The following is a 72,089-nucleotide window of genomic DNA, read 5'->3' as shown; positions in this document are numbered from 1 at the left end:
GTCTCGTCAGAATTTGTCGCAAGGGTTGGCTTGTTTTTACCACAATTGCGTCGCTATGAAAGTAGTGCCTTAACCTTCTGGCTGTGATTATTAGTGTATAAGCTAGTTTTTCCATTGGTGGGTATCATAGCTCGGCATTTTGCAATGTCTTACTGACAAAATACACCGGCTCTTGTCTTCCTTCTATTTCTGTAACCAAGACCGAGCTTATAGCATTAGTGGAAACGGATAAATAAATTAATAGATGCTTACCTGGATTTGGTTTTTGAAAAACAGGCTGGGAGGACAGTATTATTTTGAGTTTTTTGAAGGCCGCTTCACATTCAGCGTTCCACTTGAACTTCTACTGCTTCTTGAGTATGTTGAAATAATGTTGTGCGTGTGTAGATATTGCTGGAAAGAAACGAGATAAAGCATCAACTCTGCCGTTTAATTGTTGTACTTCCTTCATTGTTTGAGGACTTCTCATCTTAATGATCGCATCACATTTCTCCGGGTTTGCTTCAATCCCTCTGGACGTCAGCATAAAGCTGAGGAATTTGCCATCTTTTACCCCGAATGCACATTTTTTGAGGTTGAGCCTCTTGTTATGTTCCCTTACTTATGTGAAAATCTCTTCAAGGTCGGCTCCGTGGTCATCATGGTGTTTTGTTTTTACCACCATGTCATCGACGTATACTTCCAGATTTTTCCCTATTTGTTTGCTGAAAATTCTGAGGCTTTTCTTACCATAACTACATTGGAGAGCCAGGTTGTGAAACGTAGCTCTTTTATGAATCCTGCCTTTAAGAGTTTCTGTGTTTCTTCTAGACAAACCGACATTTTTTCCTCTCCCATATTTCTCTTCTTTTGTGCTATAGGTATGATTTTTGGATCGATTTGTAGCTTGTGTGATATGAAGTTCGAATCTATGCCCGACATGTTTGCCGGGGTCCATGCAAACAGATCGGCATTCCTCTGAAGTATGTTGATAATGTGTTGTTTGGCTCCTGTAGGGAGAGAACAACTTATGTAAGTAAAATGATCGTTGTCATTGTCTAGGGTTACCTTTTCAAGGTCGTCTATTGGTGATGGCCTGTTTTGAAGATCTTGTCTGGGGTCTAGATCGGCTGTGGTTGAAATGCTGGCCACGTCGAAAGATTCATGACGCGGCTCAGGTCTCGTGTGATTTTCTGACTTTATTTTTAGACCCTTGTTATAGCATCGCCGAGCTTCTATTTGGTCGGAATGTATGGTCACTATTTGGCCATCATGCACCTAAAACTTAACACAGAGGTGAACGGTTGATACTATAGCACCAAAAGAATTTAAGGAAGGTCTGCCGAGGATAATGTTATAGGGGCTAGGGCAGTCAACCACGAGGAACTGCATGTCCTGTGTTTTAAACAGAGGGTTGTCACCCATGGTTATTTTCAGCCATATACTCCCAAGAATGGATACTCGTTCCCCTGAGAATCCAACCAATTCTCCCGAGGATGGTTGCATTAAGTTCTCACTTAGTTTCATCTTCTTAAAGGTGGAATAAAAAAGGACATCTGCACTGCTGCCGAGATCTAGTAGGACTTTCCTGACCAGGAGGTCTCCTGCTTGGATAGAAATGACGACAGGGTCGTCTAGGTTTGTTGCTCTTGCTCGGTAATCGGATTGCTCGAAAGAGATGGTGGGTATGTGTGGTGATCTGAGTGTTGCCTCCTCCGTCTTTTGAACCATCAACATTGCTCGGTAACTGTGTTTTCTTGCCGAGGTTGTGAGTCCTCCACCTGCAATACAATTTATGACCCCCTTGTTGGTGGGGGTTGGAATCTGGTTTTTTCTGTAGTGCTTGGGTCTTGTTCAGACTGAGTATCGGTTGTGTTTCGTTGATTTTGTTGTATTCGTCCACTTATGAATTTGTCCAGGTGGCCTTGCTTGGCCAATCTCTCCAGTAGGTCCTTGGCGATTAGGCACTGGTCGGTTGTGTGGCCAAATTTTTTGTGGAAGGTGCAGTGTTTTGACTTATCGACGTGCCTCTGTTCTTGGTATGAACCGGCTCTGCTTGGTGGCTTTATTAGTTTGTTGTGTAGTATCTCCTTGATGATGTCCTCCTTTTTGGTATTGAACCTGGTATATGAATCAAACTTCGGAGCTAACTTAAAAGGTTTTTTAGAGTCCTTATTCTGGGACTTGTAAGGCTTGTCTTCTTCCTTCCTAGATGGTGGCCTCTCATTCCTTCGGGTTTCGCGTAGCTCCTCTATTTCGATTTGTCCAGTTGCTTTGTCCTGAAACTCTTCCAATGTTTTTGGCTTTGCGACAGCGATAGCTTCCTGGAACTTTCCAGGTCGAAGACCACTCTTGATAGCGTGCAACTGCACTTCTGGGTTGAGGTCAGGGATCTCCATGGCTGCTGTTGTGAAGCGTGTCATGTAATCTTTTAGGCTTTCGTGCTGCCCTTGCCTGATCGTGCTGAGGTAGTCTGAGTCTCGCACATAAATTTTGGATGCTGCAAAGTGATTTATGAACAACTTGGCGAACTCGTCAAAACTGGTTATGGAACCTGCAAGTAAGTTAGAAAACCATAATACGGCAGCTCCATCTAAAAAAGTTGGAAAAGATCGGCACAAAATGGGATCGGAGTCACTATTGAGAAATATCATAGATTCAAATTTTGTGACATGAACTTTAGGATCTCTGATCCCTTTGTATGGTGCCAAAGTCATAGGGAGTGTAAAATTCTTAGGCATTTTGAAATTCATTATTTCTTCGAAAAAAGGATTGGTTCGTCGTCTTCCTGGTTTTGGGGGTGTTTCCCCTGTCTTTGCATTGGACTCGGACTGATGTTCTTCGTGTTGATCGGCATTTGCCTTCTTGTTGTCAGTCTTCCTTTTGCCATTGTTCTGCAGCCATCCGTTGGTTTTTTGCTAGCAGAACAGCATTGGCGGCCATGAGGTCGGCATTGGTTCGAGGGGGTTGCTGAGTCTTTGAAAAGTCCGTCATGCTTCAACCTCTAAAAAGAAAGAAAGAAAAAATACAAGGCGGATATAGAGATGTTAAAAATTAAAAAATGAGGCAACAGCCTCACGGTGGACGCCAAATATTCCGTTCAAGGATGCACGTCCGAGTTATAGCTTGTAGGCCTTCAACTCCTCAGGCGTTAATGAACCGCTGAGGTTGATCCTCAGAACTGGAACTCCAGCGTGGAACCTGCAATAAAGACTCCGACGCTCAAGTCAGTAAATTCCTTAAGGGCTAGGAAATAAAGAATAAATAGCAGTGGGACGAGTATTTTCCTTTGGGGAGTTGAGTGATCCCGTTATATAGCCACTATTAGGTTAGTCTTTACGATGGCTCGTGGAGGTGGTTCCCGTATTACTCGGAAGACTTATCCTTGCTTTCAAATATTTGATTTGGTACGAGAATCTCAATTGTTAGCGCTCTATCGAGAATTCGTCGGTTGCGTGGTATACTCGGTCAATCTTTTTGTAGCAAAGGTTGTTAGTATGGTATATATAATATAATATTGATTAAATTTAATTTTTAAAAATAAATTTTATTAATTTATTATATAAAATTTATAAATTTATATATACTAATTTTGTACCCAGTCGATCCGTCTTATTTCAAGTCAATTTGAACAGAAATTATTTTTAATATGGAAATAGAGATGGTGTTTTGGTTAAATATTAATATTTGAAATGAATTAAATATTGTGGAAATCATTCAACACGTCCTCCACGTGTTGGCTAATATGTTACCACTGTCTAACACACCTCCTACGTGTTGGCCAGGATGCTGCCACGTGTCCAACACGCCCCCACGTGATGCAACACCCCCTGCGTATTACCCTTCTACCTGACCTCTATCCATACGTAAATACACTAGGTTCACTCATTCTCAGCCAATACACCGCTCTAAATTCCATAACAAATTTTTGAGTCCAATTTGAAATCGGGTCTAAAGAAATCTTTTACAATATTAAAATCAAGTTTAGATCTAATGAAACCTACTGTGACTCAATCCATGTACATTGAATTGTAGCCTTGTTTCAATTCTGATGCATGATTAGAGGTGGGAGTCAGGTACTAGAAAGCTCTATTCGATCAAACAAGAATCTCTACCCATTCCTGTTAAAAAAAATGTCCTCCATCTTTTTTTTTTTCATCTCCCCACGAGTCCTTATTTAATATTTATTGATATATGTGGAGATAACAGATTCTCAAATATCTGTGTGTATTAATTAAAAAAATAAAAAAAATTTATTAAAAAGAGACACAAAATAATCAATATAATATAATATAATATAATATCATTTAACTTAAAAAAATAAAAATATAAAATAAAATTAAAATACAATAAAAAATAATCCATCATTTCACGGTTTAATTTTTTTAAAAATTTGAAATTATTCATCTATTATTTATCCCATATCTCAATTAAAATCTTAAATTTATTTTTTTTCAATTCGAAAATTAATAATTTTATAATTTATCATCAATCTCTTTTTTAATTATCTAATTTTATAATTATAATTGTTTATGATTCACTGTAATTATCCATTTATTGCAAGACACTTATCATCGTTTATTATTTGTTAGGTATGCATTTTTTGTAGTAGAAAAAATTGTAATTTAAAAAAAAATAATTTTTCTATTCAAGTAATTAATTGGTTAGCGAATAAAAATCCTTTTCTTTTTATAACAACCGATTGTTTTACAAGCAAAAGTTCAATTTTTCTTTTAGGGAATCAGTTATATTACCTATCCAATTGATTAGTTGAATTATTGAATTAATTAGCTGAGGAAAATAATTGATTAGATATCTTTAAAATCTATCTTTTTTATTATACAAACAACTAATTAATTGAAAGATTTTTTTAATTGATTCTATTCACAACAAGCACGCTTTTTTGGTTGTCTACGCTATCAAATAGATCAAGCATACAATTTATTATATAAATTCTTTTTAAATGATTCACGTTGATTCTCCTTCTTCTTCTAATAACAGTTCAATTCAAAAAAATAATAAAGATTGAATATTAATTTACAATATAACACTTGAATTTGAGAAATCAGATTAGTTGAAGTCGTTCCTATATCGAACTCATGATCGTATTCATATAACATAGGGATGGAAGTGGACTGGACTACTCGACGGGAGATCGTGACTCGGCTAGTTTTAGATTTGGCTGTGCTCGTTTTATTAAACAGTCTAGGCTTGGGTTTTTTTGTAAAATCTATTAGTTAAAAAAGTCAGGTCATATACTTTAAAAAAAGCCTACAAAACTCGTTAGGTCAGCTCATCAAAATATTTTTTGTAAAAATAAGTTATTCTTAGTTTATATTTTCAACTATTCACTTATATTAAATACGAAATAAAACTAAAAAGAATCAATAGTCAATACTAATTAATATTGTAATTTTTTGTTCAAAGAAAGAGTTTATAAATTGTAAGTATGGTTATGATATGTGATTAAATATTAATATATAATTGACTTTTTTTTTTTTACAAATTATGAATTATACATTTTAGAATCTATTTAATGTCAATTTAGATTTTTTAAGTTTATTATTTTTTGAGTTCAAATTCACAAAATAGGCTTTTCAAATAGGTTCGTGGACTTATCAGGCTTTAAATGAGCTGGATTTGAGAATGAAAAAAGTCTATAAGAAGTAACAAGCCTAGACTTGGGCCGTCTATTTATAACATAGATCAGACTCGTCAAAACCAAAACTCAATTCGGCTCGACCCATTTTTATCCCTAATAGAACATATCAAATTAGAATTAAAGTCACTAATTCACTATTGATGATGTTCTATTTTTTTACTATTTTAAATTGTTAGTGATAAAATTGTAAAGATAAAATAGATAATAAATAATAAAATAATAATTTATAAGATAAAAATAAAATTTGAAATTAAATAATATATGAAAGAGTAATTAATAAATAAAATTAAAAATAATTATTTGGCAATCATTTAAGAACTTAAAAATTCTATTTTATTATATAATCATCTAATAATCCAAATATTTAGGATTTTTGCCATATTTGTTTATGGAAAAGATATTACATGAATATTACTGTTCCTTACGCAATGTTAAAGTCTCCTCTTTTTGTAAGGGTTGTTAGAAACAAGAGATTAAATTGGTGAAAGGATTTGTGTAATATTGAGTTGTGTGAAAGTACAATGTACAAAGGGTATATATAGCCACTAGAAGAATCAAAGTAATAAAAGCATAGAATCTTACAATTAATATACAGATATACTATATAAATATAAATGATACTAATTGATCTAAATTGATTCTAATGATTCTCTAACATCTCCCCTCAAACTCAAGTGGGAGTTAAGGATACCATCTTGAGTTTGGATAACAGAGTCCGGAAACGAGTCGGATGATGAGCTTTCATGAAGATATCAGCAGTCTGATCCAGTATTCCAACAGCGATGAGACGAACAGCATCAATAAGGATGCGTTGTCGAACAAAGTGATGATCAATCTCAATGTGTTTTGTGCATTCATGAAACACATAATTATGGGCAATCTGAATAGCAGCGTTTGTCACAAAAAACATCAGTAGGGGATGAATGAGGAGCACCCAAATCTTCGAGAAGCCAACGAATCAAGACAACCTCAGCAGTGGTGTCAGCGAGAGCACGGTACTCAACTTTTGTGCTTGATCGAGCAGTGAACGTTTGCTTCTTAGCACGCCAAGAAATGAGAGCGTCGTCAAGAAATAAACAGTAACTAGTAGTAGAGCGACAATCAGTAGGATCACCAGCCCAATCAGCATCGGAGTATGCCTGAAGGGACAAAAATGAATGGGCAGAAAAATAAAAGGCCATGAAATAGGGTGCCTTTGATGTAGCGAAGAATGCGAAGAACTGCCGCATAGTGAGTAGTACGAGGATCTGATAAGAACTAGTTGAGTACATGAACTGGATAGGCGATGCTTAGTCGAGTGACAGTTAAGTAGATGAGACCTTCAACTAACTGTCGATAGAGAGTAGGATTATCCAAAATAGTGCCATCATAGGGGTAAATCGAACATTAGGCTCAAGGGGAGCAGACTCAGTGCGACTATCAGTAATCACGGTGCGAGCAAGAAGATTTGAAGCATATTTAGCCTGAGAGAGGTAGATGCCATCATATGTGGATATGACCTCGAGACCAAGAAAATAGCTGAAAGAACCAAGATCTTTCATCTCAAAGGTACGGTGAAAGGAGGCTTTGAGATCAAAGATACCATCAACATCATCTCCAGTGATGATCATGTCATCAACATACAAAAGCAAAAGAACAACTCCATGTTCACTTTTATGAATAAAAAGCGCATTCTCACGAGGGCTACAAGTGAAACCGAGATCGCAGATAGTGGTGCTGAACTTGTTAAACCATTCACGAGGAGCTTGCTTAAGACCATAAAGTACCTTGCAAAGGAGACAGACTTTGCTAGGAGGACGAGGATAACCTGGAGGTGGTTTCATATAGACCTTCTTTTTCAAATCTCCATTAAGAAATGCATTCTTCACATCTATCTGACTGAAAGACCATTTTTTTACTGCAGCAATGGCAAGAAGAGCTCGAACAAATGTGAGACGAGCAACAGGAGCAAAAGTCTCTTCATAGTCAATACCATACTTTTGCGTACAACCTTGAGCAACTAAGCGTGCCTTATAACAGTCAATAGAACCATCAGAGCGAGTCTTGATCTTGTATACCTATCTACTGCCCACAACTTCCTGATTAAAAAAAGGATTAACCAAATCCCTAGTGTGTGCTTTTTCAGGTGCCTGTATTTCTTCCTGCATTACTTGTTGCCAATTTGAATTTGTGGAGGCTTCTCTGAATGACTTAGGGATACTATTCCTTCTCAATGGGGAAGCAAGAAGGTGCGCTCTTCAAGTGAGCCTAAAGGTAAGAACTCTAACTTCTTAGAAGAGAGAGTTTCTATGTTGGAGAATGTTCTATCCTCTATGGAAGAGTGCTTCCAAAGGATAGAACATGACAAGGAGACCCTCGAGGCTCACGAGTTAGGAGAACTAGATGCTTTCAAAGAAAGCATGCTCCAAATCGAAGAGAAGTTTGATAATTCCTTGAAGTTATTTAAGGAAGTTCGAGTTTGGTTCGAGGAGGCAAAATCTCGACCAACCATTATAAGGGAGACTACAAAGATTGATCTCCCAAAGCCAAAGGAGTTCAAGGGCGTGAGGGATGCTCGAGAGGTGGAGAACTTCCTATGGCAAATGGAGAGGTACTTCGAAGGCCAAGGGGTGGTCGAAGAAGCAATAAAGGTACGCACTGCAGCTCTCTACCTTTCTGATAATGCTACTTTGTGGTGGAGGAGAAAATGCGTAGATATGGAGAAGGGTACTTGAAACATAGCCACATGGGAAGATTTCAAAAAGGAGTTGAAAAGGCAATTCTTCCCTGAGAATGTAGTGTATGAAGCAATGAAGAAGTTGAGGGAGTTGAAGCACAAGAGTACGATTAGCGACTACGTAAAGGAGTTCACTACTTTTACACTTCAAATTCCCAATTTAGCATCAGAGGATGCATTGTTCTTCTTCATTGATGGACTCCAACCTTGGGCAAAGCAAGAACTACAAAGAAGGAATGTTAAGGATGTCGATGAGGCCATCGTAGTGGCCGAATCACTCACTGAATATCATAGGGGAGACTCTAAACCCAAATCTTCCTCCAAGCCAGTTCTACTAAAGGTGGGGGAAACAAGGGGAAGAGTTTCTCAACCAAGAAGGAAGGAAAATACTCTTCAAAGAAAGAGTACGAGGAAAAGAAGAAGTCTTTCGTGCCCAAAGAAAGATGTTTTGTGTGCAAAAGACCACACCAAATGAAGGACTATCCCAAGCTAGGGACTCTGGCATCTATCGCCGAGGAACGAGAGGCTCAATCGCAAGTAACTGAGTGTGTTGGATCTATCCAACACATGAATGCTGTGAAGGGCAAAGCGGCAAGCACTGCAAAAAAGAAAGGCTTGAAGTATGTCAAAGCCTTTATCAATGAAAAACCCGTCATGGCTATGATCGACACTGGTGCTACACACAACTTCATCATGCCTGATGAAGCAAAGAGGCTTGGGTTGAAGATCACCGAAAAGAATGGCTGGTTCAAACCTGTGAATACCAAGGGTGAACCCCTTAAGGGAGTAGCAAAAGGGGTTGATATGACTCTTGGTTCTTTGAAGGGTCTTGTGAATTTCTCAGTAGCACCCATGGACGATTTCAAAATAGTCACCAGGCTTGATTTGTAAAGAAAGGCAAATATAATACCATGCCATACTACGACATAGTATGCGTCATGGAGAAAGGGTCTCCATGGATGGTCCCTACAGTCTCTAAAGCTGGAGGACCACCAATGCTCTCTGCGATGCAACTCAAGAAAGGGTTCAAGAAAGGAGAGACTACATATTTAGCTCTATTATAAGAGGAGTCAACATCTGAAAGAAAAGACATTCCACCCGAAATTAAGGATGTCCTTGAAGAAAATAAGGATGTGATGCCTCCCGAGTTGCCAAAACAACTACCACCTAGGAGGAATGTGGACCACAAGATTGAACTGGAGTCAGGAGCAAAGCCGCCTGCTGGTTGCACTTGTACGCATAACCCACACTATTTCGTACAACAACAGCAGTACCAGCAAGTGCACTGGGTTGTACAAGTAATACCTGAGCGAGTTAGGGTCGATCCCACGAGGATTGTGGCTTGAAGCAATCTTTTGGTTGTCTTGCAGGTCTTAGTCAGGCAGAATCAGAAGGTTTTATGTTGAATGTGTGAAGCATGTGTTTTTAGGGATAGGAATAGATGATAGGATTAGATTGAGAGTTGGAGTTGCTTTGTCTTTCTGAAGTAACTCTAGTACTACCGTCTTCTTTGCTTGTGAATGATCTTCTTCTATGGTAGGCTGTAAGTGATCAAAGCCACGCCAATGGTCTTTAATCTCCTCTGCTACAAAATGAACGCCAGGGCCCTTGGTATTCAATCCAATGGAGGATGAAGCACATAGCAATCCATTCTGCTGGCGATCCTACTCAAAACTCCACAGACAAGGTAGAATCTTTCAGATTAGAGAACGATGCTTCTTGGATCTAGCCTATACCACGGAGACCTTAATCTCCCCGGAGATCGGTTGAACTGGTGTCTCGAGAAGTCTCCAACAAAATCGTGGATTAACCGTCTGAAAGATGTAAATCCATAGCTGTTGGCTCGTGCTTTCCGGCCAAGTATTCACACGAACCTAAGTAGACGCAGGTGTTTATCAGGCACGTTCGTCTTAATGTGATGAATAGAGCCAATTTGTCAGATTGTCCTATTCTTCACGATGAAGATCGGGATATACATCTTAGAGATAGATCAGACACGGATCGAAGAAGAAGAAATAGTACTTTAATTAATTCATAGGACTCAGCAGGGCTCCTCCCATCAACCTAGGAGGTTTAGAAACTCATACTGAAAATAAAAATGAAGATAAAAACGTGTATGGAGCTCTCTTGAATCAGAGAGTGATGAAAAGTGGTCCCAAGACTCTGAATTACATAAAGTTAATCCCTTAAATACTAAACAGATGACTAGTGAGGGTAAAACAATCTATTTAGTGCTAAAATCTACTTCTGGGGCCCACTTGGTGAGTGTTTAGGCTGAGTTTTGATAAGATCCACATGTGTTGAGGTCTCTGGAATGTGGAATGCCAGCTAGGGGGTCCTCTCTGGGGCTTTGGACGCTGGGCTCTGCTCTTTAGGCCCTGGACTCTGGAAGGGGACAGGAAGCTGGCGTTGGACGCCAGTTTTGGGCCTTCTAATACGGAGAAAAGTATGAACTATTATATATTTCTGGAAAGCTCTGAAAGTTAGCTTTCCAGAGCCATTGAGAACGCTCCATTTGGACTTCTGTAGATCTAGAAAAGCTTTTCCGAATGCAGGCATGTCAGATTTGGACAGCATCTGCAGTGCTTTCTCTGTCTCTGAATTAGAATCTACTCCAGCTCTTCAATTTCTGCCAAAAATACCTGAAATTGCCCAAAAACACAAAAACGCATAGTAGAATCCAAAAATGTGATTTAACACTAAAACCTATAAAAACTAAACAAAAACTACTAAAAACTATATGAAAGTGATGTCAAAAAGCGTATAACATATCCGCTTATCACAACACCAAACTTAAACCGTTGCTTGTCTCCAAGAAACTAAAAATACAGTAGTATAAAGAAAAGAAAATTAAGATACAATAAATTTCTAAGTTTCAAATAAAGCTTAGTTAAAATCAGATGAGCGGGACTTAGTAGCTTTTTACTTCTGAATAGTTTTGGCATCTCACTATCCATTGAAACTCAGAGATGTTGGCATCTTTAGGAACTTAGAATCCAGATGATATTATTGAATTTCCTAGTTAAGCTTATTCTGATTCTTGAACACAGCTTTTTGAGTCTTGGCCGTGACCTTAAGCACTCTGTTTTCCAGTATTACCACCAGATATATTCATGCCACAGACACTTTAACTGGGTGAACCTTTTCAGATTGTGACTCAGCTTTGCTAGAGTCCCCAGATAGAGGTGTCCAGAGTTCTTAAGCACACACTTTTTGCTTTGGACCACGACTTTAACTGCTCAATCTCAAACTTTTCACTTGACACCTTTACGCCACAAGCACATGGTTAGGGACAGCTTGGTTTAGCCGCTTAGGCCAGGATTTTATTTCCTTTGGGCCCTCCTATCCACTGATGCTCAAAGTCTTGGGTCCTTTTACCTTTGCCTTTTGGTTTAAAGGGTTACTGGCTTTTTCAATCTGCCCTCATTTTCCAGTATTTTTGGGCAGTAATGGATTTTTCTGCTTTTTTTTTCGCATGCATAATAATTTTTTTCTTTTGCAACATGCTTTTTCTTTTGCTTTTTGCTGCTTTTTCTTGCTTCAAGAATCAATTTTCAGATTTTTCAGATTATCAATAATATTTTTTCTTTTTCCTTATTCTTTCAAGAGCCAACATTCATAAATTTTAACTTCAAATATGCACTGTTTATTTCATACATTCAGAAAACAAAAGCAAATGACACCATATTAAACTAATTAAACTAATCTTATTTTAAACTTAAAATTCATGCATCTCTCAATTCTTTCCAATTAAAAATTTTTATTTAAGCAAGGTGAGAGATATATGGAATATTTTACAACTTTTTAAGATATCAATGCAAAAGATCATGTAACTAGGACAAGAAAACAGATAAAGAAACAGAAAAATAATAGGAAAGGAGTAAAAGAGAACGAATATAATCCACCTAAATGATGGTGGCTAGTGCTCCTCCTTGAGGATCCAATGTAGTGCTTGATCTCTTCAATGTCACTCCTTTGTCTTTGTTGAGGCGGCTACACAGGTTCTTGTGTATGCTTCCTAGTTTGCTCCATCCTCTTCTTCCATATTTAAGAGTGGTAGAAGTTACAAAGAAAAGATTTTGCAACACCAAACTTAAGAGTTTTGCTCGTCCTCGAGCAAATATGATCAATGGGGAAGAAGGTGGGAGAAGGTAGAGCTTTTGTGGGACCTCTTCATCCTGAGAGGCTAGGAAATTCCAGATTCTCTGCTTCTCTGCATTGGCATTTGAACGCCCAGGGGCTACTCCCTGGCTGGCGTGCAACGCCAGCAATGCTTCCTTCTTGGGGTGTTGAACGCCTAGGAGGGCTTCTTCGCTGGTGTTCAACTTTAACACTCCACTTGGAGTGTTTTGTTTTCACTGCTGTAAAATTTATCTCTTGACTGATGCACATGATCATGACTCTGACAACTGAAAAGAAAAAGAAAAAAAATAAATGGTTGAGTAAAAGTTGGGTTGCCTCCCAACAAGCGCTCTTTTAAAGTCACTAGTTTGACCTTTAGCTCCTTAAGGAAGTGAGTAAGGTCTTAGATTTTCATCCCTGACAGTGAATTTTCTTCCTGTCCTCTCATTAATGAGCTCTACATGCTCTAGAGATAGGACATAATTCACTGTATGTGGTAGGACTGGATTCTTAGTGAAGACAACTCTCCTGCTAGGTGAGAGGCCTTCAGTTAGGACTTTCTTGTCCTTCCAGCCTTTAGGTACTTTCTTTTTAGTACCTTTGTGCTTAGAACTTGTTGAAGGCTGCCCAACACCAAACTTAGAAGTGATGTCTGGGGGCTTTGTAGAGCTTTGTACAGAAAGAGAGGGTTGGCATACTAGGTGTTGTACTGTTATCTCTCTTTTAGAGGGAGAGCTAGGGTGAGGCATCCTGAATAAGATGTGATCCTCCCCTAACTTTAGGGTTAGTTCTCCCTTAGCCACATCAATGATAGCATTAGCTGTGGCTAGGAAAGGTCTTCCAAGGATGACACAGTCATCCTCATCCTCTCCTATGTCCAAGACAATGAAGTTTGCAGGGATGTAGTAGTTTTCAACTTTAACCAAGACATCCTCCACTAAGCCATATGGCTTCTTCATGGTCTTGTCTGCCATCTCTAAAGAGATGTGTGCAGCTTGTACCTCAAGGATTCTCAGTTTCTCCATTACAAAGAGTGGCATGAGGTTGATGCTTGACCCTAGGTCACATAGAGCCTTTTCAAAAGTCATAGTGCCTATGGTGCAAGGAATCAGAAAGCGTCCAGGGTCTGGAAGTTTCTGAGGTAGCTCTTGCTGAACCACAGCATGGAGTTCTTTGGTGAGTAGTGGAGGTTCTTCCTCCAAAGGCTTTGTACCAAATAGCTTGGCATTCAACTTCATTAGAGCTCCTAGGAAACGAGCAACTTGCTCTTCCCTAATGTCTTCATCCTCACTTGAGGATGAGTAGTCATCAGAACTTATGCACTGCAGAAGTGCATTCAAAGGAACTTTAATTGTCTTTATGGTTTCCTTTGGTTCCGGGCTAGAGGGTTCTTAAGTGGGCTTTGAGCACTCAAAGGGTGTGCTTTGACTGGCGTTCAACGCAAACTCTGTTAGCTTATTAGGCATTGAACGCCCTTGCTGTCCACCCTAACTGGCATTAAACGCCAGTCCCTCTAGCATTCTGGGCGTTGAACGCCCAGCAAGGATGTCCTTGTTGGCGTTCAATGCCAGCTTCCCTGGGTTGGTGGGCGTTGAACGCCCAGTGAAGGCTTCTTCACTGGCATTCAATGTCTTCCCATTCTCCTCCAATTCGGCCTTAACCTCCATGGTTATGGCCTTGCACTCTTCTCTAGGATTAACCTCAGTATTATTGGGAAGAGTGTTAGGAGGGATCTTAGGGATTTTCTTGCTCAGTTGACCAACTTGTACGTCCAAATTTCTAATGGAGGACCTTGTTTCATTGATGAAACTATGGGTGGCTTAGTGAGGCTGGAGACCATAGTGACTAAGTTAGAAAGGCTCTGCTTAGAGGTCTCTATATTCCCTTGAGAAGATGGGAATGGTGGCTTGTTGTTGAGCCTATTCTGGTTCCTACTACCTTGATTGAAACCTTGCTGAGGTTTCTGTTGATCCATCCATGAGAGGTTAGGATGATTTCTCCATGAAGAGTTGTAAGTGTTTCCATAGGCTTCTCCCATGTAATTCACCTCCTCCATGGTGGGTTGATCAGGATCATAAGCTTCATCTTCAAGAGAAGCTTCCTGATTACTGCTAGGTGCAGTTTGCATCCCAGTGAGATGTTGAGAGATTATGTTGACCTATTGGGTCAGGATCTTATTCTGAGCCAGGATGGCATTCAGAGCCTCAACTTCATGAACTCTTTTCTTCTGATAGCTTCCATGGTTTATAGGATTCCTCTCAGAGGTGTACATAAATTGGTTATTTGCAACCATCTCAATGAGTTCTCTAGCTTCTACAAGCATTTTCTTTAAGTGGAGAGATCCACCTGCATAGCTATCCAAGAAAATTTTGGATATCTCAGATAGGCCATCATAGAACATGCTTATGAGGGACCACTCTGAGAGCATGTCAGGAGGACATCTCCTGATCAACTGCTTGTATCTTTCCTAGGCTTCATAGAGGGATTCACCTTCTCTTTGTTTGAAGGTTTGAACTTCCACTCTAATCTTGCTCATCCTTTGAGGAAGAAAGAACTTAGCAAGAAAAGCATTAACTAGCTTTTTCCAAGAGTCAAGACTCTCTCTTGGTTGGGCATCCAACTAAAACTTAGCTCTGTCTCTCAAAGCAAAGGAAAAAAGCATCAGCTTATAGACTTCAGGATTAACTCCTTTATTCTTTACAGTATCACAGATTTGTAAAAATTATGCTAAGAACTGATGTGGATCTTCCATTGGAAGTCCATAAAATTTGCAGTTCTGCTGCAGAAGAGAGACTAACTGAGGCTTAAGCTCAAAATTGTTAGCTCCAATGGCAGGTACAGCAATGCTTCTGCCATAAAAGTCAGAGGTAGGCGTAGTGAAGTCACCAAGGACCTTTCTAGGCTCCTTTTGTGGTTCGGCCATATCCTCTGTTTCTTGTTCAAACTTTCTTTTCTGCTCTTTTGTTTTTTCTCTTGGTTGTTCACCAAAAAAACGCCTCCTCAGAGTCTTTTCAGGTTCAGGATCAGGAGTCAAGATGGGTTCTTTATCCCTATTCTTAGTCATAAATAAGAAGAAAAGAAAGAAAAAAAAAGAAAAGAAAGAGACTTTCAATAGGCAAGAAGCTCCTTTTTAAAGTCAGAAGTAGAGAAAGAAGAAGAAGATAAAAAAATAAAAATAAAAATAAATAAAATAAGTAGAGAAAAATTACCTTGGAAATAATAAATAAGAGTAAATAAGAGAGGATGAAAGTTGAAAAGATGGAAGAGAAATCACAAGAGAGCTCTCTGTGCCAATTGGCAAGAAGCTCCAAGTGAGATGTGAAGAAGAAAGGAAAGAAGATAAAGAATTGTAGGCAAAAAGTCGAAAGAAGTGGAGTTGAATGAGATGAGAAAAGAGGAGGTATAAATAGAAAAATTAAATTAAAATATTTTTATTATTTATTTATTTATTTAATTAATTTTTGAAAAATAGTTTGATTAATTTAAAAAGAATTTAAAATTTAAATGTTAATTTTCGAAAACATGGGAGAGAGAAGAGAGAGAAATTTTTTAATTTTAAGATAGGTGAACACTCATGCAGTCATTGTTCAAAACATATGCATTTCTTTTTGTTGCGAAAAAAAAATATTTTTTTTTTAAATATCAATCTTGTGCATAATAGTATATGAAATAAAGAGCTAAATAAAGAATGCATATGTATGTATCTTGGAAAGAAAATGCATGAGTGAAGATGAGAAGGGAGATAAATAGGAGGTTAGATTGTTTTCTTATGGGTAAAATAGGTTGATATAGGAGTAGTGGGTGATGACAAGTCATCTTAGCCTAGTTTCACTAGCCTTTTTCTTTTGTTTTCAATTGATTTTATGCACTTTCTTAAGCCATAAGCAAGCCAATTGGGTAGATTTCCATATTTCCTTTGATTCAATCAACTATGGATGAATTCATGCACTTTCATGAGATTTTATGCTATAATTGTCATATATTATGAAAGAAACACAATCTCATAATTTGGAGCATAGCTTTGATTGTTTTGATTGATTGATGATAGGTGAAAAGAGTTTTGAAGAAGGTTGAAGGAAGAAGGAATGGCTAGGAGCAAGAGAGAACAAAAAGTTTGAGCCAAAGTTTGCCTCAAACTTTAGCTCAAACTTTTGGGAGAAAAGCTTGAGCCAACGTTTGCCTCAAACTTTTTGGCAAACGTTGGCATCACAAAACCAACACCCTGGAGGAGAAAAGCTTGCGCCAACGTTTGCCTCAAACTTTTTGGCAAACGTTGGCGCCACACTTGCACACCCTGGAGGAGAAAAGCTTGCGCCAACGTTTGCCTCAAGCTTTTTGGCAAACGTTGGCGCCACACATTTACACAAGGGGACCAACGTTTGAGCAAAAGTTTGACCTCAAACTTTGGCCCAAACGTTGGTAGCAGCAAGTAAAGCCATTTGGTATAAAAAGTTTGAGTAAAAGTTTGCCTCAAACTTTTACTCAAACTTTTTATGATTTCAACCCGGTTCACAATGGATCTTTCTCCAACTCCAAGAGCAATCAACCAAGGCCTTTACCAACCCAATTCCATCAAGAGCAAAGGCCCAATTCAAGGCTTGAAGACCATTTGAAGAAAGTGTATAAATAGCTTAGGATTTAAGTTTTTCGGGGAGCTTTTCTTTGGAGAGAATTGGGAACACTTACAGAGAGCTCACCTTTACATTTTTGAATTGTTGCTTTAGAATTCTAGAGAATTGGAAAGGAGAATTGATCTCTCTTCTTCCTTGTTCTTGCTCAGCACTCTTTACTTTTCTTGTTTTGGATCTTGGGTGGAGAATTGAAGAAATTCTGTTTCAATCTCACATTGAGATCTTGTTTAAATCTTTGCATAATTGAATTTCCATTTCTATTAATTGCTTCTTCTTCTACTCATTCTGTAACTCACTTTTCTTTATTTCCGATTGCATCGTTCTTGTTGGAATCTAGGAAGGCAGTGAGATCTAGACTCAGCTATCTAGTCTCTTGAGTCCTGAGATCTACAGTTTTCAATTTCAATTTCCTTATTTCGTCGCTACACCAAGCTTTTCCTCAATTCCGTTTTAGATCCGGTTTAATTCAAGTCATCTTCTACTTTTCTGTTTATTGCATTTTACTTTTCTTTGTTTGATTTCTGCATATCCCATTCCCAATTCCCTTTACAATTCAAACCATTTACATTTCTTGCACTTTAAGATTCTGCAATTTACATTTCTTGCAATCTAAGTTTCTGCAATTTATATTACTTGCACTTTAAGATTTAGCCTCTTTAATTTCTCTGCACTTTAAATTCTTGCCAATTGTCCCTCTCCCTTTTAATTTCATGCAATTTAGCTTCTGTCAAACACAAACCACTCAAATCAACTCTTGATTCGCTTGACTAAGTCAACCACTAAACTAAAATTGCTCAATCCTTCAATCCCTGTGGGATCGACCTCACTCCCGTGAGTTTTATTACTTGATGCGACCCGGTGCACTTGCCGGTGAGTTTTGTGTGTTTGAAATTCGTTTTCCGAAAATACACATCAAGTTTTTGGTGCCGTTGCCGGGGATTGATTAGATTGACAATGATTAAGTGAAGTGGAAATCTAGATCAAGCAATTTTTCTTTTCTGTTTCTTTAATTTTTGACTAACCCACTAACTGTTTGAATTTTTGCTTAAGCTAACTCAAACTTCATTCTAGCAATAGATTGAAGTGTCACTAGTTTTTGTGTGTTTCTTATGTTTTGCTTGTATGTCAGATACAAGAAGAGAGATCCCTACCTTTCATGAAACTGACGAAAGAATCCTCCGAAGGCTAAGAAGAGAGGCAAGAGATAGAGGGGAGAAATGCTGGGATTCAGAAAATCCCCACTGAGAGTTTCTCACCAGGGGATAAAGTGATATTAAACACCCAACCAATGAAGGTGCCTCCACAATTATCTGAGTACTATACTGTGAACCGGATCCTTCCACATGAACACCTAGAGATCATCAAAGAGAAGATTGGAAGGAAGTTCACAGTAAGAAGAGAAAAGCTGAGGCACTATGATTTTCAGCCTCCATGATCAAAGAATGAAGGATGTCAAGCTAGTGACAATAAAGAAGCGCTTTGTTGGGAGGCAACCCAACCTGAGGTAGTTTTCTTTTCATAGCTATTTTAATAAAAAGGTTAATTAGTTTTATCTATATTGCAAGAAGCTAAGTTTGGTGTTGCACACCAAAACAATATAAGGGAGAATGAAGGATTCTAAGTTTGGTGTTCCACCAAAATTCCATCATAAAACACATTCTCGCTTTCTGCATAATGCTAACTTCAAGCATTTAGATAAACTGGTTAACTATGCTGCTGTTTCCTAAGTTTTCAGTTTTATTACTTTTGAAAAAAAAAAAAGAGTTTCACACATGGTTAATCTGATGCATGAGAACCATTGGCAAGGTACTAAGTTTGGTGTTCCCACACCAAAGTAAGTTCAAAGACCCACAAATAAATCATGCATGCTAACCACTTTTTTAAGTGCTTGGGGAACAAGCAACTTTCAATATCACTGCAGAGCATCATACAAGCTTTTGGAAAAATTAAGCATCATCAATCAAGGAGATAAAAGAGGAATATGAAGACCAGCAATGATGATGATGAGAAGGAGGAAAGCAAGTAAACTCCAAAAGGTTGTATTGTTAAGTGATTATTTTACATCAGATATTGTTGTGATTGAAAGTGATATTGTACCCCTGTCTGTCTGTATAGTATAGTTTTTCTGTAATTCAATAATTAAGATTCTTGATCATTTACAACACTATACTCTCCAAAACTTGTTTGCACTCAATATTTCAAAAATGCATCACATGAAAGTTCTTTGAAAAGAAGGATTGAGGAATTAAACAATTTTGAGGCAAGCAAAAGATTAGGAGAAGTGGTGGTTCTAGTTGTATGATTATGTATTGAGGTTGCATGCTTATGAAAACTTGCATGGGAGCTCATAGGCGGGACATAGAGTTCAAAGAAGTGTTGTGGAGATTCTCAAATATTTATTGATCCAAGAAGCAGCAAACAAAACAAAAGAAAATAAAGAAAATACAAAAACAAAAAGAACATGGCCCAAGGCTCTGAGCATCAATTACTAGGCAGAAAAGAAGAAAGAAACAAGAACTCAAAGAGTTGTTATCCTAGTAAATGCTTGTGGTCGAATTGTGTCAAAGAGAGAGGCTTGAGTAAGTAAATCCTTAGGGGTGTTTTAACACCTAATACCTTAAAACCAACTGGTTTAGGAGTATTGATTGAAAGCTTATCTAAAGAGCCGCTTTGAGACATGACACTTAGAGTCAATGCCAAAACACAAGAATCATAAGCTGCTTCAAGGTGATTACCTATAGAGAGATCTCCATGATATTATTTGGATGAAAGTTCTAAGACCTAAGACTCCCAAGATGTAGGGACTAGTAAGCACTGAAGCCCTTGCATGAGCATATAATTTAGAGTTCACCCCACTGTCACTTGATCACTTCACTCACAGAATAGTACATGTAATTTTTCAAATCCATTCTGATTGAAAGAACCTTTGAGCATAATTCCTTTCTTGCTTGGGGACAAGCAAGCTTTAAGTTTGGTGTTGTGATGACAAGTCATCTTAGCCTAGTTTCACTAGCCTTTTTCTTTTGTTTTCAATTGATTTTATGCACTTTCTTAAGCCATAAGCAAGCCAATTGGGTAGATTTCCATGTTTCCTTTGATTCAATCAACCATGGATGAATTCATGCACTTTCATGAGATTTTATGCTATAATTGTCATATATTATGAAAGAAACACAATCTCATGATTTGGAGCATAGCTTTGATTGTTTTGATTGATTGATGATAGGTGAAAAGAGTTTTGAAGAAGGTTGAAGGAAGAAGGAATGGCTAGGAGCAAGAGAGAACAAAAAGTTTGAGCCAAAGTTTGCCTCAAACTTTAGCTCAAACTTTTAGAAGAATTGAAAACACTCCAGAGGAAAAAAGCTTGAGCCAAAGTTTGCCTCAAACTTTTTGGCAAACGTTGGCATCACAAAACCAACACCCTGGAGGAGAAAAGCTTGCGCCAACGTTTGCCTCAAACTTTTTGGCAAACGTTGGCGCCACACTTGCACACCCTGGAGGAGAAAAGCTTGCGCCAACGTTTGCCTCAAGCTTTTTGGCAAACGTTGGCGCCACACATTTACACAAGGGGACCAACGTTTGAGCAAAAGTTTGACCTCAAACTTTGGCCCAAACGTTGGTAGCAGCAAGTAAAGCCATCTGGTATAAAAAGTTTGAGTAAAAGTTTGCCTCAAACTTTTACTCAAACTTTTTATGATTTCAACCCGGTTCACAATGGATCTTTCTCCAACTCCAAGAGCAATCAACCAAGGCCTTTATCAACCCAATTCCATCAAGAGCAAAGGCCCAATTCAAGGCTTGAAGACCATTTGAAGAAAGTGTATAAATAGCTTAGGATTTAAGTTTTTCGGGGAGCTTTTCTTTGGAGAGAATTGGGAACACTTACAGAGAGCTCACCTTTACATTTTTGAATTGTTGCTTTAGAATTCTAGTGAATTGGGAAGGAGAATTGATCTCTCTTCTTCCTTGTTCTTGCTCAGCACTCTTTACTTTTCTTGTTTTGGATCTTGGGTGGAGAATTGAAGAAATTCTGTTTCAATCTCACCTTGAGATCTTGTTTAAATCTCTGCATAATTGAATTTCCATTTCTGTTAATTGCTTCTTCTTCTACTCATTCTGCAACTCACTTTTCTTTATTTCCGATTGCATCGTTCTTGTTGGATCTAGGAAGGCAGTGAGATCTAGACTCAGCTATCTAGTCTCTTGAGTCCTGAGATCTACAGTTTTCAATTTCAATTTCCTTATTTCGTCGCTACACCAAGCTTTTCCTCAATTCCGTTTTAGATCCGGTTTAATTCAAGTCATCTTCTACTTTTCTGTTTATTGCATTTTACTTTTCTTTGTTTGATTTCTGCATATCCCATTCCCAATTCCCTTTACAATTCAAGCCATTTACATTTCTTGCACTTTAAGATTCTGCAATTTACATTTCTTGCAATCTAAGTTTTTGCAATTTATATTACTTGCACTTTAAGATTCAGCCTCTTTAATTTCTCTGCACTTTAAATTCTTGCCAATTGTCCCTCTCCCTTTTAATTTCATGCAATTTAGCTTCTGTCAAACACAAACCACTCAAATCAACTCTTGATTCGCTTGACTAAGTCAACCACTAAACTAAAATTGCTCAATCCTTCAATCCCTGTGGGATCGACCTCACTCCCGTGAGTTTTATTACTTGATGCGACCCGGTGCACTTGCCGGTGAGTTTTGTGTGTTTGGAATTCGTTTTCCGAAAATACACATCAAGTTTTTAGGCAAACTTGATGAAGTTAATTAATCTTTTTACCTCTGGAGTGTTTTCAATTCTTCTAAAAGTTTGAGCTAAAGTTTGAGGCAAACTTTGGCTCAAACTTTTTGTTCTCTCTTGCTCCTAGCCATTCCTTCTTCCTTCAACCTTCTTCAAAACTCTTTTCACCTATCATCAATCAATCAAAACAATCAAAGCTATGCTCCAAATCATGAGATTGTGTTTCTTTCATAATATATGACAATTATAGCATAAAATCTCATGAAAGTGCATGAATTCATCCATGGTTGATTGAATAAAAGGAAACATGGAAATCTATCCAATTGGCTTGCTTATGGTTTAAGAAAGTGCATAAAATCAATTGAAAACAAAAGAAAAAGGCTAGTGAAACTAGGCTAAGATGACTTGTCATCAGTGGGTTACTTGAGTTAATCAAAGGCCCAATCTGCTAGTCCATTTAACCATATTAATCTTACCCTTACCCTAACCCCGTTACATCCCTCCAAAGGCCTCATGATATTTGTATTCATGCATCAATATTTGTTGATTGTTAGATGATTAGCAAATCCTAGAAAAATATTATTAAAGGAGCATTGAGTGATTAAGCCCAACACACTGAGCGAGTAGAGTGTATACACATCCGGTGAGGGGTTTGATTGCTCAATTCTATGTTTCTATCTTTTACCTTGCGTTTTCTTGCAAGTTGTGGAATTAATTTTTGAAAACTTCAAATAAAATCTTTGGATATTGTTCACATTGCATTAATTCCTTGCCTTGACCCTAATGATCTATCTTGAATTAATTGGAAATTCCTTGTTTGATTTCTGCCAAACTCCATAGAGAACCATAGTATAGATATAGGTAGTTAATATTTTGCATAGTTGCATGCATGTAGTTAGTACATTAAATGAGTTGTTGCCCTTTTACCCTTCTCCTTTGATTGAAATTAACATGAGGACATGCTAGTGTTTAAGTGTGGGAGAATTGATGAATCCATATTTGATGGTAATTTTTGGTGGGAATTGAGTGGATTTCATCATGTAAACCTACATTTATTCCCTTAAATAGCATGATTTTGAGTTTTCCTCCCAAAATGTGCTTGATTGTGAAAACATGTAATTTTGTGCTTAATTTAATCAATTTTATTCTATTTGCATTTCATTTGATACCTTGATATTTTTGGTGAATAATTTCAGATGTAATAGGTAGGAATGGCTTGGTAAGAATGGAAGAGAAGCATGGAAGAGGGAAGAAACATGAAGAAACAAAGGAGAAAAGCTTTGTAAAGTGTGCGTGTGCACAACCTCTTGTGCGTACGCACAGGTACCAGCGCGTGACTTCATTAAAAAGTCACGTGACTCGCGAATTGAAGGTTTGGGAGGCCCAAATCTAATGGCCTAAAGCTCATATGGAGGGGGCAACACTTGAGGAAACATAGCATATCATTAGGAGTAGTATTAGATAGTTTTAGGAGGCTTTAGGTTTAGTTTTTCTCTAAGTTTTCTCTCAACTTTCTTAGGATTTTCACTAGGGTTTATATTGCAAAGTGCTATTTCCATTTTGATCTTGGATTTTTGCTTGCCTCCATTGTAAGTATTTCTTAATTGTTCCCTTTTATTGCTACACTTTTGATACTCTTTCTTGTAGTTAAAGACATATTATTAATATATATACTTTTTGCAATTTTGACTTCTAGTTGATGAATTTGATGATTGGTGATTATTATATGCTTGGTTGAGTTACTATTGTTGGTTTTGATCATTTGTTGCTCATAGTTTCAAGCATTTTTCTAATTTTGCCATGTTTTATGATTATGCCCACCAAGTGTTTGTTGAAATGTCAATTTTGATTATGAGGTAAATTTTCACCTCTAGACTTGGAAAAAATGAGCATATGGGGTACTAGAGTTGTAATGTCCAACATTTAGTGATAATTCTTGGATTATTAATTGTTCTTGTTTCCACTAACACTAGCTTTTTACTAAGGTAATTAGTAAGTGAGTTAGGATTTGGGGATTAAGAACAATTATGCCCACTTGACCTACTCTTCGATGTTAAGGGTTAACTAGGTGAGATTAATCCATCATAATTGTCATAGTTGTGGTTACAACAAAGAAATGATTCCCTAGCTTATCCCAAGCCAAGATTCCATTTATGTTTTGAATCATACGTACACATCAATCACTTTCAACCCTTACTTGTTCATACTACATAGATAATTCTTTAATTGGTTTATTGGTTCATTAGTTACAATTTTGATTGTTCTTTTATTCCTTTAATTGTTCATTTCTTTATTAAAAATCCCCCTTGATTATCACAACCAAAATTGTGCACTTACGGTCACTAGTTTCTTGGGAAGACGATCCGGGATTCTACTCCCGGATTAAATTTGTTTTAAATTGTGACATCTCTAATCTAAACTTTGGTTGTGAGTCGCCTTGTCGGTTGGAACTATACATGCAACGCTAAATCCCATCTTTCCTCCCTTGTGAGAAAGAGATTTCCTAACCGACGATCTGGCGAGCACCAACGATTAAACGACATCATTTTACTGTTTGTGCCTAAATGACGCTGTTTTACTCCCCCCTCTTCTTGTTTCTCCTCCTCAATGTCTGAACTTCCTACCACCCCATTGCCATCGCCCTCAATCATACCTTTCCAACTCCACCACCACCACCACCACCACCCCTTCCTCTTCATCCATCACTCTACCGTCACCCCACCACCCCCTTCTCCATCTCTCTCTTCCTCCACCTCCTTAGACAGAGAATACCACAAAGAAAATTGAATCATCCAAGAAACCCTCATCCTCATCACAACCAAGAAAACTCGACGACAAGTGAAGACTCAAAATTCCATCATCATCATCATCATCATCATCATCATCACCACCTGTATGCTCCACCACCCCAACAAGTAGAAGCAACTGTGAGTTAAAGTGGAGGTGAGTTGAGAACTATTGATCATTATCATGGTCACTTGAGGTCACAGAATTAAGTTGTCCCATTTGTCATTACATTGATTTTATGAGAAAAATAGAAGGAAGGAAAAGGGAGACGGGGGATTTACTAATCAAATTGAGGAGGGAAAAGAAGAAGGGAGGAGGTGTGTAGGAGGAGGGTGACGATGGGGTTGGGAAAGTAAGATTGAGAGTAGTGACAATGAGGTGGTGAGAGGTTCAAACATTAAGGAAGAGGAAGAAGAAGATAGGGAGGAGTAAAACGACATCGTTTAATCGTGTCACGTCATCTCTTGGAAATAGACAGAAGGACTAACTTGAGTCACGTCTTAAAATTTCAAAATACAATTTATGTCAATTAAAATTTGGAAAGCTAAATTGAATCAAGGTCAAATTTCAGGACCCATTTTGAGTATTAACTCACTTATTCCACTTGGTAGTTTAAGGTTTGGTTTGATAAAGATTTTCGAAGAGGTGCTTGTGTTTTTTAAAAGCACAAGCTCCTCATTTTGTGTTTGGTAAATCAAAAAGATCATGTGCTTGTGCTTGCAGCTTTTAAAAGATTGCGGTACTTTTGAAAGCAACTAATGCTTGGTTTGGTAAAGCTTTTCGAAGAGGTGCTTGTGCTTTTTAAAAGCTCAAGCTCCTCATTTTGTGTTTGGTAAATCAAAAAGATCATGTGCTTGTGCTTGCAGCTTTTAAAAGATCGGGATACTTTTAAAAGCACCTAAGATAGAGCTTTTTAAAGTTGGCTTATGCTTTTCAAAATTTAAAAGTCTAATATAACCTCATATGTTAACTAATTTTCAAATTTAATGTTTATATTTATGTCTATTATAGTATTTTTAAATTTTAAAAGCTATTTTATCAAATGCAATTGTTGTTGTTTGTGTTTATTAAAAGTTATTTTTAATTTGAGTTACCAAACATAAATGCTACAACTTTTAAAAAATAATTTTTAAAAATTAGCTTTTGAGAAAAAGATAAATAGGTCCCTAACCTTTTGCCTTGCAGACATTTTTGTTCCTAACCATTTGAAAATACTTTTAAGTCCTTCATCTCCTTAAAAGTTAGACGAATTAGTCCCTCCGTGCAAATGTCTCCGTCAGACCCAACAGAAAAGTCTGACATGGCTCCCGTTCTGATGACCTGGCATTACGGGTGCACACATGGCATATAAGTGGAAAGGTAGTTTTGAAAACTGGACAAATAAGTCCCTCCCCCTCAAAACTATGTCGTTTTGTGTGGTAGCCCTTTACATACACTTTCATTCCTTCTTACTAGCTGAGATATGAAATGTTATTGCTCTCTTCCCTTACCTTTCTACCAATACCCTCCATCCTTTGGTGTGGATCACCAGTTAAGTGGTGATTGATTTTTGACGCTACTATGACTACTAGTTATGTTCGACAGTTGAGTCCATTCAAATGTGAATGCTTGTCAAACGTATTTATTCACATTTCTAGTTGTTAATTGGATTGAGCAGTTGAGCTATTTTTAGTTCTCTTCCATCAACTTGATGTTCTTTATTTGAACAAGCTCCATAATCATACTCCAGTTTTAAATAGTGAATAATCTGTGCGTAATTAGGCATTCTTGCTGTCTGGAATTTTTTTTATTTTTCTTGATGCTTTTCTGAGACAATTTGATTGAGTTCCTTTGTTCCCTTGGTTGTTATATATGTAGGATTAAGGAACCATTTTAAGCAGTCTTAATTAAATCCTGATTATATTGAAAGCTCTCGTTCAATCATGGTGGAGTTATTTAAGTACAATGCTACAAATATTGAATTCGTTGGCCATCATCTTGTTTGATTGTTATCTTTGTGATCAAATATAAAAAATAATTGAACAATTCTATCTTGTATTTAGGGAAAAATAAATACGATTATAGTATTTAGCTCTTTTTTAATGATAATGTTTAGAGAAGTTACTAATCAAATGAATGAGTGAGCCTATGATGAACTATGTATTAACCTATCACTCCAAAAGAAAAAGTCAGGGGGGTGGGTGTTGGTGTTTTGGCAACTGACAGAGTGACACATATGGATGATACCTATTGTAGTGTACTAAATAAATGCATGTACTAGGATTTTTCACTATGGAAGAACATGGCCTCTTGCTTGAAAATGAATTAGAAAGGACTTTTTTTATATGTTTGTTTTGTTATTTATAGTAAAATTGAAGAGAGGAAGACATGTATTATGAGCATCTTCTATAGCTAATAGAATGTGTATCAGATGCATAAATTATATTAATATTATCGGTGTATTGCATATGATCATTACTTAGCAAGATGCGTATATAATATTTACTTCTAATATATGTTTGGTTTTCTATTCCTCCAACATGATTTGGTTTTGAGGGAAGATGTTATTGTGGTTAATGTTCTTTTTTTGTTTTTTTTTCTCCCTAAAAATAACTTTTCTAAGTTTTACCTAGCTACACTTATGTGACTTTGTCCTATTTGAATTTTTCAGATTGGATGCTTAGAGTTGACCACTAATGATTCCATTGAAGTCCAAATGATCCATTATGCTTGGTCATTTTACCTATTATAATTGGGAATGTGAAACTTTGCTTCAAACTGTATTGCTGGAAGTGTGCAGTAGAAAAATGATTCCACAAAGCCAACTCATTCTGCATCAAAATGTTGTGATGATGAGAATTCGGTTGTTGAGAGAGAGAAGGGCTAAAATGCCCAATATGCTGGAAATCTTTTAACATTGTTGAAAATATGTCCTATGTATTGTGGTGTGGCCACACCCTTTGCAAAAATTGTATCATAGGACTGCAATGGACCGTTGTGAAGTTTCCAACACTGTCAATTCAACTTCCGCTCTTTATCTCTTACCCGTGGTGCAACCTTCTATCTTTCCGCCTGGTTTATCAAGGGAATATTAAATTCCCTCGCAAGAACTACTTTTCACTTTGGATGGTTGAGAGTAAGAATGGTGATAGAGAAAAATTGCACTCAAATTGCGGTGGTGATAATCAACAACATTGGCCAATTAAAGACAATTTAACTATGAAAAGCTATGTAAGCCATGAAAACGTCCGGAGGAGCCAAGTTTACCACCCATGTATGTAAAGGGCTGCAACACGAAACGACGCAGTTTTGAGGGGAGGGACTTATTTGTCCAATTTTCAAAATTACAATTCCACTTATATGCTACGTGTGCACCCGTAACGCCAGGTTATTAGAACGGGAGCCACGTCAGACTTTTCCGTTGAGTCTGACGGAGGCATTTGCACGGAGAGATTAATCTGTCCAGCTTTTAAAGAGGTGATGGACTTAAAAGTATTTTCAAATGGTTAAGGACAAAAATATTCGCAGACAAAAGGTGAGGGACCTATTTGTTTTTTTCTTTTAGCTTTTATAAGCTATTTATAAAAAGTAAAAGATTTACCAAACTAAACCTAAGATAGAGAGTTTTTTAAAGTTGGTTTATACTTTTCAAAATTTAAAGTCTAATATAACCTCATATGTTAACTAATTTTCAAATTTAATGTTTACATTTATATCTATTATAATATTTTTAAATTTTAAAAACTATTTTATCAAATACAATTATTATTACTTGTATTTATTAAAAACTACTTTTTAAAATTGATTTATACTTTTTAAATTTTAAAAATTTACTATAATCTTATATATTAACTGATATGATCATCATTATCTCATAATAATGGTCGTCATTATTGTACGTTATAACTCGGCCCCATAACCATTAGCAACATATGATGTACCTCGTTATCTTCCGTTACTATTCGGAATTATGAGCTATAACTCGGCGACAATAACATCTCCATCATAACCGACGTTCCAACGATAAAATAAGGTCGGTTACGATATCACTCAGTTAAACGGTAATGCCGAGAATATAACGGGCAAAGAACTCGTCACATATAAAAGGGAAGTAAACTATTTCCAAAGACCTAAGTTTTTCCTGAGTAAACTAGAATACACACTGACTTAAGCTTCGGAGTGCCTTTGCAGGTACACTCCCCTCTTTTGGTATTGCTCGTGTTCTCACACTCACGACGAACATAAGGAATTCGGATTCCAAGAGACGGACGTTCAACCTTGCAGCACATAGCTCGGCTGTTCTTGAGGACTTGAAGCCGATCTATTTCACAGGCAAGATCAATTGGCGCCCACCGTGGGGCCGAGGAAATCATATTTTTTCTTTTGGTCCCATCACTTCCATCTGCATCCATGGCTGACGTACCGCCTCCTTCACTGTCCGAACTCATGCGAATGGTAGCTGAGCTACAACAAGCTAATCAGCGAATGGCTGACGAGAACTAAATAATGGCTGCTCAAATTGCTGAACTAAATCATGCTCGGATTGAAGACAACGATGCTCATCGCCAACAGGCGAAAGACGAGGAACATCAGTCCCAACCGACTCATGTTTCAGAAACCGCTCGACACGAAGAGCAGCAGCCCGAAGACGAGAAAGAAGAGTCCGAGGACCCTGTAGGCCCCTTTACAGAAGAAGTAATGAACTTCGAACTGCCAAAGAAGTTCACTCTGCCGTTGACTCTCACGCCTTATGATGGACTCGGAGACCCGATGAAGTTCCTAAAGAAATTCCGATCAATAATGATCGTCAATGGTGCATCAGAACCGATCACCCACTAAGACAAGTGTTACACAAACCAGAAATTGCAGGACGACTCATAAAATGGGCAGTCGAACTATCTGAGTTCGACATCAGATACCAATCCCGAGGACCGATCAAGTCACAATTCCTGGCAGATTTTATCGCCGAGCTTACAATACCATCCGAGGAAGATCATGCAAAACAATGGATCTTATATGTGGACGGCTCTTCAAATAACGGAGGCTGTGGTGCAGGAATTCGTCTGGAGGCCGAGGATGGATTCATATTGGAACACTCAATACAGTTAGCTTTCAAAGCGAGCAACAACCAATCCGAGTATGAAGCACTACTCGCCGGACTCCGACTCTGTTTAGATCTTCAAATCTCGACGATCAAGGTATACTGTGATTCTTTGTTAGTCGTACAGCAGGTAAATGACCTTTTCCAGGTAAAAGATCCTCTACTCTCTAAATACTTGCTATTAGTAAAAAAATTATCAAAAAAATTTGTCAAATTTGAAATAGAACATATACCACGCGAACAAAATCAAAGAGCGGATATCTTATCTAAGCTTGGCAGTACACAATCTGAGCTATCTACACTGCAACAGTTCACAATAACATCACCCACTGTTACTCTGACAAATGTGTTAAGTGTTTCACAGGTAACAGATTGGAGGAACGACTTTATACACTATTTACAAACAGGTAATATACCAGAAGGGGTCGAGAGCGATAAAAAGTTCCGACGGCAAGCATCTTCCTTCACAATACTCAATGGAACATTGTATCGACGGGGATATACTCGCCCTCTACTCAAATGCCTCAACAAGTCAGAAGCTGACCTAGCATTAGCAGAAGCACATGAAGGAATCTGTGGCACACATACAGGGGCTCGAAGCCTAACATCAAAGATCCTCCGAGCCGGATTTTTCTGGCCGACTTTGAAACAGGACAGCCAACAGAAAATAAGGTCATGCAACAATTGCCAAAGACACGCACCACTGATACACATCCCTACCGAGCAAATGCATCATTCAGATATCAGCTGGCCATTTAACCAATGGGGTTTGGATATACTCAGACCATTCCCTACGGCACCAGGCCAGGTAAAATTTCTTATTGTCGGAATTGACTATTTCTCCAAATGGGTTGAAGCCCAACCTCTAGCAAAAATAACATCACAACAAATGATTTCGTTCGTTTGGAAAAACATTATTTACCGTTTCGGCATACCTCAACATATCACAACTGACAACGGTCGCCAGTTCGCCGATCAGAAATTTCAATCTTTTTTGCAGAATCTCAAAATAAAGCAACACTTTGCCTCTGTTGAACATCCTCAAGCAAACGGACTAGCTGAGGCCGCAAACAAGGTCATCCTGCATGCACTAAAGAAAAATCTAGATGACGCCAAAGGATTGTGGGCCGAATTAATACCCGAGGTACTCTGGGGATACAACACCACCCCACAAACATCAACAAAGGAAACGCCATTCAGGCTGGTATATGGATCGGAAGCCATGATCCCCCTGGAAATCTCCCAGAACTCCATCCGAACTTATATCGACAACCAAGACGAAGCTCGGAGATCCGAGCTCGACATCATCGAAGAAGTTAGAGACATCGCCGCCTTGAAGCAACGCGCAACGCAGCAAGCCATAGCTCGACAATACAACAAGTCGGTCAGAAACAGATCATTCGTTAAAGGAGACTTAGTCCTCCGCAAAACCGAAACTGCTCGAAAACCACCAACACATGGAAAGCTCGCAGCCAATTAGGACGGCCCATACCGAGTATCCGAAGCACTCGGCCAAGGAGCATACAAGCTAGAATCACTAGATGGTAAACTCTTGCCTAATACATGGAACGTGTCTTCCTTAAAGAAATTTTATAGTTAAAAGACAGGGACAGGCTTGTACTCTTTTTCCTACTACCAAGATTTTATCCCAAAGGGTTTTGCTTGGAGAGGTTTTAACGAGGCTAGCCTACCTGCACCTTTGTATGTAAAAGGTTCAAAACAACTCCGAATATATAGGAGACAAATATTATCTTATTTTTTCTTTTCTATCGAATAAAATCGATCTTATCAATCTATCAATACAGCTCAGACAAATGCCAATACTCGGCAAACCTACAAACTACATTCATCAGATAACATCATCAACCACAACACCAATAAACTCGGAAAAATATCCGAACAATCACAAATAGCTTTTATAAAAAGCATCAAATTCAAAATTCAAACAAGTCAATTCAAGATAAGTTCAAAAAGCACGAGCTATACTGTTACATATGCAAAACAAATTCAAAGAAGTTTCCTAACAAAACACGCTAAACATTATCGGCTTCATCTTCTGCGTCCCCATCATCTTCAATCAGCTGACCATCTCGCACTATCTTTCCAGGATCCATGCCAGAGAGATCGGCATCCGGAACCAAAAACTTAACCTGCAACCTTGCCCTTTCAAAACCTTCAACAAACGAATCCAATATCTCATCTGCCTTTTTCTTCTCCATATCCTTAAACTGAGCAGTAACCTCAATCAGACGAGTTTGCATGTTCACCAGATCACTTTCCTTTTTCTTCAAATCCTCCACATCCTTAGAATAACTTTCCTTAGTCTCCTTCAGCAACTTCTCGGTCTCAGTCAAACGGGCTTGAAGCTCAGCAGCAAGACTCTTACACTTAACCAACTCCTCCTTCAAAACAGACACCTCCCCCTTTTCTGCAGCAACCCCCTTATCTTTCAACTCCTGGCTACGCCCAAGACTTGCAAGGCGCAGCCCAACAACCTAGAGAACAAAATAAACCAAAACTCATAAGACTCCCAAAGGAAAATTAAGGAAAAATCAGTAGGTTATTACCTGCATATATTGCCCAATAGCCATATCCCCAACCTCCTTTGCAAGAGTAACATCAGCCGACGATTGGCAATACTCATCCACAACAGCCATATAAGGATACTCTTTTCCCCACACCGAAAATGCCTCACTTTGTTCAGAAATTTCTTGAAGCCTTTTTTAATTTCCCATAAAAGCCTGTATCTCTTCCAGAGGAACACCTAACTCTTTTTCATCAGAATCATCCGATAAATCCACAAGGTCGGACTTCTTTCTCTTCTTCGCAATCACCTTCCTCCGACCTTGACGAGGCTGCGTGACCTCGCCAGTCCCAACAACCTTCTCAGCATTAGATGAAGATACCTCCTTCTCCAAATTCTTATTCTTGAACCGCGTCCTCAGAGACGCAGCAGAGACGCCAGGATACTTCCCACCTACAAAAACCAATTCATGTTAGACTTTTCAGAAAAAAAGACAGACATCAACATAAGCCCTAAAAACTCACCCAAATACTCTACAACAGCACCTTTATCCTCCTCCCACTTCAGCAACTCATACATCGATATCAAATTTTTCCGATCAACATTCTCCACCAAAAACTCTATCAGACACTCGTTCCTCGGCGATATCACCTCTGGGCCGAGTATATTTTGCGGCTCCGAGCACCAAAACAGAGGAAACTTCTCAGCAAGATTTTCATCAATAAAAAACGGGAAGTCCTCCTCTGAACTCCTGACTTTAAAATACATCTCTTTGAAGTCTTTAAAAGAAGACTTGTAAAGTTTGAAAATCCCAAATCCTGGAGTACTATTGAAGTTCACCCAACCCCACTTCCACACCCCTTTAGCTTGAAATAAAGAAAAGAATAGATCCACAGAAGGCACCTCCTCTAGGAATTCCATCAAAACCTCAAAGGATCGCAAAAAAGCCCACCCATTGGGATGAAGCTGTGATGGAGCGCAGTTGAGCTGCTTAAGAACCTGACACTCAAACTCCGTAAACGGAAGCCTAACCCACAATTCTTCAAGCACACAACTATGCATGTAGAAGAACCCAAACTCCCACTCTCGGTGATAAACTCTATCATCCACACTACATGGTAACAACTCTACCTTCACTCCGAAACCCACCCTCACTATTTTATTCACATCCACCTCCCTCACTGCCGCCTCATCAGAGAAAAATGATACCCGTGATTTAACATCTTTCCCTACCCAATCATAAGACCAATCCACCTTATCCTTTTTCTCTTTCTCAAAACCCATTAGCTCACAAAGCAGTACAAGAATAAACAGAAAGCAGAAGAAACGGATCAGAAATGAAAAAGGAGAATCATACCTCTCTTACTCATTCTTCAAAGAAGCAAGCATATAACCAAAAGCCAACAACACCCAACAAAAATCTGAAAGGATTAAAGCAATTAAAGGAACAAAACGTTCCAAATGATAACCCCCACTCCCAAAGCCACATCAAACAGTGAACCCAACATTGGGAATCAGCAAACTTAAATGAAACCATTACTCTTTCTCTTTCATCAGAAAATAACGGACACGACTCTCCACGTACCACAAATTTAAAACACAAAACCATCTTTTAATGAAGTAAGTTGATCTGGGGGCTCATCCACTAACCCACGCAAACCGAGTTATAACTCATCCAAAAAAGCTCAACCTGCTTCATTAAAATCCTCCTCAAGCTAAGCTTGGGGGCTGTGATATGATCATCATTATCTCATAATAATGGTCGTCATTATTGTACGTTATAACTCGGCCCCATAACAATTAGCAACATATGATGTACCTCGTTATCTTCCGTTACTATTCGGAATTATGAGCTATAACTCGGCGACAATAACATCTCCATCATAACCGACGTTCCAACGACAAAATAAGGTCGGTTACGATATCACTCAGTTAAACGGTAATACCGAGAATATAACGGGCAAAGAACTCGTCACATATAAAAGAGAAGTAAACTATTTCCAAAGACCTAAGTTTTTCCTGAGTAAACTAGAATACACACTGACTTAAGTTTCGGAGTGCCTTTGCAGGTACACTCCCCTCTTTTGATATTGCTCGTGTTCTCACACTCACGACGAACATAAGGAATTCGAATTCCAAGAGACGGACGTTCAACCTTGCAGCACATAGCTCGGCTGTTCTCGAGGACTTGAAGCCGATCTATTTCACAGGCAAGTTCATTAACTAAATTTTAAATTTAACACTTATAATTATATCTTTTATAATATTTTTAAATTTTAAAAATTATTTTACCAAACCTAAAGCTAAGCCTAACTCAATTGACCACTGCAAATTACGGTAGCAGGAAGAGGTTGGAAACACGTGGCTTACAGAAGTATGTAATTCGGAAACCGCAATCCGATAATTACCTCAACCTTACATCGCCGCCTTTGTTGCTCGTTCTACCTACATAACTCAGATTACGGAACCCAACAACCAAACTGGAATCAATTTCTCCCCTCATTAGCCCAAACAAACAAATAAGACAAAACAAACAAACTGAAAAAAAAATAATAATAAAGTCCCTTCACTAGTTCACACAAACATAACTCAGATTTTTCACAATCACTCACACTGAAAATTTTCTCGAGAAACATCTGAGAATAGAATAGAATGGAATCGACGCCGGTGAATTGGGAAGCTCTGGACGCTTTGGTAATCGAATTCGCCAAGTTGGAGAACCTAATCGAAGACGCCACCGCCACCGCCTCAGCCGCCGCAACCACTGCCACCACGTCGGCGTCTTCCCCGTCTTCTTCGCCGTCGCCGTCGCCTTCTTCTTCCTCGTACCAGTCGAGGCTCGTCATCCTCCAGATCAGGCGCTATCTGGAATCCGGCGTCGTCGACGCCGCCGTTGATCTCCTCCGCCTCCACGCTCCCTCCATCCTCAACGATCACAGGATCCTCTTCCGATTGCACAAGCAGGTCCATCACCTCTCCCTGTGTGATTTCGTTGAATTTTTTCTTTACTCGATGCATGATTTGTATTAATTTTTTCCGCCCCTGAATTTTCCTTTGTATTTGATTGATTTTTGTAGAAATTTATTGAGCTCCTACGGAAGGGAACAATGGAGGATCGCGATTCTGCAATTGAGTGTCTGAGGGCGGCTCTTGCCCCTTGTGCTCTCGATGCTTACCCGGTATTTGAGTCTTCAATTTCGTTAACATTTTTTTATTTTTTGATCCTTGGTTCTTTGGATTTGTTCTTCAACCACTGTACTAAGTTCTGACTTGTCTCTGTATTTAAGGAAGCATATGAGGAATTCAAGCACGTTCTGCTTGCTTTTATATACGACAAGGATGATAAGAGTTCTCCGGTAGCAAATGAGGTTAGTCTGAATTTTATTGTGTTTATTTCATTAAATATTCCCTCCGATATCTATTATATTTTTCGTACATTCTTGGTTGGCCCAGTGTATTTGGATACTGTCCATGTAAAGAGAAACATAGGACTTAAACTAAAACCAGGGAGATATTAAATATAAAGCATTTATTAGGGGTGAGAATTCAAGAAGCTTTTTGATCTTCATTTAGGACTCTGTTTTTTTAGCAAACAATTCTTTTACTCACCTTTTAACTCGCCCCTTGTGCAGCCGCCACCTAGTTGATGCTTGTTGCAACTAGGCAGTCCTGAAAGAACAATAATTGCTTTATCTATGTCAAGATATGTGTTGCATACTGGGAGTGTTGTGAGGTTATTGATTTAATTGGTGTTATTTGGTTGAATCACCAATAAGTTGTCAAATTCAAATGCTTTGGCAAGAATCACAAAGGGAGGATAAATAGGTAGCATGAGAAGACACCAATTGTTAGATCCTACTCAAAATATAAAATTATATTTGAACACATGTTAACATATATAATAACGCACATAACTCCATTTTGATGATGCATATGAAGGTTACAAATCAAAGTTATAATTTGGGTTTTGGATATAACTAAGTATTTTATCGAGATAGAGTGAGGAAGATTACAAGAAATCCTCCTTACACTAACCAAACTTAACAAATGAGGAACAATACCGATATAAAGCAAAACTTCCAATTTCTCAACATATTCAAGAGAGAAATCCTTCTTTAAAGGTCACTCTCTGGTCAAATAAAAGCCAATTATAACCTTACTCCATATAACTTGCTTATACAATATTTTTTGTTATTAAAAATACAAAAATTATGTGTGGAGCTGATGATGATATACTCCAAATACATAGACTGTCCATTCCCACAAGGATATGGCCTTATTGATTTTCCCAAAGACTGCAAAGCTGGTCAAGGAACAGTTCCTAAGTTTCAATTTATAATACAAAAAAGCAAGAATCTTTTGCCATAAAAACTCATAAACAGTACATAAATTGTGCACATTATGCAGTCTGACTATGTACTGATCTAACTACTGAAACCCTTCTGACTGGGCCTTTTTTGAGGAAATAAATACCATCAAAGAGGATTCCTTACCTAGCAACATCTTGCCAACTGTTTCCTACGGATATGGCTCTGCAATTTGTTATTTTCCATATAATGGCATGTTGAGCGTTAGGGTCGAAGGATATTGTGCAGCTAGCTTCAGTTTATGACTAAGTGTCTAGTAGTTGGATTTGACGTCCATGCTCTTCAAGAGAGTGTTTTCTTTCTTGGGAAAAATATAGGAAACATAATATGCTATTTCCTTTCAGTTTTTGACTTCTATGGTGTATTTAGCTTAACTGATTTAAATAATTAATTTTATTCACCTTGATAATTGCGATGGTATAGACCTTGGTCTGGTTTGTGATTGATGTCATACCCTGATTTGTAGTTTCGTGTCCATAGTGAATTTGTTCAGCATCTGATCATTTTTCCCCCTTCCTTATGCAGTGGTCTGAAAGGAGGAGACTTGACTTAGCTGGATTTATGTCCTCTATGTTAAGAGCTCATTTAAATGCATATGATCCAGTTTTTTCACTGGCTCTCAGATATTTGATAAGGTCATCTATTAATTCCCACTCCTACATTTTTATGTAATTGATCAAATTGTGGTTTATCTTTTTCCTGTGCAGTTATGCCTTTTTTTTTGCCAAACGTCGCAATTTCCTTAACTTTCTGGAATTTTTTTGGTCTCTTCTGCAGCATACACAGGGCATATTGTTTACGTCAAGGTATTACATCACCCATCTCTGATTTGACTGAAAGATTGCTCCTTGAAGAGCGTGACCATCCTGCAATACCACAGGACATCTTATATGAAGTACCACCATTTGATGAGGTAAGAATATCTGTCATATTATTCTAAACTTTCACTGTGAAACTGATAGAAACTGGACCAGATCAAGAAACTGAAAGTATATGCATGCTGTATATTATCACTACTTAGTTCTTAACCCCCCTCTTTCTTATATCCGCTTTTCTTATCCCACATTCTTGGCTTGATTCTGCCTTCTTCTTCATCTGTCACATTACTGTTACTATGTAGTTGCAATGCAGATTCTAACGTGCTGATCACACTGTTTTCCTACATGTTTTGCAATCCCATCCTGCTATCCCTTCCCCTATTACAGCTAGTTATGAGAGGGTCTTTGTTAGAAAACACGTGCAATTTAATAATGATATCATTTTGTGCACATATATCGAGAGATTGGCCTCCATGTATTTTTCTTCTATGTAGCACCCCTTTTTTAGTTTTTGTGCATCATTCATAAGATGTATATGTTTTTGTGGAATCCAGGTTGACATTCAGGCTCTTGCACATGCTGTAGAGCTTACCAGACAAGGGGCAATTGATAGCTTGAGATTTGCTAAGGGTGATCTGTTTCTGGCGTTTCAGGTTACATAGCAATATACTTGCTTATGGGCTTCTGCCTTGATTTCAAATATTGTTTTTTGTTTCTTATTTATTTTAATTTCCAAATTGCTTTTGCTTCTTTATCATTTGTGTGGTTTGGATGAAAGGATAAGCTAAAATGACAATTCCTAATTCATTATGGTTTATTTTTTTTTCTTTGTAGTTTCCGTTGCATTGTTCTTGATTTTAGAATAATAGATCATCATGCAGTCTTACCAAGAAAATTCCAGCATATTACTAATTACTCATCATTGGTTCTTTTTCATTCTGTTTAAAAATCTCATTTTTTAATTGTCGTTTGGACCTAAGGATCAATGTTCATACCATCTAGTTAGGTCCCCAACAATCTTTTTTGCTGTCATACCTTAATCTGGGAAAGGGCTAAAAGCACTGCACATAAAAGAAAAATAGTTGTAGGTAGTGCAAAATATGAATTAATGGTTTTCAGTCTCTTCCAATATTTAGTTTTGGCTGAACTGATGATTTATTCATGTCAGAGTATTGCCTCAATGTATTCAATACCTTATTCTTTTCTTGCAGAATGAATTATGTCGGATAAAGTTGGATACTCCATATCTTGATCAACTTGTTCGTGAGTATTGTGTTTACAGAGGCATTATTGAGTCTGGTATAGCATCTCCTTTGTTTAACTTAACTCTGTAAACTTATCTGTTATACATATCTTTCATGCCACTAGCTTATACCACTTGGTATGTTTCATGGCATCTGCTCATCATTAATCCTACATTGCATCTGAAGTCTCTTTGAAATTTTTAACTGAAGTTTTATGTTGTTATTCATTCTTTTATGTATTATATTCTAATAATGATTCTTGTGGAACATGTCCTATTTAAGTTGTGTCACATCTTCATATCCTGTTTTGATGTTTGATTATTTTTTTGCCAATTTATGATGAATTTAGTGTCTGAGAAGCAACCTATTCCTGAACCTGTAAAATTCAGCCAGCAAGACCCTGTTTGTTTCTCATCAAGAGATTGTTCACTTGAGCTAGATTGTAATGTTGGCAAGCATTCTGATGGTGAAACTTCTGTTACAAATGTTCGTGTGGATGGTTCCCCTGAAAATAATGCTGACGTGAGTAGCATGCAAGGAATGGATGTTGAAGTACGATATGCTTCTGAGCTGACAAACAGTCATGAGGACTGTAGCACGAGTGGATCACAGCTGCTCGAGAATCCAAGTATCTTGCAACGAAGAAGAATGCCTGGAAATGGAGAAAGGAGCAAACGCAAGCGCTGGAGAGGAAGATATGATTATAATAACTATGTAGCCAATGCATCTTTGGAAGATAGCAAGCAAGAAAATAGCATAAGTACTGCTGTATCAACTGTAACAAAGGAGAAGCAGGTATAGTTTGATGATTGATGTTATTCCATCTGGGAGCTCCATTTTTAACATAGCATTGTTTTGCAGGGTTGCGAAAAGCTTTCTATAAATGATGCTAGTAACACTGAAGATAAATATGAAATTCTGTTGGGAATGAAAGATTTGGCTAGTAATGGAATGGCTGCTGAAGCAGTTGAAGAAGTCAATGCTATTGATCCTAATTTCTTCTCTCAGAACTGTGTTTTACTCTTCCAACTCAAGCAGGTAAATGGCATGTATGATGATGTTGATATCCTTTTCTTGAATATTTGGTGAGAAGGGCCAATGTATTGTTTAGTTCTGCATTCGTCCATCAAGTATTTGATCTTTTGAATGGGTTTCCTTCTTTAGGTTGAGTTTCTGAAGTTAGTCAGCTCTGGTGATTATAATGCTGCTTTAAAGGTTGCTTGTTCCCATTTGGGTCCTTTAGCAGCTAGTGACCCTACTTTATTGAAGCCCTTGAAGGAAACTCTCTTGGCTTTACTTCGACCTAGTGAAGATGCTCTTGGAAGTGCTTTACCTCTAAATGCTTTAGCTGCTTCTCTACAGGTATTGAGTGGTTTATTAAATGCGTATGTTGTCGAAAATGGTCTTTGTCCATTTATATACTTTTTCTTTTAAATATTGCATGTTAATTAACACTGCATCCTTGCTCAGGATTCTAGCACATCATTAACCCATGTGGCATCCTTGCTTATGGTTCTTGTGCATTAATGTGATAAAATTTTTGCCAAGTACACCTGGATTAATACATTCAGTAATTAATGTGGTATCCTTGCTCATGGTGCTTGGGAAGTAATGTGAAAAAATTTCCTTGCTCATGGATAGCACTACTAATAGATAATGTTTTGAAGGGAGTACTAATAGGTTACTCGATGATTGTTTGTTGAATGCTTATAAACTTTCCATCCCAAAAATAATGGAGAACTTTATAACATGTATATTTGTCCAAGAGTAGTGTTGTAATTCTAATGATAATTTATATGATGTGGAGGCTTCTTATGACGAATCTTTGTAGTATGGTTTTTGGGGGGGGGGGGTGGGGGTGCCCGTAATCCTACCCCGCACACCCCCACCCACACACAAAAAGGCATCACAACTTTTTTTTTAATATTTTGCATCAAAACATTTATTTAGCAAAGTATTATACAAATTATTCCAAGTATTAATGAATTTTATGTATAGTTTTACGCATCATGTTGAGCTATAAAAATTTGTACCAGATTTTTAAACATGCCTTGATGCTTATAAAAGTAATAAAATAAATATAATAAAGATATGACCCAATACATACATACATATACACACGCACACACTTTTTTTCTTTTTGAAAACAAACAAGAAGCACAATCTTGTGTACATTCTAGGGACACTTGTAAAGCGGAGCTCTACATGTTGCCATCTTTGATATTTCTCTTCGAAAAATTTGACATATTTGGGGTACTTGTTAGTATGTTCTTTTTATGGTTAGTTAATTAAGGTTTCCAAAGAGAGAAATCTCGAAAGTGTTTTGTTCAATGAATTCATTGAACACTAAATTTTTAATCTATCTATATGTTTAAACTTTCTATTTCAGAAACTTAAACGTGTCATAAATCCTTTCTTAGTTTTATTTTCAATGATTTAAATCTACAAGTTGCAATTTTTTATTACTTTATTTTTTTTGTGTAGTAGTTTTTTTTTTTCATCAATAGTTATGATAGATTTTGTGTATGTTTATTATACGAGTATGTGTGAGGCTAGAATTTTTAGAACATATAGACCCAAAGATACTCGTCAAGACCTTAAAAAATTCTGCCAATTATTCAAAATGAAAGGACTTAGGAAGAAATACTCATTGTTATACATAACATCAAATTTAAATGATGTCTTCTCTAGACTCTCTATAGGACACATACCATAATTTCACTTCATCACTCATGGACCCATGGACTTCTAGGGTCTCAAGATTTTACCAAGACTAAGAATTCAAGAAAACCCAAAGGTGGCGATGGTTTGATGACCAGATTCACCACATCTTAGTCCACACCAGCTGTAATCATTGTGCTCTTTGACTCTTTTGATTGTTCTAAAAATAATCTTGGGCTTCATGTTGTTGGTCGTGCTACTTATAAACTGTACAAACTCACATCTTCAAGAGACACAATGTTGCCACTTCCGTTGGAACGTGGACCAACATGATGTCATTATTTACAATACTGGTTTGTTGTGCTAATCAATCTTTATTGGGAATCACTTGAAGCTACTTTGCATTCTCATAGTCTCATGGGAATCACTTGAATCTTTATTGGGAATCACTTGAATCAAGTCCCTGAATTTTTATTGGGAATCACTTGAATCAAGTCCCTGAATTCCTCTGAAAACAGCTAGACACAAGAATTCAAGCTATAATCATACAAATGAACACAATGAAACTCTCAATATTAGACAAAAGGTGTGAAACTAGCAATTGTAATCAATTTTAAACACCTACTAGAGTCATTGCTATTACACACAGTTTATCCAGACTAATGGGAAAATATTGCGACAGTTGTGTGTCCTGAACTGTACATAGATCTCTGAATAATGCAGTGCAACAAACTCACTCAACGAAAAAGAAAACAAAATGCAGTGTAATAGTGAAGATCCCAAGATATCAAGTTGGAAAAATTCTGGTAGAGCTTTACAATGCTAGAAAATTTTGCAGAACGCATGCTAATACTAGAATATAATAAGAGAGCAGTGTGTTAATCAAGAATCCAAATCACATAAACACATGTTTTGCCAAAAGCAAAGACAAAGTTCACAATAGAAATAAAATAGCATGACAATAAAGTATCAAATAGCAAGTACAATCACACATAGTAAAGACAATTGGAGAATATGTATATAGGCTGACATAGTGGTTGGGCTTCTGATCATACCTGTGGTGTAGCCATGGAGCCATAATGGGGCTAGATGGCTGGTGCGGTTTGAGTGAAGTTGCTGGGGATGGGAATGGCAAGGCTGTAATTGGTGGAGGGAGGTTTCCTAGGAAGGGCCGAAAGACACTTTTGTGGCTGTGTGTTGGGTTATTGGTTGGGTTCAATTGGTTGTGTGTTGGGTTATTGGTTGGGTTCAGTTTGTGTTGTTAAGTCGCTCTGCAACTTCATGCCTTATTCTGTATCTTAAAGCTATCCAATCATTATGGGAAGGATCGTTTCATTATGTTTTTATTTTTTTATACAAGATGAATATTTACTGCTATGCTATTTCATAATGTGAATTGTTTGTTTTCATAATGTACAGGTCGCAGTTGGTAGGAGGCTTGGGGTTGAAGAACCGCAACTCATGAAAATAATGCGAGCCACTCTACATACACATAATGAGTGGTTCAAACTTCAGATGTGCAAAGATCGGTTTGAAGGTCTCCTGAGGATCAATTCTTTGAAGGAGGTTCATGCTCCCTTCCTCACTTCCATGTGTACCTCTAAGTCGCATACTGACAGCTGCACGAATGGTTCATCTCAGGCTACTGTATCTTCAGGCACGAGACCATCAGAAGATGGAAGTAGTCCAACTCAAGATTCTTCACGAGATGCCATCTGTGATGAAGGTGCAATTCTCAAAGTAATGGTAAGTTATGGTTTCTTGCCAGTCTCTCCCTTTCTCTCGTGCAAAATTTTGAAATCCTAGTTAACTAACATGTGCTCATACGTTTTGGGTTTTTTCTCGCAAATCATGATATATTTAATGGAAATATAGTCTAGTTTCATTGGCAGAACTTTTTATGTAAAATAATTTGCACCAAATTTATATACGCTAATCCTCATGATAGAGTAGTCTTATTGTTAATGCAACATTGATATACTAAAGCTCTTTGATTTGTTGTGTCAATGGTATAGATAGATTTTTTATCCCTCGTTAGTTTCTTGTGTTTGTGATTTTGTTTGTTTGATCCCTCCTATGGCTATGCCGTCAAATACACAGTTGTTTTGCTATTTTTACTGTGTTTTAGGTTTTCTGGATGATGTGGGGAAAAGAAAATTGAGAGTAACAATTATTTTTTCCATTTTCACTTATTTTTTGGGTATAAATTTTTTAACATAGAAAATATTGAAAATGATAGGAGTGTTTCTTGGGCAAGTGTGTATAATATTCTCTCTCTTTTCCATGTATTTATGGATGTGTGCAGGAGTTTTTGGCTTTGCCTAGGGCCGATGCTATCCACCTGCTTGCACAATACAATGGAAATGCGGAGACGGTCATTCAACAGTTATTTGCCTAGCCTTTGTGAAGGAATATCTAGTTTACTATTTTGAAGAGAGGCCCAAGTATTATTTTATTCAAATTTGTGAATTTATGATATGTGTACAGAATACAGATAGCTGCAAAGAGAGGCTTTCCTTAACGTTTGAAATCTCTGTACAGATTCTCAATTTTTATACTCAGTTTTCATGAGGAAGTTGTGATCAATAAAATAATTATTCTGATTTATGTGGCGTTCTGAGAATAGTAAATGATACTTTTAGGTGGAAGAAAAAGTGGTTATACTTGCTGAATCAAGTTTTTAACATTTTTGGGAATAGTAGCAAGGTAATATAATTTCCATGTTTGGTAAGTTAAGTGTGAAGAAATTTCTTGAAATTTTGCATTTTTAAGAATGTAGTATTTTCACATTTTAGTAAATTTTGATTTCCATGTGGAGGGTGGAAATGGTAATTCTCTTTTCATGAGAATGTTTCGCAAAAAATGAAAGATCTTCTCATCCTAATATTTAAATTGGATGATCACAAACCTTCGCCTTTGTTTTCTTCTCTTTTCTGGTTGGGATTTTTTTCTCTCTCTCCCTTTTTTATTTAAATTATGCTATTTAGTGTCACAAAAGATGGGATTAATCCCGGATTTTGATTGATGATGTAAATTTGATATGGATTGTAATTGGAAGAGAAAATGTGTCATATCTAGATTATTCTTTTTCGAATGATTAGATGAATTCCTTTTATTGAATGAAGACCAAAGAGCAATATTGTTCTCCTTATTATTTCATTTATAATTCCCCTTATCCCGCGTAGTGTCCGATTGTGATTTATGTTGAGCAAAGTTCAAGTTGTACTCGTATCTCTTTCAACGAACTTATGCAAAGTTCTCTTAGATTTTCCTTTATCTTTCTACTTATCTTTTAATCTTTTATGTTTTCAAAACAGGTTCTAGTATAATTTTCTGTTTACAGGTATTACTCATTAAACTAAAAATGCATGTAATTTAGTTTTTCATGTGTGGGAAACCGGTACAAATGGATGACACAGCAAAAATGTTCTATCAAATGAGTCACATATTGTGTATATTTATATGTATTATAAATATTTTTACAGCCTACTATACGTCCAAGTATTTTTAAATTTAAGTCTGACCAAATAGGTCCGAACTCAACAAAAATTACTTTTATTACACCAGCGTATACACACGCATGTTTCAATAACGCTTTGTCTTCGTCTCACGTTATTTTTTCTTCGCGTTCTTCCTTCTTTTTCGCTTTCCTCTTCCGTCTTCACATTCCTTTTTCTTGGCGTTCCTTTTTCTTTTTCGCGTGTTTTCTCTCAGTCGTCATTATTTTATTGTTACTGTTGTTGCTATGCTTTTTCTTTTCCTCCTTTTAATTGAGGTTCATTTGGATCCAAAAATGAATTCGATGTGTTTTTGTTGATGATTGAGTCTTTTTGACTGCTTGTTTAAAATTGAACTAATTTCGGTTCATTTGTGAAATTAATTTCGGTTCACTTGATACTGCTAATAAGTGTTTACCAAATTTTTTATTTCTTAAGTAATTTCGGTTCATTTCTTAGTTTAATTGAGATTCATTTGGATCCAGAAATAAATTTAATCAATACTTATCAGCAGCATCAAGTGAACCTTAATGAATACACAAATGAACCGAAATAAATTAAGAAATGAACCGAAATTATTTAATGATGGCATAAGAGAAAACCAAAACTAATAAAGATATGAGCCAAATGTTGGTGTTATTTGTAATAACGATAAGGAAGAGGTGCGAAAGAAGAAAGAGGAGGAAGAGAAGGAGAAAGAAACAAAGAAGGAGAAGGAAACGTGTGATTTAAAAAGTTGTTATAACAACTTGGTTAACTTTAATTAAGTATTTTGGTTAGGCGTAGAATTTTATTGATATTTTTAACAGTGCAATTAAGAGATAATACTCAATTTGGTCTCTAAACTTACACGCGAGTCTCAAATTAGTCTCTGAAGTTTCAATTGCCTTTATTTAGTCCCCAAACTTTGTGAACATAACTCATGTTAGTCCTTGAAACAATTTTCAACATACAAACGTTAACGGAACACTGTCGTGATAGCCGGATGCCACACTAAACTTTATAAAATGATGTCGTTTGGTTTTGGCACTAAAATAACCTAAAAACAACATCCTAAATGGTGTTTATTAAAATTTTACCTAACAAAATAAGTAATACGATACCGTTTTTGAGCTATTTAAATGTCAAAACCAAAACTGCATCATTTTACAAGTTTTAACTGACATGTGATAGTCTACAACAACGCTCTATTAACGTTTTTATACTAAAAATGGTCTCAGGGACTAATATGAGGCACGTTTATAAACTTCGGAGACTAAATAGAGGCAATTGAAACCTTAGGGACTAAATTGAGACTTGCGTGTAAGTTCACAGACCAAATTGATCTCGTGCAATTAACCATAAAAGTAGTTGAACATTTCATAGCAAAAATAATTAAGTTTTTGCAATAAAAGATATTGAGTGACCCAGTTAAAATTTGTAATTAAGCCTAACTATTTTTTTTCTATTTTGTTTATTTACGTGTCTTTCTCTTGTACCCTTTTTGAACATTTGTAATTAATATTTAATAAAAAAATCTACTTTCGTCCATAATGATCAGAATTGGACCGATCTAGTCCGTCGGGCCGAAAAAATCAGTGAATCAGTCACGGGATCGGTCCGGATAGATCAAGGAATCGGACAAAGAAAATAACTGGTTTGATCCGGTTGGTTCCGATAAAAACCAACAAACTAACCGGTTTTTGATATCCGAATCGGTTCAGAATTAAACAAAAAAACCATAGGCCTAGTTCAGTACCTCACCCCACCCCCCAGCTCTCTCACTCTCACACCCACACACAGGCACAGCGCCGCGCCCCTCCCCCAGCTCTCGCTCTCACCTCAGTTCACCGCCACCGCACGCTCGCCTCCATCGCCGCGCCTCTCACCGGATCCACCCGCATTGTGTGCTCTCGCCGGATCTACCACACGCTCGCGTCTCTTCCGCTCGTCGTCCCTCGCGTGCTCATCAGCAGCGGTCTTGCTCCCTCTGCCTCGTATTCTGCTCACCTGGTGTGCCCCACTGCTCGCGTCTTGCCTCCCTTCCTGAAGCTGTGCTTCCTGGTGAGTGCTCGCGTCTCGCCTCCGTCCCTCCCTCGCCTTTCTTCCGTGGGTGTTGCTGCCTGCACTGCACTGCTCGATTCTGCCACTGCAACAACACTTAACATGTAAGCTTTTTTTTTTTTTCAGTTATTTTAATATTTTATATTAATTTTTAATAGTTGATTTATTGATGTTATTTTTGTTAATTTTATTGTTGTTTGATTTATGAATCTGATTAGAATATGTCAGAGGTTGAACTTGAAATGTTAAAAGGTTGAAATGTTATTGTTGAATTAGTTTATGAATTATTTTACTGATTATGAATGATTTTGCTGATTGTTGAATTGGTTTATGCATTGGTTTTGTTGATTATGAATACAGAGTGATTTTGTTGATTGTTGATGGTTGCTGCTGTAATGATGTTGAACTTTTTTAAATGCCCAGACTTCGAAATTACTCATTGGATATAGTTTATGGATTCTTAATTTTATTCTATTCTATTAAGATACTATTACCGTAGTGACTAATTTTTTGTTTATTTTTGTATTAGTTATTTTTAGAATGTGAGACTTAATTGTTGTTAAAATTTTGGTCAAGAAATTTGAAATTTTTATTATTTTATATTTATATTTAAATAAGACCAAGTCAATTGGTTTAATTCGTGAGCCATCGGTTGAATTAGAGACTCAATGATTCAGTAGTCTAACCGGTTCCATCACCGGATCGGTTTTGACAACAAAAAAAAGGAATACCTGCAGGAAGTGGGGCAGGGAATGGGGTGGGGTTCAGCTGAACAAGGATTCCTCTCTCTCTCTCTCACTTTGCCCAAATGCACAACACAATTCCGAACTCAGCAAACTTTGAACTGCAGAACACCAGCTGGCAATGGCGTCGAGCTTGCAGAAGATTGAAGTGGACGAGTCTGTCCTCTTGCGTGTCACTCATTCTAACCTCAAGACCTTCACTCCTGAAATTCGTTTCTCCCTTCAGGTTTATCACTTCAACAACAACGACTTTGCCTTCAAAGCTTTCTCTGTGTTTTTTCTTCACTATGTGTAATTCTTTTTCTGACATCAAAATTGCTTTCCTTGATTTGATTCTATTTGATTCCTCTGTTAGATGACAGTGGAAGCTGTGAAAGACAAGCTATGGAGAAAAACTGGTACTTCTGTGGAGTCCATGCACCTCGAGCTCTATGATGACGCGCGCAACAAAATTGCTGATCTGACTGATAATTTCAAACCTCTTGGCTCCTATTTGCCTATTGATGGGTCAGTAAGTTTCATTTATTTTTTGCCAGTAAACTTTTTCTCAATTGCTGTCACTTTTTCCCAATTACCGGGTAATCCTATTTTACAACTGGTATCAAATGACATAGGGGAGGAATAAGAATCTCTTGAAAATGCCTTAGACTGCACTTCAATGTAAAAGTTTCAGTCTAGGGGTAGTGTCCATTACTGATATGAGAAGGATAATTACAAAGGAATTGAAAGAAAGAGCCTGGGTATTAAGGATCTCCACGCCCTTAACTAGACTATTTAAGACAAATATCTAAATTAGTCTGACATGCCTTAATTTAATTCTTTTTCTTGATCAGTAATTGCTGGGTTGGGTTAGACAGTGGTGTGGTTTCTATGTTGCAGTCACTTGTTTTTTTTGGGGCCATGTAAGGGTCAAAATATGAGAACTACAAGAGTTTTTAGGTTCATATCTAGTCGAGCATAATGCTTGGTCTGGCCACTTTTCTGCCTCTGATGTTTTGAAGGTGATGGTGTTGTCTGGCTTCCCATGATGCGCTTTTTACAAGCATCCCATTTTGTTACTTTTGCATCCGTCTTGTTAGTTTTTTCTTCCACTGTTCCTAGAAGCAGTCAATTTCTTTGTTTTAGTTTGTCAGTCTGATGTTAGTTTTTGTGTTCTTCTTTGGCAGGTTTTGTTTACATGTTGTAGATCTTGATCCATCATCTGTTACATCTGGTGGCTGGCTGGAAGATACTTCATTGGTGGAAAAATATACAATATCTGAAGAAGCCTATAATAAGCGTGAAGGTGTGATCCACCTTGCCCACTCCCTTATTCTTCTTCTTTTAACTCTTTTTTAGAATGCTAAGTGTGCATATACAAACAAGTATATGAATTTAATGAAATTTTAGGATTTGTATTATCTTTATTCTTTATTGAAAAGTTCAATCATGCAAATATCAACTTCAATGTATGGAGGATCTCTTATCCTCCATTTCCTTGTATTATTCTTCTCTCCATCTTAATGGAATTCTTCTTTTATCTTAAAAACAAAATCCATGTATATATGATTAGCTTGGAAGTATATCAGTATATGCGTAGTACTCCTACTTTCTAGTTCATTGAACACAATGTAGATATCTACCTTTTCTATTTACTTGTATGGTGATTTTTATCATATTTTATAGCTGGTAGTTGTTAGGTGGATTTTGGAAAGCAACAATGCAAGCTGCTAGATTCTGGAGATTAGTTGCATAGTAATCAGTGATTTTTGGTTGACAAATGGATAATGGGTTTTGTTAGTCTTTGTATGACTATAATAGTGGTGTACATTTTGCAAAGAATCTGATTTATCACGATTTTGCCATGCATATTGATGCTGTTAGATTTCACTTCATTGGGGATGTTGGAACACTAGGTAGTTCTGTTGTGAATCACAACTTATAATAACGCAGATATAAACCCAAATCTGTTCTTACTAGAAAGTTTAGCCATTGCCCAGAATATGTAATATTTCCAACTAGTGTCTTGCCAGGGGCAATTATGGGGATACTATGTTGAGTTGATCTTGAATGATGGCATGGGGAGAATACAAGTGACGCGAACATTTTTTAAAGCTGTTTTGTATTTTACCACACATTTGACATCACATTTCACCTTTTCTTTGATTTTCCCGACAAATTCCACTGTGGTCTCTATTGTTCATTGGTGGTTGAATTTCATTGTATTCTGTGTCTATTTCCTCCTTTTCTATTTTACTTTGAAAACCTTTATGGAATGAATTCTTTGCACAGATACTGTTGATGGTATTGCTCCTTAAATCCTTATTTAAAGATCTTTCTTTTTTGTATTTCTTTGATTTCCTCTTTTAATTTTATGAAGCTAGTGCCTATTGCCATGTATTGAGAATTTGTTTAATCAAGTGAAAATAAGCCAAGTTTAGGGGGAACTCTTTCCGACCAGAATGCTTCCATTGCAGGAAGATGGATTTTGGATGCTGATTTGGTTGTAAATAAAGTGGTATGATATGCAAGGATGAAGAAATGACATTAATCTTTTGAGAAAACTCATGATACTTTTGGATGGGGCAATTAGTATTCTTTAGGGGGAAAAGGGATTTGGCTCTAAGTGGAGAAGTTGGTTTCAGATTTTCATTCTAATGCTTCCCTCTTCTGTGATTATGATAGGTCACTATTAGTTACTACCAGTATTTAATTAATATGGGGTCTGATTATTTATGTTGATTCAGGCACTTTTAGAAAGTACAAAGAGAAATTGACTCCCAAAACTCCATCAACTATTGAGGCAAAGGCAAGCATTTGATTGCTTTACTCTGTTTCACTCATCTCTAATTGCATGCATGTACGGCATAAATACATGTATAGTTTATTAGGATATTACATTATTAGTTCAGATGGGCCTATGTGCCAGCTTCTAGTTAAAATTCAATGATTTTTTGTTACACAGATACCAGACACCCACATGGAAGATCTCTGTGCTAATATCAAGGTTTGCCACCTATTATCTCTATTTTTTATTTTTATTTTTACCAACCATTAGACTTGTAATTAAGTTTTTCACCTTTACCTCAGTTATTAGTTATAGGTTTAGGTGGAAAAGTAGGAAAACAGAATTGGGATATTATGGGCTACGTAGAGTTAGATTGACATGAAATATTATGATGTGTGTAAAACACTAACAAACCTGTCAATTATTTATACTAATAGTAAGGTCATGAAATCTAGTAAAAATTGTACAACCCTAGCCAGCCAAATAAGGCTAACAAAATAAGGTGAGTGATATTTGCCTGAAAAAGCAGTAGTTGTCAGAAAAGATACTTTTGAGAAAATAAGGAGACTTTGTGGTAGTAAGCTCAGTAGAGGTTGGGGCAGCCAGAGATATGCCGTTTGAGAATTTTTATCATCAGAAAGTGAGCAAAGTGACCAGCGAGTGAAATTGAAAAAGCAAGAAGTTGTGGTTGACAAAATTTCTTTTTATCTTACATCATTCAATAAAAAAAATATGTATGCATGAGGTACTGTACCTTTTTACAAGACTACTGTGATGAACTAACGCTATTTCCTAGTCTCTATCCTAGATATATTAATCTAGTTAATTCTGATATCTTCCATAATTCCAACATGGATGAAGTGATTGTCTCTGAAGGTTATCTGTGCGTTGAGGATTTGGTTGTTGAGAATTCACTGCTGTATCTGACTCTTTACAGGCTCCTCTTCTAACATACATCTTTCTTGTTTTGGGATTCCTATCTGATTTGTTAAAATCATTGTGGTTCTCTTGAAACCTTTATTCCTGATTCATGCATTTTAAGTGTTGTGTAAGGTTGTTATATGCAGTATATGCAGTTTCTTGTCAAAGTTATCGTTATGTTCATATCATTTAGCTTTGATTTTACTGAATTGATTGTTTTCTAACTGCGATCTTGTTGCCGTATTCTGTACAATTTCAAAAATGTTAAGGTCGGATCAAGATGTGAAGTTGAACCCGGCGAGAAAAGGGGTGTTGTAAAATTTGTTGGTCGGGCTGAGCCACTGGGTCCTGGTTTTTGGGTTGGAGTACAGTATGATGAACCCTTGGGCAAACATGATGGCATGTAAGTGAAGTTGATATTTCTATGTATGTTTTATGAATGAGAACCAAACACTATAGCAACCAATTTCATCCAACACTGTAGCAGGTTTTGCTAAACAAACCCATTATGATGCTCACTAAAGATGAGCTTTTGTTGAGTTTGAATTTCCGATTTTTTTTAAAGTTGAGTTTCGGATTTTTTTTTTCCTTGTGTTGAATGTTGACTGTAATGTTAATTGTGCAATGTTGGCTCTCGACTTTTTCTTTATGAATAAGTGTAAATTGTTCAGCAACCCATTACCTATGATTTTATGTACATTGTGGCACCTCAAAAACTTCACATAAATATCTTAGTATATTTCACGGTTATTACAGGGTTAAGGGGGTACGTTATTTTCAATGCCCTCCGTCGCACGGTGGAATGGTCAAGCCGGAAAAAGTTAAGGTTAGTCAAGAACCATATTGTGGTGACCCTCTTTATTAGTTGCATGAATTCTGTTAAAGCTTCAGAGTTGTAGCATTTGCCAATCTCCTCAAACTTTTGCAGGTTGGTGACTACCCTGAACGAGATCCCTTTGAAGAGGATGAAATATGAGTGTTCTTGAGAAGCAGCTTTCAACATATAGATTACCGTTTTTTTATAGTCAAAGACATTATTTTGAAGGTTTACACTTGTAGAATTTCGAGCTCCTTTATTTGGTGTTAATCATTTGTTTCAATGGAACATTCAAGATTGCTGCTATCTTATTACGGCCATGTGTAAAAGGAAACAAGACGGAGAGAATGTTGAATTTGGATCCGAAGTTTTGAGAGAGAATATATTTTTAAAATGCTCAAATTAGTCTTAAATTATATTTTTTGATGTCATAAAATAATAAAGAAAAGTAAAAAATTGTAATACTGAAGTGTTTTGAAATATATTAAAATCGAAGATAATTTTATGCGAATAAAACAGTTAAGAATTACTAAATAATTTAAAATATTTAATTAAATTAGTAAATTGTTTAATATAATATGTCATGATATTTCATTTATTATTTTATGAAAATATTTTTATGTGAGTAGTTATTTAATTCAAAATATGAGAATTATTTGGAGAAAACAAAATGGAGACTCTGATTTCAATTAATTTTTTTTTAATTTTTCAATTAAAAAAATGTTTATTTTTTATTTTAAAATTTTTTAATTTTCAACCAAGTTAGATCTTAGTTTATTAATCCGCTTAAGTAAGTGTTAAGAAATATTATAAAAAATTATTTTTTTTTTATTTTTAAAAAATCTAATTGAAGGGTCTAATTTTTTTAAATAAAAAAAAATTTAACAATACAAATCAATGAATGCGATTTTTGCACATCACTATTTAGCAAACAAGAAATTGAAGGCACCAATTTTTGCTGTCCCATACCAGTGAATTAACCTCTCTGCAACACTCTTGTCATACATGCCTAAGCAATGTTAGAGAAATGGACAAATCGATCCTGACTTTTTATTCTGCAGATATTTAAGTCTTTGACCTCTTCAAAATCTGGACACATTGATCCTTAAGTCTAATTTATCCAATTTTAAAAACTCTCACGTATACATTCGTATTAACAAGGTCAGTACCACAGGAGTCATCTTTGATTTTTCCGTTGGGTCAGACAGACCCAAGTGAACATAAGGGATCGATATGTCCAAATTTTGAAATGGTTAGGGACTTAAATGTATTTCCAAAACCTCAAGGATTTAAATGTCTACGGATAAAAAAGTTAAGAACCTATTTGTTATTTTCTCTTAAAAATAATCTGCAACCAATAATATAATTCATTTGTTGAATAATATATACGGAGGGGTTAAAGTAGATTTACATATATACACACCCAAGTTAAAAATAAGGAATAAGTATTGTTTTGGTTCCTAACATTTAGAGTCAAAATCAAAACCGTCCCTAATGTAGTTTTCGATTTAAAATCATCCTTAATGTTTTATTTGCTTTTAAAATCGTCCTTTGTAATTTTTTCGGACATAAATGCTCTTTCGTTTGTTACTGGTAGTTATGACAATAGAAAAGCATTATAAATATATAAGTAATGAAAAAAAAAGGGTAAAGTAATGTGAAATCCATTGTTGCAGAATCCACCATTGTTGACCTCTTGGAGGGAGAACTCCATGGCTTCCCAAAGCTCATTGTCTTCTCGAAGCAGATCTTCCTCTCATAGCAGACTGCTATTTTGCTCCCATAGTGAGAGGCTGGTGTTGCGAACCTCAGGGACTAAGGAAAACCCTGGTCGCAGATTCTGGGACTGTGTCTATTTTGAGATTTGTTGTTTTCTTTTCTTTTCAATTGAGTTGTTTGAGTGATGGAATGAAGAGTGAACACGGTGGATATGTGTAGGTTCAACAAGGGTGCAACTTCTTTCATTGGACAGATCCAGAGACAGAAGTAAAATACTCAGAAGTTGCAAGAATAAGGAGAAAGGTTTCCTCATTGAAATCAAGAACGAAAGTGGCAGAATGGAAGCTGAAAGTCGTTGCTGTGTTAGGGTTTTTTTTTGGGGTAGGTTGAGTTTGTGTATTTGCTGTTGCAGAATTTTTTTAAAGTAAGGCAACGGTGTATAATTCCATTGAACCTTGTTTGAAAAGTGTGTTGGAGTATGCTCTTGTTGTTGTTGTAGGTAAATTGGGTTAGAGTTTATTATTTAGGTGGGTACCCTAATTCTATTCTGTTGAATCTGTTTCAAGTATGTATGAATGACAATTATGTAAGAATGGTTGGTTTCTGAAATGAGAGAAGAATTTCAGTTTGGCAAATAGATGGGTTTCATTATTGTGTTTTGCATAATTTTTCTGTTATAAGGCCACTGTTGATAAATGAACAAATAACAATGTCATAAACAACAAACTGAGTAACAGCAACATGGTAAACATCAGAATAACATACATAATAACATAGTGTTTCACAACCAACTAAATCCCAAAAGGGTTGGCTGGTCGAAGACAATAATTCAATACAACACTGAGTAGCTCAGAAGTAAAATATCACCAACAAAAAGTAGCTAATAGAATCCACATTGACATTACTAAAAGCTTAAGACAAACTTAACTCAAAATAAGACCATATGCATTGTATCTAAATATCAAAATATGATCCTAATTTATCAATTTCCCAAGCAATCCCCATTTTTTTAGAGGCAACTTTGTCATTAACCTCAGTTTCTTAGGAGAAACATGAGGTGCTCCAGAATTCCTAATAGAGAAGTGTCCAATAGGTTGGCTTGAAGATATGGAAAAGGTTGATTGAGATGCTGGAAGGGATATAGTATTTGGCGGTGTTGAGGATGAAGAAGGTGCTGAACTTATTGGGCTGGTGTGCTTCTTGGGCTATGGTTCAGGTTGAGCTGAATAGTTGGGCTTAGTGGTTTTCCTTGAGCCTGCCTCTAGGCTTTTTGGGCTGTGTTGCAAAGTTGGACTGAGCTGAAGATGGTAGCTATATTGCTGAAACAGTTTTTCTCTTGACACATAGTTTAGGAGTGGGCTGTGAAGATGCAGTCTTCCTTCTTTCCTTGGCAGCTGGAGAATGTGAGTTGGTATTTGACTTCTTCTTCTTACCTTTGTTAAGCTTCTTTGATTATTGGGCCTAATAGACAATTACAAATTAAGTACAACACTATTAAGCTTATGACAAACATCAGACAAACTTTAAGAAAAATAAAAAAAATCATCATACCTCATCTTCAATAGGTTTAGAGCATCTACTTTTGTTGTGTCCAACTGAACCACATATTGAGTATCTTTAGATCTCCCCCCTTCTTGACAAGTGAGTACGACTGTTCTGCTCTTTCTCCCCAGTACCTGGTTTTCTCTTTTTCATTGGCCAGTGACTAGGCCTTCTATACGGGGGTGGCATAACATCACCATATGCTATCCTCTCCCAGAGATCAGGTCTATTCAATGCGTATATGAATGACTCGTAGCACTTCAAGTATGCTTCTTTCTTTTAACAGTCGGCCCCAAAAGCTTCCAAGTCAAGCCTCTTGAATTTGATGCAACTAATAGCATGCACACAAGGTATGCCACTCATCTGTCACCTTCTACATGAACACTCATGAGTGCTAAGGTCCACAGCAAACTTTTTTAATCCGTTAAGAACTGATAAACCACTATTTTATGGTTTATATTGTGTTTAATTATGTGGTTTTATCATGATCTTTACCCACTTATTCATTAAATAAGCATGCATTTATAATTCCTTCCTAAAGTTATTGCATGATTGAAAACTTGCTTCCTAGAGACTTTTAATTATGTATTTTATTTCTCCTTTATTCCATTCGATGCCGTGATCTGTGTGTTAAGTGTTTCAGGCTTTATAGGGCATAAATGAGTTGGAGATTGGAGAGGAAGCTTGCAAAAATGGAAGGAATACAAGAAATTGAGGAGATGACTAGCGAGAAGCGACGCGGCCGCATGGATCACGCGACCGCGCGAAAGAAAGGAAAGCGCATGGATGACGCGACCGCGCGGCATGGAATAGCACGAGTGACGCGGCCGCATGGATGACGCGGCCGCGTGGCAAAGCAGAAAGCCGAATGACGCGGCCGCATGGATGACGCGACCGCGTGACATGCGCGATCTGCATAATCTGCAGAATCGCTGGGGGCGATTTTGGGCCTTATTTTGACCCAGTTTTCGGCCCAGAAAAGCAGACTAGAGCCAGAGAACATGCAGAAACCAAAAACAACATTCATTCCGCATAGTTTTAGTTTTTAGATATAGTTTTCCTCTCCTCTAAGTTTTCTCTCTACACATTCATAGTTTTTAGGATTTGTTACTTTCATTGTTTTTGCATTGGGATATTGAGAAGAGTTATTGCCTCATCAAGACTTCGACATTCTAGTTCGTTCTCTTTACTTGTTTCTTACTCTTCCATGTTCCTTAATTTACTTAATTTTACTATTGGATTATTTTAGCATTTATTAAATACAAGAATCATTTTTATTTTTAATTAATCCTTTGATTATTATTTATCATGTCTTTCTTTAATTCCCTTTTTATGTTATGAATTTTGCATTTACAATGAGTGAGTAGTTCCCTAACTTGATGGGGAGTTGATTGAAAGGAATCCTCGAGTTGGGATACTCAAGAAAAAGATTGTAATTGGGTTTATTATTGGATTGCTCTCTATTCACTAATACCAATCCCCCTAACAGCGGATTGGAACTTGAGGATAGAACAGCATTCCAACTTGTTTAACTTTCCCTTACTCAGTGAGGGGCAACTAAACATAATAACCCTCAATTGTCAATTAATCTTGAGAGTACTCCAACAAGAATAGGGCTTCCAGTTAATCAACTCCCAGTCAAGGCTTTTATTTAAATTTATATAAATTCTCTAATTTAATTTTCTGCCATTCAACTCAAACCTTTTTGAAAATATCTGATTAATAAAATAGCACACTTTTCTGCAACTCGTTGGGAGATGACCTGGGATTCATACTCCCAGTATTTTAATTTTAATTTCTGTGACACCCTTCTAAATTGATAAGCGGATTTCTGGTTGGTTGAGAACTATACTTGCAACGCATATTTTATAATCATTCTTAACTCGCCAATTTCTGCCCCCATCAATTTTTGGCGCCGTTACCGGGGAGTTGCAATAGAGTGCTAAAGTTATTAATTGGAATTTATTTATTTGCATTTTATTTTATTTTGCTACTATGAGCTGCGTGTTTCTTTCGTTAGATGACACGTTCGCTTCCTGACCCAAGCTTGCTAATATTCGATCCTGAGATTGAAAGAACTATTTCACGAATAAGGCAAGCTCGGCGTCGGTTAGTCCTCTCCGAGGGCGGATCTGAAACGTCACTTGAAAAAGAAACCAGCCCCCGTTCTACTGATTTGGTTGTTTTACGTGCAGGTAACATGGCAGCAGCTAGGAGAGTTACGATCCAGGAGGCTGGAGCCCCTGATTTTACAATGCAACCATTTCAAGCGCATCACCCAGCGGTGGCTACAGATTTTGAAATAAAGACCGCACTGCTCAATTTGATGCCCAAGTTTCATGGCTTACCTGCTCAAGAGCCTATCAAGCACCTGAGAGATTTTTAGGCAGCCTGTTCTACTGTCAGGCGTGATGGTGTAGATGAAACTTCGATTTTGCTGAAAGCTTTTCCGTTTTCTCTTGAGGGGAAGGCAAGAGAGTGGTACTACACTCAACCAGCAGCAATTGTATCCAACTGGGATACACTGAGAAGAGAATTCTTGGAAAAGTTCTTTCCAGCTGAAGTTACTGATAAACTGAGGAAAGACATTTCCATGATTGTTCAGGATGACTCTGAAACTCTCTATGAGTACTGGGAGCACTTCAATAATCTTCTGGAAGCTTGCCCCCACCATATGATTGACAAGATAGTGTTACTCGGTTATGTCACACAGGGCATGAGGCCCTAAGATAAGACCACATTGGAAAGTACTAGCAATGGGTCTATAAAAAAGTACAAGACCACTGATGAGGCATGGCAATTGATCAGCGACTTAGCTGAATCTACTAGGAATCACAGGCAGAAACAAGGCCGTTCAAAAGCCGTTGCAAAAGTATCCTCTAGCAGAGAGACTGCTGCTCTAACTCAGAGTATTTGTGAAATGACCAACTTGCTGAAGCAAATGCAATTGAATCAACAACAAGTTCAGCAAGCTCAACCCTCTCCAGCACAGCAAAACCAACAGTTAGTCCCACACAGAGTTTGCGGAATCTGCACTGATTATAGCCACTATACTGATGAATGTCCGCAGCTCCAGCAGGAAGACAACACCGTGACAGCCACACATAACTTCTATGACCGCCCCAACCAAGGGTACAATCAAGGTGGCAATTACAACCACGGATGGCAAGACAATTCTAACCAGAATTGGAGGGATAACAACAACAGAGGAGGCAGAGATAATCAGGAAAATCAGAGGTGGAATAACAACAACAACAACAACAGGCAGCAGAATCAGAATCAGCCTTACAGAGCACCTCACCTAAGGCAATCCCAAGGACCACAGAATACCCAACAGTAGACCTCTCAAGTTACCTATCCTTCTTCATCTGCCAATGATGACTTACTACAATCTATTGATCGGAGACAGCAGACCATGGAAAACAATATCAATGCCACTCTGAATGGTCTGACCGCTACTTTGCAGGCTCTTGTCTCCCAGATAGGATCAATGAATAACTCCAATAATCAACCTTTGAGCTCTAGTGGAATTTCCTCTCAACCATTACCCAATCCCAAGGGTGGTATTAATGCCATCACCCTGAGGTCTGGAACCACACTACAGGAGAGGAATTAGGAGGAGACAAGCCCACCAGAACACGCCTCAGCTGAAGAGGTAGTGGAAATAGAAGATGTTGAAGAAGAAGAGGACATACAGGACGTGGCTGAAGAAGAAGAAGTGCAACCACAGGAGGAAGCACTAAAAGGCGCAGACACTGCAGAAAATGCTACTCCCATCCCATTTCCACAACTTGCAAGGAAGCCCAGGAAGCAGCTGGAACCTGATCCCAAAATGGTAGAGATATTCAAAAAGGTTGAGGTAACTATTTCCCTTTTTGATGTTATTCAACAGGTACCTAAATATGCAAAGTTTCTAAAAGATTTATGTATACATAAAGACAAAATTAATGAATTAGAAACTATTCCTTTAGGAAGTTCCATATCTGCTTTAATGGGAGGTTTACCTGAAAACTGTAGTGACCCAGGTCCTTGTATAGTTAATTGTACTATTGGTGGTGTGATAATTTCTGATTGCATGTGTGATTTAGGAGCATGTGTAAGTATAATGCCTTTGTCTATATATGATATTTTGAGGCTCCCTCCCTTAAAAAGGTCGGCAGCTCATTTTTGTGTTAGCAGATAAAAGCATTATTACAGTGGTTGGAGTTGTGAAGATGTATTAGTGGGCATTAAGGGACTCACGTTCCCCACTGATTTTTATATCCTGGAGATGCCCCAAAATGACTCAGATAAGCCATCATCAATCCTACTCGGAAGGCCATTCTTGAAGACCTCAAAGTTTAAATTAGATGCTTTTTCAGGAACATACTCTTTTGAAATAGATGGCCGAGTAGTGATTTTCAATCTGAACGGAGTTATGAAGCACCCACCGGAGGACCACTCTATCCTCAAGTGTGACATTATAGATGAAACCGTGGCTGAAGTTCACCAGGAGAAATTTGAAGAGAAGCACAGAGGACAAGGTCCAAGTGTGGGGACATTCTCAGAGGACAATGACAGTGCCTTACCACTGTCACCAGCCCCAGACAAACCAGAGCCTGAACATGATCAGAAGTTAGCATTAAAACTCCTTCCTCCACACCTCAAATATGCTTACCTTGAAGACGGACAGAAGTTCCCGGTTATCATTGCAAGGGAACTCACTTCTCAACAGGAAGAGCAGCTACTTGGTGTGCTGAGGAGGCACAAGAAGGCAATTGGGTAGAGTTTGGCAGACATAGTAGGCATCAACCCTCAAGTCTGTGAGCATAGAATATTTTTAGAAGAGGGAGCAAGACCTGTCCGTCAACCCCAGAGAAGATTGAACCCCACTATCCTAGAGGTTGTCAAAAAAGAAGTGACCAGACTACTAGAGGCAGATATCATCTATCCCATCTCAGACAGTGAATGGGTAAGCCCAGTACAAGTGGTGCCAAAGAAGTCTGGAGTCACTGCAGTGAAGAATGAGCATGAAGAGCTCCTGACAACCAGAGTTCAGAATGCCTGGAGGGTCTGTATTGACTACAGACGCCTCAACCAAGCAACCCGTAAGGATCACTATCCTCTTCCATTCATTGATCAAATGCTGGATCGCCTGTCAGGTAAATCGCATTATTGTTTTTTAGATGGTTACACAGGTTATTTCCAGATTCATATAGCTCCTGAGGATCAGGAAAATACCACTTTTACATGTCTTTTTGGGACTTATGCTTACAAGAGAATTCCCTTTGGCTTGTGCAATGCACCAGCTACTTTCCAGAGGTGCATGATGAGTCTTTTCTCTGATCTTATTGAGGACTGTATGGAGGTTTTTATAGATGATTTTAGGGTATACGGCGATTCCTTTAGCCTTTGCTTAGATGGATTATCTAGAGTATTGGATAGATGTGTCAGTACAAACCTGGTATTAAATTTTGAAAAATGTCACTTTATGGTTAAACAAGGGATTGTACTAAGACATGTTGTGTCTAACACTGGCATTTCTGTAGATTGAGCAAAGGTGGATGTTATTTCTAGTTTACCTTACCCCTCTTCTGTGAGGGAGGTCCGTTCTTTCCTTGGCCATGCAGGTTTTTACAGGAGGTTCATTAAGGACTTCAGTAAGGTAGCACTTCCCTTATCCAGTCTACTGCAAAAAGATATTGAGTTCGAGTTCAGTGAAAATTGCAAACAAACGTTTGATAAGCTGAAGACCGCACTGACTCAAGCTCCAATTGTAAGAGGACCAGATTGGAGCCAACCATTTGAAAAATGTGCGATGCTTCCAACCATGCCGTAGGAGCAGCACTGGCTCAGCGTGAAGGTAAGGATCCTTTTGTTATTGCTTACGCGTCTAAAACCTTAGATGCCGCTCAGTCGAATTACACTACTACTGAGAAAGAGCTTCTTACTATTGTTTTTGCTCTGGATAAATTCCGAGCCTATTTACTTGGTACTAAAGTAGTAGTGTATTCAGACCACGCAGCTCTAAAGTATTTATTATCTAAAAAAGAGTCCAAACCAAGGCTTATACGTTGGATACTGCTATTACAAGAATTTGATTTAGAAATTAAGGATAGGAGTGGTAACCAGAATTTAGTGGCAGACCACCTGAGTCGCTTTGAGCACATTACAGATGACTCCACTTCTATAGCTGATAATTTCCCATTTGATAACCTGCAAGTAGTATCTGAGATAGTCCCTTGGTATGCACTTGTAGCTAATTATCTAGTTAGCCGCACCTTCCCTCCGAACTTTTCTAAGCATCAAAGAGACAAGCTGAAAAGCGAGTCTAAATATTATATATAGAATGACCCATATTTATGGAGATGTGGCGCTGACCAGGTAATTAGACGGTGTGTGCCTCAATCAGAATTCCAGTCCATCTTAGAGGCCTGTCACTCATCTGAGAGTGGAGGACATTTTGGCCCTCAAAGAACTGCTAGAAAAATCTTAGACTGTGGATTCTGGTGGCATACTCTTTTTAAGGACGCCGCTAAATTTTGTAGATCTTGTTTTCCATGCCAGAAATTTGGTAATATATCCAGGAGGGATGAGATGCCTCAACAAATTATGCTTTTCTGTGAAACTTTTGATGTTTGGGGCATTGACTTCATGGGTTCATTTCCAAATTCTAATGGTTATTTCTATATATTGTTAGCTGTGGATTACGTTTCCAAATGGGTAGAAGCAATTCCTACCCGCAATGATGATGCTAACACTGTTGTTTCCTTTGTGAGAAACCACATTATTTGTCGCTTTGGATCACCACGAGCAATCGTGAGCGATCAAGGCACCCACTTTTGTAACAGGAGACTAACAGGACTAATGAAGAAGCATGGGATAATTCATAAAGTTGCAACAGCCTACCATCCTCAGACTAATGGGCAAGCCGAGGTGTCAAATAGAGAGATAAAGCGTATCTTGTAGAAGATAGTCAAACCTCATAGAAGAGACTGGAGCACCAGGCTACAAGATGCACTCTGGGCATACAGAACAGCATACAAAACACCCATTGGGATGAGTCCTTTCTGCTTAGTTTATGGAAAATCTTGTCATCTCCCTGTTGAAGTAGAGCACAAAGCCTTTTGGGCAGTAAAGGAATGCAACATGGGAATTGAAAAAGTCGGAGCTGAAAGGAAGTTGCAACTGCAGGAACTGGAAAGCCTTCGCCTAGAAGCTTATGAGAACTCAAGACTATACAAGGAGAAGATGAAGGCTGTACATGATCAGCACATCAAGAGGAAAGAGTTCCAACCTGGGGACTTAGTCCTCCTCTATAAATCTCGACTGAGGCTCATGCCAGGCAAGTTGAGATCAAGATGGGAAGGTCCATACAGAGTAGAGAAGGCCGAACCGTACAGAGTTTATCACCTAAGCCATCCTTCAAACTCTGAACTTATCAAAGTTAATGGACATCGTTTAAAGCTGTACCATGGCGAGAAGCTGAAGAAAAACAAGGAGCTTGAGATCTTCCTCTTGGAAGATCCCCACATAGCCGAAGACTGAGTTAGTGGAGCGTCCAACTTACGGACATTAAAGCAAAGTGCTAGGTGGGAGACAACCCACCATGGTATGATCGTTCTTTTCTTTATTTTTAGTTTTCTTATTCAATAACTCTTCTCTTCATTAGTACATTTCGTGCATCTGCATTTCCATACTTTTATTTAAAAAAAAAATTTCACGCGATGCGACCGCCTCATTGACGCGTCCGCGTCGCAAGGAGTTGGGAGACAATAATAATATGAACAGAGAGTTACGCAGGAGCAGGGCTGGAGGCGTGCCAATGGCACAAACCGTCCCACGCGACCGCGTCGCTGACGCAACCGCGTCATATGGGAATAATGGCCTCCCACGCGACCGCGTGCCCCACGCGGCTGCGTGACCAGGATTTCGACGTCAAAGTGGTGCACGACCGAAAGTTGTGCGAGAGTGGTGCTGGATTGGTGCTGAACGCATAATCCTTCCCACGCGGCCGCTTGACCCACGCGACCACGTCATATCATTCTAAGCCCACTCACGCAATCGCATGCCCCACGCGATCGCGTCACCCAAAATTTGGCACTAATATGATTTTGAACAGAGAGTTATGCGAGTGCGAGGCTACCTCGTGCCATTAGCCTAAAACGGGTCACGCGACCGCGTGACCGACGCGACCGCGTCATTGAGTTTAAGCGCAAGTCGCGCGACCGTGTGCCCCACGCGACCGCGTCGCTTGCGCCGCACAGTTTTCCTAATTTGCCAATTATCATATCTTTTTCTCCCCAAATCCTATTTTCTCTTTTTCCTCCTTATTTCTTCTCCCCCCTTCCTCCCTTCTTCCCTCTTTCTCACTTTTTACTCTCTCTCACCCCCATTAACAAGGTTTTTATTTTTTTTCTTTCTCCTTCCCTCCTTACTTTTCTATTATTCTTCTTATTTTTATATGTTATCTTCTTTTCTTTTCGTTTTACTTTCATTATTCATATTTTCTTTTCCTTTCTTTTTCCTTTTTACTTGGTGTTATCAATTTATGTGAGTCATTATTTATTATTATATGCTTGTGGATTGTTGTAAATTTATTTGACAATTATATATTGCTTTTTAAGGGATTACTTGCATGTTCAAATTCTTATTTTCAAGAGCCTCTTCTACATGCATGCTATGTGTTTGTGAAAAAGCCCATATAGCATCATGAACTTCTCTACATTTTTCTACTCTAATATTCAATGCTTGCTTTTCACAAATTCCTTTTACTATTTTATTCATTGAATTTAATTGTCAATACAAACGTGATAGTTAGTTACGTGTGATAACATATTTCAATTGGACATTGAATGCTTGATATATGCTACTCATGCCTTTGCCTGCATGCCAATAAACCTCTTGCATTTCATTGTCCTACATGCACTTGCTATATTTCCATTGATGAACTTTTCACGTGTAATCCAGACCATGTGTTAACGTCATTCTTCTTTATTGTGCATTGATTATCACTTACATCACCCTCTTCCTTGCTCTACCCCTTTAAATTTAATTTACTTTCTCTTCCCTTTTTCAGGATGGCCACCAAGAAAGGAAAAGAGAAAGCTACTCCCAAACAACCAGCAAGAAGAGGTACAAAGAGAGCATTAGTGGCAGAACCCTCTTCCACTGCAGTAAAGCCCTCAACAAAGAAGATTAAGAGGATCATAAAGGTTGATGATAAAGAAAAAGCCTTCCCAGCAAAGGACACTGCGCGATTCCCCAATCGCTACTGTGAGCAGATGTTCCCCATCCTGGAAGAAAGGAGTTACAACAACGAATACCTTCTTCTCCTTCCGCCCAATATTGCTACCTTTGTTGAATCGCAAATTGCCTGAAGACAATGGGATTTCCTACAGAGACAGCCAAGGCAGGTCAATCTTTCTTAGGTAGTCGAATTCTACTCCAACTTCCACCTGCCAACCCTGCAGTCTGTCTATGTCCGTCAGAAGTAAGTCCCCATTACTGAAGAAGCTATTCAAAAAGCTCTAGGTCTTCTCCCTGTTCCAGAAGGATTGGACGCCTTTCAAGAAGCCGCACTCAAGCGCCAGATGTACCAATTTAACTGGGACGCCGTTCTCAGAGTTATCGCACTACCTGGCAGCAGATGGATCTACGGATACCATCGTACCCGCTCTAAGGGAATTTCGGCTTCAGCACTTATCTTGGAGGCTTGCGTATGGGCACAGATTATGTCCCATTACGTCTTTTCAAGTACTCACGAGTCCTCCTTCACTGCGGACATGGCCGTTCTACTATGGTGCATCCTTACGGACCAACCTCTGAATCTACCAAGACATATCCGGAATGTCATGGGACACGTACAAATCGCGGGCAACTTACCTTTTCCAGCCCTGGTCTCAGATCTTGTCTCAGCAGCCGGAGTCTCCTACAGAGCTGGGAACACCAAAGCCATGCTTCCACGGGATGATCAGTATGTCCCCAACGGGAAGTACCTTAGACTTCCAGTACCAGCAAGCCTACTGAACCAGTTGAAGATATTCCTTCTTCAACACCACAAGCACAGCCCAACTGCTCCAGCAGATACTTAAAAAGTTGGATCGGCATGAACAGAAAGCTAAGCTGAGAAAGCGCCGTAACAAGCGCCGATTCACATACCTCAAGGAGCTGATCATGGGAAAATTCAAGGACTCAGATACCCCGGACTCCACTTCCTTTACCAGCACAGGGAGCCATGATGGTCTCGACTGTGGAGATAGTGCTACCAGCCCACCTTTGTTCTTGACAGATGGCACCGAAGACGGTGCAAAGCCTTAAGTGTGGGGAGGTCGGTCAGTACCTGACTTCCGGAGGTAATTTCTCTTCCCTAGCACCAATAAATTAGGATATTTAGTTAGATTTTTCTTTTATAGAGTAGGATAAATTGCATAGTAATAGATTAGTTGCATGCATGTTCTGCTTGGTTGAAAAGACAATAAGTTTCTTCTAAGACCCTATCTTTGGAACAAAATTCCACTAATTTTAATTAAAACTTTTATGTTAAATTTGCTTGAAGTTGTAATTGGAGCATGATTTTTGAGCTAAAGAACACACAACCTGTGAGATTTGAGCCTTTATGAATGGTTACATTATTTAACCATAATTATTTTATTCTTGTGTGTTTACTTCTCTATGATTGTAATCTATATTTTGTTTCATCCTATATGTCCAATGTTTATTATATTTATATGTTTACATATGATTGAGGCCATTATTTGTTTAGCCCACTTATCCAAATAAAGCCTACCCTTCTAATTACCTTTGTTAGCCACTTTGAGCCTTTAAATCCCATTTGTTCTATATTTTACCACATTACTAGCCTTAAGCGGAAAAATAATTATATATCCCAAATTGAATCTTTGGTTAGCTTAAGATAGAATTGTGTGGGTCAATCAAGTATGGGAAATTGTGGGAACAAAGGATAATAAGGGAATGAATCATGATAATATAATGAGAATTTAGATACCTACTCATGTGAAACTGTAAGAATTAAAAATCTATGTGCATTGATAAGCTATGTTATTTTTATGTTTCTATGTTTATAAAAAAAAATCCAAAAATACTCAATAAATAATTAAGGGGACAAAATTACCCCAATGCTAAGTCAAGCATTCAAAGATCAATGCATGTATGATAAAATCAAAATAAAAGGTTGATACATGAGTATGGATGTGAAAGAGATTTCTGGGTAGCTAGGTATGAATTTTAAAGGTTATATAGAATATATATAGGTTATATTAAAGCTTAGGTTAATTAAAGATTCAATTTATAAGCTTACTTAGCCATATATGTATCTTTACCCTTACCTTGGCCCCATTACAACCTTGAAAAGACCTCATGATGTTTGCACTGGTATATTAAATGTTGTTGATTGGTTAGGAGAAGAACAAAAATTAGAGAGCATGATTAGAGAAGGATAGAGTGATGACCCTATACACTAGAGAGACTAGAGTGTACATACATCATCAGTGAGGGTTCCATGCTTGAATTTCTATATTCCCTGCTTTCATGAGCTATCTTCTTGCATTTTTATCTGTTTTTGCTGTATAAGAATTGAGTTAGTGGAATTTGATTTGTAATTATTTTGAAGAGCTTACTTACTTTTGATCAAGTGGACAAAAATCATATAGTTGCATTCATATATATAGGTTGCATTGCATTGCACAGGTTTTACATGTTCTTACTCATTCATTTTATCTCCTTCAACTAAGCATGAGGACATGCTAATGTTTAAGTGTGGGGAGGTTGATAAACCACTATTTTATGGTTTATATTGTGTTTAATTATGTGGTTTTATCATGATCTTTACCCACTTATTCATTAAATAAGCATGCATTTATAATTCCTTCCTAAAGTTATTGCATGATTGAAAACTTGCTTCCTAGAGACTTTTAATTATGTATTTTATTTCTCCTTTATTCTATTCGATGCCGTGATCTGTGTGTTAAGTGTTTCAGGCTTTATAGGGCATAAATGAGTTGGAGATTAGAGAGGAAGCTTGTAAAAATGGAAGGAACACAAGAAATTAAGGAGATGACCAGCGAGAAGCGACGCGGCTGCATGGATCACGCGACCGCGCGAAAGAAAGGAAAGCGCATGGATGACGCGACCGCGCGGCATGGAATAGCACGAGTTACGCGGCCGCATGGATGATGCGGCCGCGTGGCAAAGTAGAAAGCCGAATGACGCGGCCACATGGATGACGCGATCGCGTGACATGCGCAATCTGCATAATCTGCAGAATCGCTGGGGGCAATTTCGGGCCTTATTTTGACCCAGTTTTCGGCCCAGAAAAGCAGACTAGAGCCAGAGAACATGCAGAAACCAAAAACAACATTCATTCCGCATAGTTTTAGTTTTTAGATCTAGTTTTCTTCTCCTCTAGGTTTTCTCTCTACACATTCATAGTTTTTAGGATTTGTTACTTTCATTGTTTTTGCATTGGGATATTGAGAAGAGTTATTGCCTCATCAAGACTTTGACATTCTAGTTCGTTCTCTTTACTTGTCTCTTACTCTTCCATGTTCCTTAATTTACTTAATTTTACTATTGGATTATTTTAGCATTTATTAAATACAAGAATCATTTTTATTTTTAATTAATCCTTTGATTATTTTTTGTCATGTCTTTCTTTAATTCCCTTTCTTATGTTATGAATTTTGCATTTACAATAAGCGAGTAGTTCCCTAACTTGATGAGGAGTTGATTGAAAGGAATCCTCGAGTTGGGATGCTCAAGAGAAAGATTGTAATTGAGTTTATTGTTGGATTGCTCTCTATTCACTAATACCAATCCCCCTAACAGCGGATTGGAACTTGTGGATAGAACAGCATTCCAACTTGTTTAACTTTTCCTTACTCAGTGAGGGGCAACTAAACATAATAACCCTCAATTGTCAATTAATCTTGAGAGTACTCCAACAAGAATAGGGCTTCCAGTTAATCAACTCCCAGTCAAGGCTTTTATTTAAATTTATATAAATTCTCTAATTTAATTTTCTGCCATTCAACTCAAACCTTTTTGAAAATATCTGATTAATAAAATAGCACACTTTTCTGCAACTCGTTGGGAGACGACCTGGGATTCATACTCCCAGTATTTTAATTTTAATTTCTGTGACACCCTTCTAAATTGATAAGCGGATTTCTGGTTGGTTGAGAACTATACTTGCAACGCATATTTTATAATCATTCTTAACTCGCCAATTTCCGCCCCCATCAAGAACCTCATATTTCTGAGTTGCAGACCAATATGGCCGCCACTCCCCAGCTGATCTAGACCTTCTCTCCAACCTTATTCTAATCCTAGGTAAGATTGTCCCTGAATAGTTCTGTGCTAGTTTCCTATTTTGTGCCCACCTAGTTATTAGTTTAACCCTAATCTCCTCTAACATGGTAACTATAGGCTTCTCTCTAGCATCTACTATAACAGAATTAAAGCTCTCAGACATGTTGTTAACCAGTGTATCTACTTTAGAATTAAAGGTGAACCTAGATCTAGACCAATATCTAGGTGGAATAGCAGTTAAGTACCGAAAAGCTTCCTGATTCACAGCTTTCATTTCGGCCATGTACTTCACCCAATGTTTCCAGTGAGTCGCCTTAGCACACTTTCACATCATTTGCTTCAAATGTAAACCTGAAAACCTTTTCCTGAAGTTGCTGTATAAGTGTCTCACGCAGAATCTGTTGTCCACTCCTGGTATAACATCCTCATATGCTAGCAACAAATCCTACCCATGTGATATTAATGAGCATATAGTTAGGAATACTTTATATATTGTAATGAACAATGTAAATGTGCAAAAACTATTGGTGAAGTATACTTAGTTTCTGTTGGTCAGACATAAATGTGGATCTTTCCATCTTCTCAATTCTAATGTCAGATGCAAGATGATTCAAGAATCAAGTCCATGAATATTTGGTCTTGGCCTCTTCAACCGCATATGCAATGGGCAGTATTTGTTCATTTGAATTCCAATCTATTGCAGTAAACAATTGTCTACCTTAAGGTATCTTCAAAAAACATCCATCAAGACCAATAAAAAACTTACAATACTGAAAACTCTGCTTGCATGCTTTCAAGCATATATAGATTCTCTAAAAGATGCAATAATTAGTTATTTCTAAATGCCGCAACTCATAAATATTATTTTTGAGTTGATCAAATAAGTAATTAATTTTTTATTTTAAAAACTTTGCAGTTTCTTAGTTATTATTTTGTATTCACCGGCAAAGTTTGATCAATTCAAAAATAAAAAATTAATTACTTGTTCAAGAATTTTAATTTGATCTTATCAACTCACAATTCATAAATATGCAAGTTGATAATGCCACAAGTTGTTATATTTACAATCTAATTTCACTATCTATGAATTAGTATAAACTAAATTTAAACCCGCACGTTGTACGGTATTAAAATAAATTAATTTTTATATATAAAAATTATTTAATAAAAAAATCTTAAAAAATAATATTTTAAATAAAATTATAAAGATATTATACATTTTATTATTTGAAGGAATTCATCACCTAATACATATATTTAGCAAACTTAAATATTATAGCATAAAAATAAATGTAATGTAAATATAAATATAATATTTTAATAATTAAAAAAATAACATCTATCGTTTTATGAATCATGATATAATATATTTTTAACATTATTGTAACTAAATAATATTAATAATATAAATTGTAAAAAAAAGATGATATATAAGTGACAAAATAATATATAATTAATAAATATAATTAGATAAAAAATAGAAAAAAAAATCTAAAAACATTGTAAGAACATTATACATTATAGTGTTTTAGGAATTTATCACCTAATATACAGTGAGTAAATTGTTTAACAAACTAAAATAAAGAAATGTGGTCATCAACCAAGTTTTTTAAATAATTGTACAAAATATTAACAAAGATAAGAAAAAAGAGTGAGAGACATAAAATTATGTGAGATGAGATAAAAAAAAATGTAAAATAAATATTAATTTATATAGTAAATATGACTAAAAGTGAGAATAAAAAGAAAGAATAAAGTAAAGTTTATTAACCAATATATATCTATTAAAGAAAAATAACATTATTACTAAAGACACATAACACCTACATAAAAGTAAAGAATAAAAATAGATTAAAGCTAAGAGTAAACTCTAAATAAAAAGAATAAAACGTAATATGATACAATAATAGAAAAATTATGAAATGACAATTTTACTACAATGCTTATGTAACAATATTAGAACTTAGTCTAATATGTCAAGAGTTTATTGTGTCATTACTTGATATTTTCTTTATACATTATAAATAAATTGATAGATAAATAAATAAATAAATAGACTTTAATAAAATAAAATTTATTCTTCAAATATGATATATAATATTAGAATTTAGACCATTAATATGAATTAATATTTTTTATATTATTTTTTTAAAAGTTAGATAAATTAGTATATAAAATTATGAAATTATTGCTAGATTGATTATACAAATGTTATTATCTGTGATAGTATAAATATAATTCTAAAATATATATTTTTTTCTATGTTGTTAAAATAAAAAATGAATGACATGACAATTTTATATGAAAGTTAAATTTTATGTGTCATTTATTCACCATAACACTATTTTAGACTATCTTTTAATATATTATAAAATGATGTGATAGAAAAATTATAAAAGAATAATTTTACTAAAATATTGATCGATATGGCAATATTAGAAGTTATATAATGTTATCAAAAGTTTATTATGTCATTACTTCATATGTTTTTGATACATTATAAATAAATTGATAGATGGATATACAAATAAATAAATAGATTTTTATAGAATAAAATTTATTCTTTAAATATGATATAAAATATTAAAATTTAGATCATTGATATGAATTAATATTTTTTACGTTATTTTTTTTAAAATTAGATAATTCAGTGTGCGAAATTATGAGATTAATACTAGATTGATCATGTAAATACTATTTTTTATAGTAATATAAATGTAATTCTAAAATAGTTATTTTTTTTATGTTGCAATAGATGATATGACAATTTTATATGAAACTTAAAACTTTATGTGTCATTCATTTATCATAATAGTATTTTGGATTTTTTTAATATATTATAATAGATAAATAGATAGATAGTTTGGTTAGCCTAATTTTATATGATGAAATTTAAATGATGTAGTTTTTTTTTTCTCCAAGATAGTAATGTATTCATTTATTAATAAAATCAATACATAAAATGAGAGGATTTTACATTAGGACAATCAGCGTAGATTAAATAGGATACCCAATTGAAATTATTAATAAAATTAACAACTTAAAAAAGAGATAAAAGGTTTTAGCATCTTTGACTCCTGTAAAATTCTTCTATCAATTCCATGGCTAATGAGAGAGAAAAAAAATTAAGATTTTTTTGTGTGTGTATTGTATCTTCATATTTATATTGTGTATTAAATTATTAATTATTCTCTTTGTTAAAGAAAATTGTTTTTGTATTTTTTATTTTTTTATTTAAATTGAATGTTTATATTATTTAATTTTGTATTTTAAGTGTGATTGGAGCTTAATTTTGAATAAAGTCTCAGACATTATTATTATATTAAAAAAGTTTAGGGGCAGCAACTTTTGTATTTTGTGGCCAACACTTAACCATAAAAGAAAAATGAGTGAT

The 72,089-nt window shown here is 37.0% G+C and overlaps 2 protein-coding genes and 1 pseudogene across 4 annotated transcripts; all 3 read left to right on the top strand.

Annotated features, from left to right (window-relative positions):
• Window positions 1-27,381: 27,381 nt before the first annotated feature.
• On the top strand, window positions 27,382-27,905 carry LOC148575849 (uncharacterized; annotated as a pseudogene).
• Window positions 27,906-34,582: 6,677 nt separating this feature from the next.
• Window positions 34,583-43,945, top strand: LOC107626567 (Ran-binding protein in the microtubule-organising centre protein). Its single transcript, XM_088501170.1, has 12 exons — window positions 34,583-35,212; window positions 35,326-35,427; window positions 35,536-35,616; window positions 37,141-37,250; window positions 37,393-37,528; window positions 37,988-38,086; window positions 38,645-38,732; window positions 39,027-39,472; window positions 39,539-39,715; window positions 39,842-40,039; window positions 42,758-43,084; window positions 43,644-43,945. Exons 1-12 carry the CDS (start codon window positions 34,901-34,903, stop codon window positions 43,734-43,736), a joined length of 2,169 nt encoding a protein of 722 aa, XP_088357296.1. The 5' UTR covers window positions 34,583-34,900; the 3' UTR covers window positions 43,737-43,945.
• Window positions 43,946-46,536: 2,591 nt separating this feature from the next.
• Window positions 46,537-52,528, top strand: EMB2804 (tubulin folding cofactor B). 3 transcript variants are annotated; one of them, XM_016329464.3, is made up of 9 exons: window positions 46,537-46,982; window positions 47,729-47,847; window positions 47,977-48,128; window positions 48,788-48,906; window positions 50,348-50,409; window positions 50,566-50,607; window positions 51,579-51,712; window positions 52,066-52,135; window positions 52,238-52,528. In XM_016329464.3, the coding sequence occupies exons 2-9, from the start codon at window positions 47,743-47,745 to the stop codon at window positions 52,283-52,285; spliced, it is 732 nt and encodes a 243-aa protein (XP_016184950.1). In that variant the 5' UTR covers window positions 46,537-46,982; window positions 47,729-47,742; the 3' UTR covers window positions 52,286-52,528. The 3 variants fall into 3 exon arrangements, with proteins under 3 accessions (XP_016184950.1, XP_088357294.1, XP_088357295.1); XM_088501168.1 differs by having other exon boundaries at window positions 46,592-46,982; window positions 47,616-47,847; XM_088501169.1 differs by having other exon boundaries at window positions 46,598-46,982; window positions 47,604-47,847.
• Window positions 52,529-72,089: the final 19,561 nt, after the last annotated feature.

Source organism: Arachis ipaensis, chromosome B1 (genome assembly GCF_059453495.1).
Source record: "Arachis ipaensis isolate K30076 ecotype BB chromosome B1, ASM5945349v1, whole genome shotgun sequence".
In the NCBI taxonomy this organism is placed as follows: Eukaryota; Viridiplantae; Streptophyta; class Magnoliopsida; order Fabales; family Fabaceae; genus Arachis; species Arachis ipaensis.
The sequence above is the reverse complement of the archived record's forward strand: the minus strand, read 5'-3'. Positions and strand labels throughout refer to the sequence as shown.

Excerpts from the sequence above, each read along its gene's own strand:
- LOC107626567 (XM_088501170.1), top strand. The coding sequence starts at position 34,901 with ATGGAATCGACGCCGGTGAATTGGGAAGCTCTGGACGCTTTGGTAATC. Across the intron at positions 35,213-35,325 it reads TCTTCCGATTGCACAAGCAG|AAATTTATTGAGCTCCTACG; the intron begins GTCCATCACCTC and ends TGATTTTTGTAG. Across the intron at positions 38,087-38,644 it reads ATCTGTTTCTGGCGTTTCAG|AATGAATTATGTCGGATAAA; the intron begins GTTACATAGCAA and ends CTTTTCTTGCAG.
- EMB2804 (XM_016329464.3), top strand. The coding sequence starts at position 47,743 with ATGGCGTCGAGCTTGCAGAAGATTGAAGTGGACGAGTCTGTCCTCTTG. Across the intron at positions 50,608-51,578 it reads ATCTCTGTGCTAATATCAAG|GTCGGATCAAGATGTGAAGT; the intron begins GTTTGCCACCTA and ends AAAAATGTTAAG. Across the intron at positions 52,136-52,237 it reads TCAAGCCGGAAAAAGTTAAG|GTTGGTGACTACCCTGAACG; the intron begins GTTAGTCAAGAA and ends AAACTTTTGCAG.